Source organism: Zonotrichia leucophrys, unplaced genomic scaffold (assembly GCF_028769735.1).
Source record: "Zonotrichia leucophrys gambelii isolate GWCS_2022_RI unplaced genomic scaffold, RI_Zleu_2.0 Scaffold_47_404062, whole genome shotgun sequence".
Classification (NCBI taxonomy): Eukaryota; Metazoa; Chordata; class Aves; order Passeriformes; family Passerellidae; genus Zonotrichia; species Zonotrichia leucophrys.
The window spans coordinates 66,279-138,367 of record NW_026992252.1 but is presented as its reverse complement, the minus strand read 5'-3'; the positions used below and the strand labels follow the sequence as shown (position 1 = coordinate 138,367).

Genomic DNA, 72,089 nt, shown 5'->3' with positions numbered 1-72,089 from the left:
AGAATCAAGCTTTTGAACTTTTTGGGGGAAAAGGGATTGAAAGTTTCAAAGTCGAAATTGCAATTTACAGAGCCCGAGGTCAGGTACTTGGGACATTGATTAACCAAGGGCAAAAAGAAACTGGACCCAGAGAGGGTGGCAGGGATTATTGCCTTACCACCCCCGCAGACAAAAAGGAAGGTCAGGCAGCTTTTGGGGTTGTTGGGATATTGCTGGCAGTGAATTGAAGGGTACAGCGAAAAGGTGAAGTTTCTATATGAGAAATTCACCACAGACTGGATCAAGTGGACAAAGACAGACAAGGAAGAATTTAGGGGAGTCAAGGAGGCACTCACAGCAGCACCAGTGCTGAGTCTCCCTGATGTGAAAAAACCCTTTCAGTTGTTTGTGGATGTGAGCAGTAACACGGCACACGGGGTGTTGACGCAGGACTGGGCGGGGGTCAGGAAACCTGTGGGTTACATATCCCAGCTTTTGGACCTGGTAAGCAGGGGCTGGCCCACCTGCTTGCAGGCGATTTTAGCCATGGCATTGCTGGTGGAGGAAGCCAAGAATGTAACCTTCAGCACACCTCTGGTAGTATTCGCACCGCACAACATGTGGGGCGTACTACAGCAGAAAGCGGACAAATGGCTTACTGATGCAAGGTTGTTAAAGTATGAAGCCATTTTGATTCACTCGCAGGACTTGGAACTGAGAACAACGACCTCGCAGAACCCTGCGCAGTTCCTGTTTGGGGAAGCTTCATTCAGAGGAATTGATTCACGATTGCGTGGAGGTGGTTGAATTGCAAACCAAAATCAGGGAGGATTTAGAGGAGGAGGAACTGGACGAGGGAGAAAAGTGGTTTGTGGATGGATCGAGCAGAGTAGTCGAGGGAAAAAGGAAATCAGGATACACAGTCGTGGATGGGAGAACAGGAAAGGTGATTGAAGCGAGTCCCCTGAGCACGACTTGGTGGGCACAAGCATGCAAACTCTACACAGTTTTGAGGGCATTGAAGGGGCTGAAAGGGAAAAAAGGAACGATTTTTACAGATTCTAGGTATGCCTTTGGGGGGGTTCACATTTTTGGGAAAATTTGGGAGGAAAGAGGACTAATCAACGTGAGGGGAAAAGGACTGATGCATGGAGAATTAATCCGGCAAATCTTAGAAGCTCTAAGGGGGCCGGAGGAAATTGCAGTGGACCATGTGAAAGGACACCAGGCAGGAATTCAGTTCCGGACCAGGGGGAACAACTTGGCATACCAGGAGGCCAAAACCGTGGCGTTGATGACAGTGAGTACCCCAGAGATCGAAGGGGCTGAGGTCCCTGACGATCCTCCTCAACCCTCCCAAAAGGAGATCCAATGTTATGAGAAGATCGGGGGAAAATTGAAAGAAGATAAGTGGAGATTACCTGATGGGAGAGAATTAGTTTCCAGAGGTTTTACCAGAAGGATTTTGCGGAAATTGCACCAGCGAACACATTGGGGGGCACAAGCCCTGGCAGAACAATTTTTGAAATTTTTCGGGTGCAAGGGAATTTACGAATTGGTCAAACGAGGTACAAGGGTGCCTGATTTGTCAGAAAGTTAACAAATCAAGAGAAAAACAGGCTGCCCTGGGGAGTTGCCCCATTGCGTACCAACCATTTGAAAGAATTCAAGTTGTATTCACAGAGTTGCCAAAAGTGGGGAGGTTCAAATTTGTGCTTGTAATTGTGGACAAATTGACTCATTGGGTGGCAGGCCTTTCCCAGCTCACGGGCAACGGCTCAGACAGTGACCAGAAAATTACTGGAAGAAATTGTATCCCGTTATGGGGTAGTGAATTGCATTGATTCAGATCAAGGGACTCATTTCACATCGAAGGTTATTAAGCAGATGGCTGATGCACTAGGCATCCGATGGGAATACCACACTCCGTGGCTGTGGGAACTCAGTACATCACTCCTGATGTCCAGAGTTGCCGAGGTAACCCTTGGGGGGGGCCCAGAAATCCTGGAATGTTGCCAGAAGTGCTTGGTGGTTCGATTTTGACCCTGCACGGGATGTGCCACCTATATGAGGACGAGAGGATCACTTGGGGATAAGTGGTGAAGGAATTGATTATTTACAGGGTGAAAACACAGGTTTTGGGATTTTGGTACAGGGGGGTTCTTAGGAGGCAAGATGGAGGAATTAGGGCGTGCCCTGTCCTTCTCCTCTTCTTCTTGTCATCCATCTTTGATGGTGATGCTGGCACTTTGGGATTGGTTCACACTAAATCTGCACTTGTCAATAAAAGTAAAAGGTATTGGAAGGTAAAGGTAAATATCTTATACGTAGTTTTTAGTATAAAAATAGACGACCGCCCAGAGGGAGGTCAGTGTGCCCATGGCTGTCTTGCTGGGCAGACCTCTGTCAGGCTGGCAGACAACTTTGTAGATAAGAATTAATAAACAATATTGAAGACCAAAAAATCTGAAGAGTGCTTTCATCCTTTGGAGCGCGGGCTGCCTCAAGACCATCCTAAGCCTAACCAGGCAGAGACAACAGGCCAAGAACGGAGACGTGGCATCCCCAGAGTTCAGGACAAGGGGAAAGAATGAATCAGACTTTGAAGGTGCAGTTATCTAAATTAATTTTAGAAACGCAGATGTCCTGGTTGAAATGCCTGCTTTTGTCACTGCTTAATATCCGAATCATCCCTCATTCAGAGACGGGGCTCTCACCGTTTGAAATGTTATATGGGATGCCATATAGACATGGAATGCCGGTGGGACATCCCAGGTTTGAAGATGGTCAGATTCAACCCTATCTGGTTGCAATCAACAAGAATTTGCAGGAACTCAGAAAACATGGGATAGTGGCCCAGAGTGCTCCTCTGGGATTCGCTATTCACAAAATCCAACTGGGTGATAGAGTGCATGTGAAAGTGTGGAAGGAGGTACCCCTCTCTCCTCACTGGGAAGGTCCCTTTCTTGTGCTCCTGACAACAGACACGGCCATTCGGACAGCGGAGAAAGGCTGGACACACGCGTCTAGGGTGAAGAAAGTCGAACAGCAGGAGAAAGTGCCCGAGTGGAGGGTCACTTCTTCCCCAGGCAACTTGAAGCTCAGACTCCAACGTCCTTGTAAATGACCGATGGCGAGTGGATAAGTTGTATACTGTCAGATTGTGTATGCTATTCGTTTGTACATTTTAAGTGTGAATATTGTCGAGGGGGTTTTGCTATTCACTGTAGAAGGGGACAGAGGCCAAAGGGGCTGTGTACTCAGTGTTTGGAGGAAGAGCTTGAGCTGACTGACCGTATCCTAACCTTAGCCACCAATTTGGGAATCGTTGAATTGGACTCACAGGAGTGGTTTCACATTTTTCAAAACGGGGTGAGTGGGAAGCTTAGATCACAATCAGAAATTTTTGATGTGGAGTGCCAGAAATCCATCAGAGTACCGTGCAGTTCCGATGCCATCAGGGTTTCGTGGTGGGGCGCTTTTACAAGGCGGTATGCAGCTAGGTCAGAGAACATGTTCCCTGAAGAATACTCCTGCTGCTGCGAAGATGGTCTTCCTCGCCTCTGGTGGCACCCCAGGGGGCAGAGGCAAAGGCAGAGGAGTACACCTGGTGGGAATCCTGATTGGCCTGAACCTAGCCATGTGCGGGACACAGAGTCTGCACACTGAGGTCCCGAGGAAAGGCGGAAGCGAGAGATCCACAGATGAATGTGGAAATTGCACTCAGGTGGTCCCAGTTGTAGGGGATGGGAGACCCTCAGCATACCAAGCCCCAGAAGAATGTATCAGGGAACCTGGCCGGTACTGTTGGAAGAATGGCACAAGGGTGAAATTGTGTGAATTGGAAACAGATTTGGTGCATCAATCCTGAGGCAGGGCTAAGGAACGGGCAGTCAGATGAGCACAAACATCAAATGAGATAACGAAGTGTGGAAACAATGTCAATCCCCATTTGTAACTGATGCAACTGAACCATGTGGGGTTGGGGGAAAGACAGAATCAATCTTTGTCATGTATCACCAGGTGATTCCATTGTGCTACGACAATGCGAGGCTGGGGATATGCATGATGAATGGGAAAATGCATTGGATGGCGAGAAATGCTAAATTTGACAGCAAATTTACTTTAAACAAAGACCCACTCATATTGGACTTGGCACAGGCAAATAACAACAGAGTGTGGCTGCAATATGATCGGGTTGTCTGTTTCACTAGAAATAAAAATGATGAGGATCCTGAGGGGAGAATGAGAGAGATAACTCAGGAACTGAGGCAAAGGGAGTCAGAACTGAGGAAGAAAAGAGCTGAACAGGAAAGATTGAAAACACTGGGAGAACAATATGAAATGCTGGAAAAACAATATGCTGGTGGGGAACTACCTTCCCCAGACAGAAACCTGTTCATTGACTTGATGCAAGAGATTGCAACTGAATTAGGATTGTCAAATTGTTGGATTTGTGGGGGGCTGAAGTCTGCAGAAAAATGGCCTTCTAAAGGGAAAGGTTTGGCTCCAGAACAGCTTTTTAAATGGGACAATCTGAGGGTCTCAAAATTGGCACAGAGACCTGAGGGGTGGATTTTGGACCAGAGGGTGATTGGAACTATCTATCAGTTGAGAAGGAAGGGAGTACACTGAGATGGTGGGATATACTCCTTCCTTGTGTATCTACCCTGATGGTGAACTCAGACACAAAAAGTAAGGTCTGGCAGCCAGAACCTCCTTCGGGGTACTGGAGCCGGAGGAAAGAAACAAATTGTGAATGGAACAAAAGAATGGGACTGTTTTGGGTCAAAAATCCAGGACCCAACCCTTTCCAATCCTTGGAGGGCATGAGGGAATACTGGGGAGACCCAAGGAAAATAAATATCAAATGGAAAGCCCCAGATGGAATTTATTTGATCTGTGGAAAGAAGGCATACAGTGAGTTACCCCCAAGGTGGAAGGGATCATGCACCTTAGGCATGATCTGGCCAGTGTTCTTCACTCTCCCGTGAACAAAAAGTAACCTGTTAGGGGCTCCATTATACAAGACCCTGAGAAGGGAGAGAAGAAGCTTGAAAAAGATAATGCCAGTGATAAGTGGTAAACAAACCTGGGGGGAGGAAGAGTGGCCAGCGGCAAGAATAATTGATTATTATGGACCGGCCACGTGGGCCCAGGATGGAAGCTACGGGTATAGGACTCTGATTTATCTACTGAACAGACTGATTCGGCTGCAGGCAGTAGTGGAAATTGTATCGAATCACACCTCCGAGGCCCTGGATTTACTTAGCCAGCAGCACACCCAGGTACGGGCATTTGTGTACCAAAATCGAATAGCTTTAGACTATTTGCTGGCTGAAGAAGGGGGAGTGTGTGGAAAGTTCAATGAATCAGAATGCTGTATTGAGACTGATGATTATGGGGAAACCATAAGAGGTTTGGCGGCCGAGATCAAAAACGTGGCCCATGTCCCTGTTCAAAAATGGAACTCAATTTTACAATCCTCATGGTGGGACAAATCGTTTGATGGGGCCTGGTGGAACAAAGTGATGTTTTTAGTGCTCTGTTCAGTAGCTGGAATCCTATTCCTGCCTTGTGTAATTCTGTGTGTTATTAGACTGATCCACTCCGTGGTCCAGGGAATGCACATAATTCCCATGGATCCGGAGGGAGCTTCTGGAGGCAACACATCTAAAATCATGAGATTGGGAGAAAGGAAGTATGCCAGCAACGCTGCCGAAGTATTGGCAAAGTTCAAGAAACAAGCAAAAGCGAATGTGAATAATATGGGATATCAGGGTGTTCCACAAAGGGAGTACCGAATAGTGTAAAGTGGTACTCTGTTTGTGGAAGACCCTTAATGGTGGCGGGTAGAAGTAGAAAATGAAAAATTTAGCAATTTGAGAGCATGAATTAAATTGGTGATATAAATGGGGAGGGATTGTAGTATATGGTAGAGATAATTCATGCTATTAATGTATAAAATATTGTAAGATCCAAACTATGTCTTTTGACCATCCTGGCTGGGAGCAGTGTCTTATTCATATACATCTGGTTCCTGGACTTCGTTGAGATAACATCAGGTTCTTTAACGTAAGAATAGACGTTTCCAGGTCAATAATCGCTGGTTTCCCTGGATTGCCGGGACCACTCAAGAGTGATTATCGCCTCCGATTACATCTACCAAGATAATCCACTGCGCCACCCTGATACATGTGAATGCTGACTTCCCGAAGTCGACTGATAACATCGAGACACCTGGACTGAGCCTTTGTCCACCTCTGCACATGTAAAGCAACGGCAATGCATGTGAAGAGACACAAAGAACATTCGGTCATCTCTGCCTCGGGCAGAATAAACTGTATAAGAACTCCCTGCGCAAAGCAGCATTTGTGAACCGAGGGGGAGACTGACATTTTGGAGGTCAGATCCAGGTTCACCCAGCGCCGAACCCGGGCTCGACGCTGACTCTTTGGCTGTGGTGGTTTGTGATGAACGAAATTCGGTCTTGCAGACAAATTAATAAATCTTTGCTAAATTTTCTTATAAGTTTGGCTCTTGATTTGATCATTTATAACAGTAACCCAATCATCTCATTATCTATCTATAGCAATCAGACTCTCAGAAGTAATTTGGCCAACTTATGAATTAGACAACAATGAGATGTGGCCTGATTTTGGCAGTTTAGATAAGGAATTAATATCAAATTTGATGTCTCACATATGCCAAGACCAGTATTTCAGAGAATTGAGAGTATGCTAGGCTTTTTATGCTTTTATCACGTAAGGAAAAACTGCTAGGACCTAAGAAAGAACATCATGTGATGCTTTTAAGACAGAAGGGGGAAAAGGATGAAAAGAAAGAGCTCGGTCTCAGCCCACTGTGTGGGGGGGTGTGGGGAGGAGGTGGAACCAGATTTGGTGGCTCCTGCTCCGAGGGCGGGGACGCCTGCGGTTCCAGCCCCACCCCCGCCGCCACCGCCGTCAGAGGCAGCCGGGGGCAAGAGTGCGGCTTTAGCGATACCCCCGCCGATAAAAGAGGAGGGGGAATGAAAGAGGGATTTTTATGGGCCACTGCCCCCCTCTCGGGAGACGGCGGTGCTAGCGAAAGCGGATCCACCGGCTTCGCTCTGGCTGCCTCTTCCCTCTTCCCCTCCTTCCCCACGCCTCCGCGGTGCCTCTCGGGTTGCGAGGGAGGCGGAAGGGCAACTCCTGCTCCCAGAAATGGCGCCGCCGGAAGCTGACGTGTGTGCGTTCTTCTGGCCGTTCTACCCTTTTCCCCCTCCCCCCTCTCCGCCGATTCTTCCCGAGTCGGGAGGAGCTAGGCAGGGGAGGACAGCCATCCTATGCAGCCAACGGCACTGCCTCTAGAGGTGAAGCTGGAGAGCAGAGCTTCCGATCGAGAGGGCGGAGAGGGGACCTACCACCAAGGGGACGACATCTCTGCCACTCTCAGAGGTAACAATGTGTGCTCGAGTTTCTATGACAACACCGTTCGCTTGGGAACAGGCTCAGGAGATGACGTCTCACCTGGCCGAGCCAGACCAGCTGAGGCTGACTGGTTTTCATGGCGTAGCAGGTCCTGTCCAGCGGAAACGGACAGTAGTATTAATTCAGGTAGCTCCTCTGGAGAGGAGGATGGGGGAACAGCTGTTTTGATCAGACGGACAAGGAGAAGAATAGCACGAAGGGCCATAAGAGAGCAAAGCCCTATAGCCAGTCGTACCACATCTTAAAGTGAAGAACCAGTTTTACAAGCCCCTTTGAGACAGGCAGTCGGTAACCAGGAGCCTATATATATAAAAGTCCCATACTATCTTGCAGAGTTGATCAGTGGAAGACCCCTGTTGAAAAATATAAAGAAAATCCAGATAGAGTAGCCAATTTGGTTGCAAGGGCTATTAAGACACAGAACCCTGACTGAAGTGATTTGAAATCTATGATGGACACATTCCTTGATCAAACTGAGAGATGGTTAATAAAGCTATTATAGCTTCTGTAGAGGCACAAATAGTAGGTTGATCTGGATAATTATTTTAAAGGGCTAAGATTTTAGCTGAAGGATAGAACCAATTCATATTGAAGTTAGATACACCAATGATAGGTTAATGATTATTAGTTGCTTAAGCTAAAGCTAATTGTTATGTTAGGAGCTCATTTATACAAGGAAGTGGAGCAAGTGAACCATTATAGGAAGATGTTGCAGTGTGTTGCAATTTCCTGTTTTAAACTTCCCAGCCCCTTCCCAGGTGTGGCAATACCTCTCTCCCTTCCCCCTCGCCCCCTTGCTGAGTGAGTTCTGTCAATCAGGCTTAACATTCCAGCAAGGTATCTTGTGGTTGGTCAAGTTCAAAGGATGCAATTCAGGTCTGGGGGTCATTGGCCTGTCTAGGTGTCCCTTGTCCCCTGAGACCCTCTTCCTCCCACCTGATTGGTGCTCACCTGTCCCTTCCCCTCCCCCTGTCCCTGAGCTTAAAAAGTCACTCAGGCCATGTGCTTGCTATTCTGTTGGAGCTGTTATCTAAGATTCAGACCTCTGTGACCATGGAATAAACTCTGGATATTAACCCTCTGGCAGAATCCGTCTCCTTTCTCTTCACCTCGCCTAAGGACCTTCACCAGAGGTAAAAACTGAGCCTTCTACAAGCCTGGGCTTGGATTCTAGTGCCTAGCTGCGATTCCCAGCCGGCCAGAGGTGTCTCTGTGTAAAATACCACAGCAGTTACTTCCGGCCAAGAAGCTAAGGCTCAGAACAGCCCAGGCACGTTCCACCTGGAAATATTGGGATCTTATTCCAATAGGAAGATACTGAAACCAGCAGAACAATGCCCAGCACCTGGACTCTGTGTCAATCCATCATGAAGCAGGGGGCCTTGGATCGTGCCAGAGGGTCACAGAGACCTGATGAAGACATTCCTGACTTCATCCCTGTGACCACTGACCCAATTTGAGACCACTGACCCAATTCAAGAGAAGAATTGCGGGTGCATGAAAGACTAATAATCTCATTTTAATACAAAGCAAGGATAGGAGGTGCTGGGGTTGTGCATATTTATTATTTTGGGAAATAAATAGAAAGCCAAAATCCTTGGGCAGTGCAGTCACGCATTTCGGGAACATTCACACCCCCTCCCCCTGTGCCGCCCGCCGGTGTAATAAACATATGTGGCGGTTTCAGCTTGAAATCGGGTGGAAACACTAATTCACTAATTTTGTGTAGTGGTTTTGGTTTGCCAAATTAAGATTTCTCCAATTCTGAAATTTTCTCGGCCAACGCACCAAAGAATATGGCGGGTTCAGTGCTGGCTAATCACCAATATACTCACTTCTTGCTGTGAGATAGGGTTAGGAGAAAGGCAAAGGAGGCTCAAAACTTCAAAAGGGTATAAAGAAGATTTTATTGAAAGTAACTAGAAGGAAAAAAAATAGTAAGAATCAAAACAAAATCTCCAGAACACTTCTCTTCCCCCACAACCTTTTCTTTCCCACTGACAATGTAAAGAAACTACAGCCAAGATTTCCAGTCAGTTTACCACTTCTAAAATAGCCTTTCTTCAGTTCACTGTGGGAGAGAAGTCCCTCTTTTTAAGGTTATGGAGACTTATTCACAAGAGGAAAAAACAGTTTTCTTGTGGCTCTCAATTTCATCATGAATAGCAGCTGCCCGGAGAACTCTGCCATTGTGAAATTTTTTCTATTACCACAAGCCTTCCCACAGTTTGTCGATGGGCCATGTCGACTTATGGAGTATTGTTTTAAAGATGAGCTGTTCAAAGTCAGAAGTCCTCATTATCTATTTCTAAAATTATCTTCATCTCTGGGAACAGAAATCTTCTTCTTCTTCTCCTAGAAGCACAGGACTACTCTTGTCACTGTTTCTGTTCAAACTTCTCATGGGTTCACAGCTATTTCAACATCTGCTTATCTTAGCATGGAGGCTTTTGCTTGATATTAATTTGAACACTTTCATCTCCCCATAGTTTCATGCATTATAAAGAAAAAGAGTCCTTTCTCCATAGCTTACAAGAAGATTTCAGTTCTAAAACAAGGTATCTCCTCCTCCCTCCCATCTGGGACTTAACTTCTTCTTCATTGACCTTAATGTCTGTCCTAAGGTGATGTTATGATGCTTGTATCCCCATTCGTGTGTTCTGTTTATGCTGGATATTATGTTCTGTGCCTTCAAGACTGGCTCTGAAGAGTGAAAGTTTTGTTTTGGTTTCTTATCAGCCTGCTCCTCCATGGCTGGCGGGACACAGATGGGGCAGTACATAGTGCTGCTTTTGCTTGTTTTTGCTTTTGCTTTTCGCTTTTGCTCTTGCTCCTGCTTTGATTCTGCTTGCTCTTGCTTCTGCTCATTAGCTAGTTTAGTTAAACAGTCCAAATTTCTTCCTGGACTGTTTCTCATTTCCTTTTTTGGACCTACTCGAACCTGCTCCGAACTGGGACCTGGGACTGCACCTTGTGGCCTGCAGCAGCTGCCCCAGCACCGGAGGGACTGATAACAGAGCGACCACCCCCAAGAGAGACTTTCTGAATTTGTCATCTTTTTCAGAGTGGTGAAAGAGTGATGTCATCCGGTATTGTTCATTTTGTGTGCTGGGGGATGCTGTGCCTGTTAAATAAACAGGTTCTTTCCACTTCTCTCTGAGGAATTCTTCCCGAACTGGTTGGGGGGAGGGGCCATGTGGGTTTGCTTTCTGGAGGGGCCCCCTTTGAAGATTCTCTCCCACATTTGCCCTAAACCAGGACAATGTCTTTATGCTGTTCTTTTACATGCTTGCATCCTCGAGAGAGGATTGAAGCACTGAAAGAGTTAACATCATGTATGTGAAAAACGCCAATCACTTGTTTTTAAAATTTTTAAAAGTTTAATAGTAATAAAATGGTTATAAGCATAGTCATACAATTGGAGTAATAATAATTTGGACAATTTGAATTAGGACAATAGCAGACAACAAATACAAAGAGTTACTGATGTCTGGGTACCTTTTTCTGGGCAGCACGAGCCCAAAAAAGGACTCCCATTAACAAAGGATTAACCCTTAAAAGCAATAGCCTGTTGCATATTCATACACTTCATACATGATGCATAAATTCCATTCAAATAGAGGATTCTGTCTGGTCATTGTCAACTTCTTCCTCCGAATCCTAACAGCGCCTTTGAGGCGGGAAGAAGTTTGTTTCTTCTGATAAGAAGGCAATAAATTCTTTTACTCTGAAAGACTTTGGTGTCCTGTGGCTGCTATCTTGCTGCAAGTCCTTTCTTTAAAAAAAGTATCTCACATAGCATAGTTTCTATTTTAACAATTTTTATAACCTAAAACTATATTTAACACAGTGCTTAAGAAAATTAATTCAGCATTGCTTTCTAACACAACACCTATAATATTGATTTTAATATTTGCAAAAAGCCAATCATAAAATACATGCATTTATCACAATGTATAAGCTCTTCAACTGACCCCGGTCGAGCTGAGCTGAGTGCTCTAGATGTCAGCAAGGAGAGGCAACTGGGAGGCTGAGATCTGAGATCTAATCAGCCAGGCCAGAACTCAGCAGCAGCACAGCAGCACGCCAGGATTGGAGGGGGGGAGGGAGGGTGGCCTCCTTCCCCCTGCCTGATGGTTGCGGGCAACTTTCGCGAGAGTGAAATCTTGGCACCGACCCGGGGCACAGTCGGTGCGGCTGGGCCCCGGGCTGAAGAGTTGTAGACAGCAGCTAGATGTTAGCAAGGTCACCTCTATCCGGCCTGCAGTACCCCCTCTCCCTGCCCGGTGGGCCCGGCCTGGCCCAGCCCAGGACGGACCCCGCCCAGAGGTGTTACTTCCTTCCTGACCAGAAAAGAAAGAAAAAGTTCCCGGGGTTTTTCGTCTTTAACACGTGTGTTTCACAGTGGCATGTTCAGCTTTTCAGTAGTTCCACAAACTGTCAGGTACACAAAAAGCTTTGCATCACTTCCCTGAATTTCCTCCCATTCCAAACTAAGACAACATAACACTTTCTAACTTTGACTAGTTAGAGAGTCTTTGAACGTGATTTTCGGTTTTAACAATTCAGATCTATTCAGGGCACAGTTAGGAAGGTTTTCCTATTGGATGATTCAGGGTGAGATGCTAATGTGCCGGAACAGATAGTAAGGCTAAAACAATACCAGAATTTCATGGTGTATGGGTTAAGACATGGTGTCCCTAAAGCTCTAAATTGGTCAAAACTTTACAAAATAAAGCAAAATCAAGATGGATCTGCCACTGATTTTTTAAATAGGCTGAGAGAAGCTACAATCAAATATACAAACCTAGATCCTGATTCAACTGAAGGGAAATCTCATCTAACCCTCCTGTTCGCAGGTCAAGTTATGAATGATATAAGAAGAAAGCTGCAAAAATTAGACAGGGTTCAGGACATGAGTTGATTATTATAGGTAGCCTGGAGGGTGTATCGGGACTGAGACCCAATTGACAAAGCTAGTCGCCAACCTAGTAAAAAGGTTATTCAGGAGAAGTCACCCAAGAGAACTTCTTCCCTTCTGGACAAAGATCAGAGTGCCTTTAGCAAGAAAAAGGGACATTAGACAAATGACTGGCCGATGTTGAAGAAATCCCCAGTCCCCCAACTCACTGTGGGACAGGACTCAGAGTGATGGCGACCAAAGGTCTTTCCCCCAGCAGAGCCTTTGGTTATAGCTAAGCTGGGGAAAGACGACACTGAATTTTGAAAGGTACTGAAGCAGTGTATTTTGTGTTAAATACTTTAGAGAAGAAACTGAGTCAAGATACTGTACATGTTAGGGTGACAGGGGTGGGTGAAACACGGCCTTTCTTCCAACCTTTAAAATTCAAACTGGGGAAGCACTGGGTAACTCATCAATTCCTTTATATGCCTAACTCCCCTAAGCCATTGTGGGGGAAGGATTTACTGGAGAAACTTAATTAAATTTAAAAAGGGAAAGGGTGTATGAGTTATAATTCCTGAATCTAAATTTGTCAAAGTTGCTGCACTTTTTATACAGGAAAAATGTGGTGAAACCCCCATTTTAAAATTCAGAAAATGCTGTCAACCCAATAGTGTGGGCCAGTGATGTTTCAGGAAGATCCAAACAAGCAAAACCAGTGAGTATTGCACTCAAACCAGGAGTCACACTGGTAAGGCAAAAGCAATACTCTTTGAAATTAAAAAGCCATAGGAGATTGGCATCTATAATAGAAAAATTCCCCCAACATGGGTTATTAGTGCAGTGTAAGTCTAGGTGTAAGACATACATCGTTTAAGACAGCTGATGGTAAGAGTTATTGATTAGTGCAAGATTTAAGAGTAATTAACAAAATTACAGAGGACATACACCCAGTTGTAGCAAACCCCTACAGCCTTTTGATCACACTGACAGATGAATTAGGGTGGTTTACTGTCACAGACTTGAATGATGCCTTTTTCTGCATTCCTGTGCATAAAAACAGCCAAGAGCTCTTTGCTTTTGAAGGGAAAATCCCAAAACAGGGAGGAAAAGTCAGCTTGCTTGGACAGTCCTACCGCAGGGTTTCAATAATAGCCCAGCAATATTTGGAAACCAGCTAGCAAAGGAATTGAAAGACTGGAGGAGACAAGAGCCATGAGGGGTTATTCTTGAACATGTTGATGACATCTTGATTGCAGCTAAAACACGAGATGACTGCATCCAACGTACTGTAAATTTGTTAAACTTTTTGGCACTTAGTGGGTACAGAGTTTCCAAAGACAAGGCACAGATTGCCAAGGAAGCAGTAGTTTATTTGGGGCTTGAGATCTTCCCTGGACACTGACAGTTCAGCAAAGAATGGAAAGAAGCCATCTGTTGACACCCAGAGCCCCACACCATAAGAGAGATGCAAGCTTTCCTGGGAATGGTAGGTTGGTGTCATTTATGGTACTACACTTGTATATGTATACAATGATTACCAAGAAAATTAAAAATTCTTATTAGAAATATTATAACAACAGGGTATAATATTAAATTCAAAGTGTCCATGGTAGTTGGGAACAATCCAAATGAATCATCCTTTCATGATGTTACCAGCTTGCGTAGACCAGGATTTTTCCCTTTCCTTTAGTCTTAAAACTGTAGAAATGATGTGATGTAAATCAGGATCCAGGAAAAAGGGTGTATGGAGCCTGTTTTTCAGTTGCAGTGATTGGAAGAGTTCAGCAGATTGGTCAGCAACTTCCTTCACTTTCAATCATGCTTCTTAATATAATTCTTTAGTTAAGTTCAGTATTAACAAATATAGGAATTTTACTACACAATAACAATAGTCTGGTTGCCTCAGGGAGAATCAAAGGTAAAATGAAATCAAATTGTTCCTACCTACTCAGCATATTACTCCAGTCAGGGTCCTACGTTTGGACCAAATACCTTCCCAATTTTATCAAATCTTTCATTGGTTTCCAAACCCAAAGGTTCTTTCTTTCTCTCTTTCTTCAGTTCTTTCTCCCTTTCTCCAGGAGCCATCAGAAGTTTAGCATTCCTTGTTTTGTACAATCATGCTTCATACATTGTTTCCCATTACTACATGCACTTCCTTCAATTATAGTAATTTTATACCTTGCTCTGAAGAGGTATGCAAATCTGATTCCACAATTATATGAAATGTTGTGCGAGCTTCCAAGCTGAATTTAGGGAAGAATCTTCTCTGCCCACTGTGGCAACCACAGAAAAACCCCACAAACATTCCAAAGCAATGCTTGCAGAAAATTCATAAATATACTGCAAAACTAAAACATATACAAATATTCATCAAAATAATTGAAAACTTCTCTTATTCAGATTATCTAGTACTCTAATAATGCTGATCAAGATTCCTAACACTATGTGAAAAGATTTAAGTTAGAGTAACCATCCATCCTTTTGAGACCTTTTCAGAAAAAATGTTTCTTGTCAGATCTACGCATCTTGTTCCATCCTATTTTGCAGATTTGGAATAGAATCCACACACAAAGCATTAATGTCAGAACTATTATCATTACGTCAATCAGTTTTCTTACAATCACATTTAAATTTGGAATCCATGATGTTATCCAACCAAATATATCTTCCCCTAGATTTTTTCTATTTTGTGAAAGATTCCAGTGTTCATTCTAATTTCTTTCAAATCTGTCTGTATTCTCAGTCTGATCTATGTATACACAGCAGCTAGTGTTGATAACTGCGCACAACCCACCTTTGGAAGCCAAAAGCAAATCCAAAGACATTCGGTTTTGCTTGACTACCTTTGAGAGGCTGGTAACTTCTTGTTGCATTGATTGCATTGTTTGTCTGATTTTCTATTTGTTTGAATACTCCAGATATATTCACTATCGCCTTTTCTAATTCAGGCACTCCTAACCATGGTAGGAACCCTCTCACAAATCTGTGGAATCCAGAGGATCTCTCAACCAAGGGATTCAAATTTTGCTTTTATCTTGTTATAAAAGATCATAAGTGTCCTCTGGGGAGTTCTGATTTATCAGTTATATCTATCTCTGAGACTACATTTCCAATGGTGCATATTACTTGCCATTTAGGGGGTAGAGCTTTTCTAGTTTGATTTCTACAAAGCCAGTAGTATCCCATATTGTCTGGAACAGGCCATCAATAAATATTTTAAATGCCTATTCCTGTTACATCCAAATATAAATGACACTTGGGATAATCTCCTACCATTATTCCTTGGTTACACTCTGGTAATTACATGTTTTGGTGTAAAGTCATCCCTGGTCCCTTTAGGCATCTGTGAACACAGGAGGTTTCAACAGCTACTATATCTATTATCAGGATTTGTTGGTCTATGGAGGTTTGGACTGCCTTCCCTTCCAAAAAGAGCATCATTCCAGTGGGAGGAATACCGTTGGAAAATATGTTTGCTGTTGGAATTCCCATCATCTGAACACTTTCATCTGAATGAGTAGGAAACTGAGAACAAATCCAACAGTTACTGCAGTTTGTTATAAAAGTCTCACAGCTTGCATCAGCTTTAGGTGTGAATTTCTCTTCCAAGGGTCAGATAGTATTTGTTCTATGTGTGTTATATGAGAGCGGCCCTTAAGAAAAATGACATTGCTCTCCTATCTTTTATAATCATTAGTTGCAAGGGTTTTTTGGATGGCTGACAAATCCGGGTGAGAACAGCCATGCTACAGTATTGAAAATATTGGCCGGTAAACATAAAAAGGTAAACTATACAATGACTGTATTTTTAGAGTTTCTGATTTTCTTGCAGCTTAAGCTACAGCAGATTTATTAGTTACTGTGCTGTCCAGTATGGTTCCTCTGTGTCTGGAACTGGCTTTATTCGCTTATAGGAGGTTTTTAGGAGTCTCTGCCCATAGTTCCCACAGCCATGTAGGCAATCAAAAGTCCTTTCCACTGCTGCTTGAACATCTCCTTGTCTCATATCTGGATATACACTGTTTCACTGTTTTCTTTCTGGTGAAGATATACTTGAACATCCAAGGTTATTAAATAAGCTAAAAAAAACAACTTATACAATGATAAGAGTAGTTCAGAATGTGGGAAATATCCATCGGGAACTGATACTCTGTTGATGGCCATTAGAGTCAGTAGCCACCCAGGCTAATGGTCCTCAAGTGTTTGTTAGTCGTAGGTACAATCCCAATTTGGGGTAATTTGACAATGACTGGTTGGCATGAGCTTTGACCCATCTTATCTGGATTTGTCAGGATTGAGCCTGTAACAACAGCCATTTCCAATGTTCTTTCTGCCAAACCTCTTTCCCTTCATTGCCAATTTACACTTCCACTGACACAATCATTGTGTGGCACCAGCCCAGACTGCATAAAAATCAACATACACCATCCTTGCTTTCTCCTTTACTGCCAGCAACACAGCTTTTAACGGTCCCACCTGCGCACTTCCTATTCCTTCTTCTACTAGTTCCACTCCTGTTTCAGCATTAAGAGCAACTGCCCTGTGCTTCCATTTACCATCAGTGGGTTTGGATGAGGCATCAGTGAATCAGACATCTTCAACTACAGAGTCTGAGGTAAATGCAGAGGTATCCAGTATAGGACTAGGTTTATTTGGCTGCTCTAAAGCTACCCTCTCTTTTCTATGCCAAACTGCCATCCATTTGTTTGCAGTTGCCTGCAGTGTAGCAGTGAGGTTTGCAATATTTGCGACAGCCGCAGTGAAATGTCCCATGTAAGCATTAAGCCTTTGATAATCAATTGTTAAACATCAGCTCCTGTCTGTTTTTTTGTTTTTCACTAGCCAAGCAGATTTTAGAACTGTAAGCAGAATGCATCTAAAATACAGTGCCTTTTGTTTCTAAATTTTTAATTACATCAAAACAGATTTTAGCAGTGTAACAGATAATACTTTTTCATAAAAGCCAGTTAAACAATTTCAATTTTTAAAACTTAGGTTTAGTTTTTCAGCTTCCCTAGGAGTAATTAAAGAGGTTTCAATGAACTTCAAAGATTGTCTTTCTGCTCCTACAGCCAGATAAACAGAGGGGCTATTCTTATCAGAAAACCATTATGCAGGAATGCACCAGCTGGGCCCCAAAGTTCAACCAGCACTTAAGGTTTGTTTTCTTTTTCCTGCTGTGTTGCAAAGTGTGAGAAATGACTGCTCACTTTAAAATTTTAAAGGTTTATTAAACCTTAACAAATACAACAAAGGACTGAATAAGGAAAAAGGACAGCATACTGTCTGTGACCAACTGCCACAAGCTCATCTACAAAATGGCTGCTCCGCCTTTTATACACCTGGAGGGTTGCATTAGGCAACCCTGGCTCTTCCCAAAGTCTGTCAGTCAACTCTTCTTTGCCGTCCATTGGTGGAGACTACTTTCTTGCAACTTGATTGGAGGTCAGGTGTTGTTATGCCGCACAACCCTAGCAACAAGCTTTCCCCATTCTCAACTGCCCCATGCAAGGGGCACATGTACACGCCTTTCTTCTACATGCCTCAGACAACCCAGGCTGTCCGGTGGCAACAATACAGAGGGGAGGAAGGGGACTATGGGGAGAACAGAGGACATCTAAACAACAAACTACAATAACAGAACCATACATTAATAAAACTTCTTTTAACTTACACACAATATTCATTCCCTAATTGCGAGAGCCAATCATCATATTACCTATCTATAACACAAAGGAATTGGAAGCAGGTTTTTTTCTCTCTTGTTGTGGTGTGTTGCAATATCCTGTTTTACCTTCTCCCTTCCCCCTCGCCCCTCGCTGAGTGTGCCCTGTCAATCAGGCTAACATACCAGCAAGGCGTCGTGTGATAGGTGTCCCTAGTACCTTGAGACCCTGCCCCTTCACCTGGTTGGTGACTCACCTGTCCCCTCCCCTTCCCCTGTCCTGAGCTTAAAATGTGAATCAGACCATGCGGCTTCATTCTGTTACCAGCAGTGGCCCAGTGCAGACGTATCTGTACTCATGGAATAAACATCTGGCTACCTTCTAGCAGAATCCGCTCCCTTCTTTTCTTCACCATCGCCAGAAGCTCTCTCCTGAGGAGAACGGAGTCCTGTCTTGTGCCCCGCTGCACTTTGCCGCCAGCCAAGGTACCTCTGGGGTTAAACACCACAGTGCTGCCTCTGGCCAAGCAGCGAAGGTCAGAACTGGCCTAGGCACCATCTAACTGGTTATATTGGGATACATATTCCAATATATTGGCGTCCCTGTGGGTGGCTCGACTCTGCAGCCCGAAAAAGGACTCGCAATTCCTCAGAGAAGCTTCTGCCAGCCGTGCATCCAGCTGAAAGGAGCCTGGCTTCAAGACTCCCAGCTAGAGACTTTGGGAATATTCCCAGAAAAAGTTTCGTGGACTGTTCGGTGCCTTCTGGAAAGCCCAGCTTCATTGTGGTGAGCAGATTTTCCAGAGGGAGAAAAGGGCAGCCTCTCTTGCACCCAGAGAGAGGTCCTTTTCCGGTGGAGACCTGCCTGCCTGTACCCAGCCTACAGCTTCCATTTCACGTGAGTATCTCTGCTTTCGGTAGAGCAGAAGCTCAAAAACAGACTCTGCCGCGAGTTCTGTTCCTTTTTTGCCTTTGCATTTTGGCTGCGCAGCCCCACAGACGAGAATTCATAGCGTTCTAGTTTAGCTTTCCTGCTGCGTGTTTCACTGTTTTTTAGAATTCGCGCCGGAGCGGGATCGCTCTCTGCCCTTCCCCCCCCCGGCTCAGCAGCGTGTCCAGACACGTGTTAGGAGATTTTCTTTCTCTTTCTCTTTGCGGAGGAGGGGGGGGGCTCTCTTTCCACGTGGCCGGGGGACCTGCGGGGGTCGGGCGTGCTCTGCACACGCGGCGGCGGGGGGGGGGCGGCCCGGTTTCGGCTGCCACGTGGAGTGGCTGCTCCCTCTGCTCCGCGGGGGTGTTGCATTCCACCGCGGGGGAGGCTTTGTTTCTGCCTCTGTTCAGCAGAGCGTGCCCTGCCGCTGCTGCCCGGGAATTTTAAAGGCAGTATATACAGCTGCATTGTGAAGCTTTTGTCTGCTCGTTATCGCTTTCTATCTGTGGTTTTTTTTAGAAATTGGTAGCTGATTTTAGCTTTGTTTTTGGTCAGGCGGGATTAAGTACTCTGCTTTTTTACATCTATCATGGGTTCCAAACTTAGCATTGTACAAAGGGGAGTGTATTATCATATTGTTAGCATTTTAATCAAGAGTAATGTGAAATTCTCTAAAGGAAAATTGAAACAGTTTATAAGATGGCTTTTTCTGCAGTTCCCAAACATTTCCCTGAAGAAATCCACAATATTCAATTCTGGGATAAAGTTGGGAATGAATTGATAACCTTAGGACAATCTGGCAAATCATCCTCAGCTAAATTTGTGTTCTGGAGTTTACAAATTCGAACAGCATTGCTCAAACAAAAGGAAATGGAGAAAAAGCCAAATGTAAAGCCATGTGCCTCTGCTCTCCCTGTTCCTCCCTCTCCCTCTAAAACCCCTAAACCTCTTTCCCCAAAAAAATCCCAAGCACGTGTTAGCTTTTCGGAGAGCAGTGATGTCCAAAATGGCCCCCAGTCCCTAGGGGGTGCACAAGATGGTGGGTGCCACGTGGCATCTTCCCAAACCTGGTCTTCTTCTTCCCAAAATCCTCTTAAGCATCCCAAAATTCCTGCCCCATCCCCCTCTCCTCCTGTTCCTAGTGACACCTTCCCCCCTCCCCCCGCCTTTCCTGCAGTACCCTCAGCTCCGCCCCTCTACTCCTGCCAGGGGGCAGCTGCTGACGTGATGTCACCAGGTGACCCCGCCCCTTGTTCCCACGGTATCCCCGCCCCTTGCCGGCTCCCTTTCCCCGCCCCCTCCCCGGGTTCCCACGGTGGGGACACACCCACTGCCTGTCCCCAAACCTGTAGCTGTGATCCCAATGCTTCTGATTCAAGGGATACAGAGCAGGGGACAGCAGACCCAATGCATGGTGCCATGTTGTCACTGGCCCCTGTTACGTTTCAGCCTGCAGCTCAAGCTGGAGCAGCCCCAGCTGCTAATTGGAGTTCTTTTGGACGACAATTGATTAAAGAGATCTGTAAATCTCATAAAGAATATGGTCAACACAGTCCATATTTCCGTGGCCTTTTAAATTCTGAATTAAGTAGGACTATTGTGGTTCCACATGATTTAAAACAATTGTTTTCATGTCTCATGACATCCACGGAATTCAAATTATGGGAATCAGCATTGAAACAACTGCTAAAAGATGCTCTCCCAAGCTTACAGGCTGATCCAAACACAGCAAAAGACAACAATGGTAACCTTATTACTATTGACCACCTCTGTGGTGAGGGTCAATGGTCTTCTCCCTCAGTCCAAGCTGCTGCAATTCCTGCAGAAACACTTGAGAAAGTAAAGGAAGCAGCTGAAAAGGCATTCTTTTCCCTCCAACCTGAGGGGCCTTTTGAGCCCTATAGTAAAATCAAACAACTACCATCAGAACCTTTTGTGAAATTTGTAGAAAGGCTAACTAGAGCCATTGAAATACAAGTTAAAAAGGAAAATGCAAGGGAAGCAATTTTAGAAGAAATAGCATTTACAAATGCAAATGAACAGTGTCGAGCGGCAATCCTGAGCCTTCCTATGGAACCTCCCCCTACACTAAAAGATATGCTTCTAGTCTGTAACAGGAAAGTGCCTCTGATGAGTGTTGCTGAAGACACCAGACCAAGGCTGCTACCAAGACCACCTCAGCGTGTTGCTGTTGCCAGCCCTGCACCTTCTCTTTCAGCACAGCAGCACCCTGGGCAGCAGCGGAGACCGGCAATGGTTGAGCCCACTAAACCATGCCTGCTTTGTAATAAGCTGGGGCACTGGAGTAACCAGTGCCCCCTGAAAAGGGAATTTGATGAATTTAAAAATAGCAGGGGAGGAGAACTGCAAGCCCTCCCTGGGGGTCAACAACAAAAAAACGAAGAATAAAGCGCCAGCCTGCCAGGCGTGCAGACATAAAAGGAGCAGGCCAAGAGAATAAGGGTAGCAAAATAAATCAAGCGCACGATAATATTAACATTTGTGTAAGTGAAGCAGGTGCTTCAAAGACTAAGTCCGCTAGTCCACTGTTAAATGTGAAACAAAATAACCTTTGTTATGATTTAAGTGATTCTGTATTAACCGCATCTTCTGTCAATGAGCCTTACAGGTTGCAGCTGACAGAGTCACTCCACCTGAAGGACACTGACTGGCATATTGTCTCTGTAAATCCTGAACAGAAAGGTACTTGGAACCAAATTCGTTGTAAGTACATCATCACTGGGGACAAAAACACACCACAAGAGATCGAAATTGCTCCGGGAATAACAACATCAGATCCCAAGCAATTTGTTCTCAGCCTGCACTGTTTCCACCCACCCCTGTTTCTTCCCAAGGGACAAATTGTTGCTCAAGCTATCCCTGTGCCATCTTTACCTGAAAATGTCGATAAACAAGGGCCCACAGTCGCCCGGGTCCAAGTTATTGGGACAGATAAACCCAAATTGTGGTGCAATGTCAGTGGGGGTGGGGAGTCTAAACGCATTGAAATGCTTGTAGACACAGGTGCAGACTGCACCGTGATTCCAGTACAAGACTGGCCAGCACACTGGCCTTTACAAAATGTTGCTGGTCACCTTCGAGGTGTAGGAGGTCTGCAATTGGCAAGGCAATCCAAAAGCATTATTCAATTCGAGGGTCCAAACGGACAATTGGCAAATATCCGTCCATTTGTGTTAGATTATTCAGAACCTTTGTTAGGGAGAGATTTAATGGCCCAGTGGGGTGTCACAATTAATATTCCAGACTCTCCACAGCATTTTTGTGCAGCAGTCATTAAACAACAGCGCCCCACCCAAAAACTGAAGTGGAAAACAGACGAACCAGTTGATGTGAAACAGTGGCCACTCAGTAAACAAAAAATAAAGGTGCTTGAGGAACTAGTACAAGAGCAACTAAGAAAGGGCCACATTGTAGAGACCATGTCCCCATGGAACTCTCCAGTGTTTGTCATCCAAAAAGCTGACAAAAAGAGGTGGCGACTTCTCTGTGACCTCCGACAAATTAATAATGTAATTGAAGATATGGGTTCTCCTCAACCTGGTATGCCATCCCCAACAATGCTTCCTCAAGATTGGAAATTAGCTGTTATTGATATTAAAGATTGTTTTTTTCAAATCCCATTGCACCCTGACGATGCACCGCGTTTGGCATTCTCAGTCCCTTCTATCAATTCAGAAGCTCCTATGAAAAGGTACCATTGGACTGTTCTTCCTCAGGGCCTGAAAGTATCTCCAGCTATCTGCCAGTGGTATGTCTCTTCCCTGCTTTCCCCAGTGCGTGCAGCCGCAGAGAAGGCCATCATCTACCATTATATGGATGATATCCTTGTGTGTGCCCCCAATGATGATTTACTAACACATGCGCTTGACCTAACGATCGATGCATTGATTGTTGCAGGGTTCGAGCTCCAGGAACAGAAAATTCAAAAGATGCCACCTTGGAAGTATTTGGGCTTAGAAATTGGAAATAGGACCATTGTTCCTCAAAAACTAGAAATCAATCCAAGGATCAAGACCCTTGCGGATGTCCACAAGTTGTGTGGGTCTTTGAATTGGGTAAGACCATGGCTTGGTCTGACTAATGAAGACCTTGCCCCTCTTTTCAATTTACTGAAAGGGGGAGAGGACCCAGGGCTCCTAGGTCTATTACCCCAGAGGCACGGAAAGCTCTAGAAAAGGTTCAGATTGCAATGTCCACAAGACAGGCCCACCGATGCCGGCCTGATCTGCCATTCAAATTTATCATCCTAGGTAAGTTGCCACACCTCCATGGAATTATTTTCCAGTGGGAGGAAAAACAAACACCTAAGGCAAAGGACACACCAAAAAAGGACCGGGACCAGAGGGACTCTCTCTTGATCATAGAATGGGTTTTCCTCAGTCACAAAAGGTCCAAGAGGCTGACAAAGCCTCAGGAGCTGATAGCAGAACTGATCCGGAAAGCAAGGACCCGGATCAGGGAGTTAGCAGGATGTGATTTTAAGTGCATTCACATTCCAGTTGAGTTAAAATCAGGTCAAAATACTATGAAAATACTGGAACAATTGTTTCAAGAAAATGAAGTGTTGCAGTTTGCTCTGGATTCCTACTCAGGACAATTTTCAGTAGCACGGCCCGCTTGCAAATTGTTTGAACAAGATGTTCAATTTACTTTAAAATTAAGAACTGCTCTAAGTAGGAGACCTTTAAAAAGGGCTCTAACTGTCTTTACAGATGCGTCCGGGAGGTCACACAAGTCTGTTATGACTTGGAAAGATCCTCAAACCCAGCAGTGGGAGACGGACATTGCTGAGGTGGAAGGTTCACCTCAAGTTGCTGAATTGGCTGCAGTTGTTAGGGCTTTTGAAAGGTTCTCAGAACCATTTAATCTGATTACAGACTCTGCATACGTGGCAGGAGTAGTATCCAGAGCAGATCAAGCAATACTGCAAGATGTATCTAACATTGCACTTTTTGAATTGCTCTCAAAACTGGTAAAGTTAGTCACTCACCGAGAGCAACCCTTTTATGTGATGCATGTCAGGTCACACACTGACTTGCCAGGGTTTATCGCTGAAGGCAACAGAAGGGCAGATGCTCTTGCTGCACCTGCAGTGATGGCCACTCTCCCAAATGTTTTTGAACAGGCAAAAATCAGCCACCAGCTTTTCCACCAAAATGCACCTGGCCTGGTTCGCCAGTTTAACATCGCTCGAGAACAGGCCAAAGCGATTGTGGCCACGTGCCCAAATTGCCAACAACATGCACTCCCTACAGTGAGTACGGGAGCAAACCCAAGGGGACTGAACAGTTGTGAACTGTGGCAAACAGATGTAACACACATACAGGCTTTTGGACGGCAGAAATATGTTCATGTTAGTGTAGATACCTTTTCTGGAGCGGTCTATGCTTCTGCCCACACAGGAGAGTCATCTATTGATGCTATTAAGCACCTCTTACAGGCTTTTTCTTTCATGGGCATCCCCAAGGAGCTGAAAACTGATAATGGGCCCGCTTATAAGTCCAAGGAATTCGGGAGCTTCCTGCAGCAATGGGGAGTAGAGCACAAAACTGGCATCCCCTACTCCCCTACAAGTCAAGCCATTGTAGAAAGAACTCACCGTGATATTAAAAGGGTCCTGGACCAGCAACAACAGGTTCTGAAGGTAGAACCTCCCCACATCCGGTTATCCAGGGCACTATTCACAATAAATTTTCTGAATTGTTCTTTTGACAGCCTGAACCCTCCCATCCTACGCCACTTTAGGGGGAACAGTCACAGGTTGATGAAAGAAAAACCTCCAGTTTTAGTAAAGGACCCTGAGACTTGGAAAATGGTGGGACCTTACAAATTGGTTACTTGGGGACGTGGATACGCCTGTGTGTCCACCCCCTCTGGTTTAAGGTGGGTTCCTTCCAAATGGGTAAAGCCCTATGTTCCCAAAGTCTCAGAGAAATCTGCAGAAGCACCCCAGGTTGCTCACGCTGCCTGGAGAAGAAAACGCCGCGCACGTTCTCTAGAAGAAATTCCATTTAAGCCTCCTATCTGGAATAGTTTGTAATATATGTTTGTCTCAAGTTTTTGTACCAGTTTAGATCCCACTGTTCGTGTGTAGCCTCGAGACGTCATGAGACCGAGCCTGCTTCTCGTCCTACTCGTGATCATCCCACCTGCAATCTCCTACATAGTACCGCAGCCCAAACCACGTATGGACTACCTTGACAAAGGCTCTCAGACATCAACAGAGAAACTGACAACGAGCTGAATGGACTTTTCAATGGCTGGGGACTCTCGGCTGGTTGGGATCTATTCTGAAAACTGTAATTTTAGTGCTATTTATTTTAGTTGTAGTTATTGTAGTTTTTAGCATTGTTTTTGGAGTAATCAGACGCATGGTTCTCAAGTTAATCTCAAACTCATCTCCCCCTCCTGAAGTCTACCATTTAGAAGCCCTCAGTGCTCCAGTGGATGACCTGGAAGCCTCAGTAGAATCATTTTGCACCATAAACACAGCCCTCTTCTTTTTAAACAAAACTAGGGGGAGATGTTGTGGTGTGTTGCAATATCCTGTTTTACCTTCTCCCTTCCCCCTCGCCCCTCGCTGAGTGTGCCCTGTCAATCAGGCTAACATACCAGCAAGGCGTCGTGTGATAGGTGTCCCTAGTACCTTGAGACCCTGCCCCTTCACCTGGTTGGTGACTCACCTGTCCCCTCCCCTTCCCCTGTCCTGAGCTTAAAATGTGAATCAGACCATGCGGCTTCATTCTGTTACCAGCAGTGGCCCAGTGCAGACGTATCTGTACTCATGGAATAAACATCTGGCTACCTTCTAGCAGAATCCGCTCCCTTCTTTTCTTCACCATCGCCAGAAGCTCTCCCCTGAGGAGAACGGAGTCCTGTCTTGTGCCCCGCTGCACTTTGCCGCCAGCCAAGGTACCTCTGGGGTTAAACACCACAGTGCTGCCTCTGGCCAAGCAGCGAAGGTCAGAACTGGCCTAGGCACCATCTAACTGGTTATATTGGGATACATATTCCAATACTCTCTGTAGAAGGTTTGAGCTTAAATCTGCCACTTCCCGCCCCCCCCCCCCCCCCTTTGCTTGCAAGACATTTCTCTGTATTCCCAAAGCCAAGGCAGTTCTCCATAGTCCATTTATCTTGGGTGGATTATGTTTAACAGCTCTCACCCATTTGTGGAGGGACGTTTTGTTTTTTGGGTGGGGATTGTGGGGTGTTTTAGTTGTTTTGGTTTTTTTTGTTTTTTGGGTTTTTTTTTTAAGGCAGTTTCTACATTTCAACATTTGGGCTTCTTTCATGAAATTTCCAGCCCATTTCCGTTCTCATTTTAGAAAACAACATTATTTCAAGGTTCCGTTATGTAGCCATTTTTCTCCAGAATCTAGTTTATATTATGGCCACTATTTATGAAAATACTTCATCAAATTCTCCCTGGTAGCTGTTCCCCCAGGGGGCTCACCTTTTTTTTCCCCCAGTGTCTCAAAATACAACCAAGTGGGGACTTCTTAGAATGTCCCCTTTAGATTGTCCTCTGACCATCGCTCTGACAGGGGACCACCCCCAAAATGTTACAATACAATACAAAACAATTACACAAATACAAAACAATTATCAATCAATAATAACAAAATCAAATACCAAATTCTGGACTACCAAATAATCCACCCACAGCACTGGAAAATCTGCACATCTTATGTGGGCAGGGTTCCTAGAAAGAATGCCTTATTAACAGGTGGGATCTTACCTGTGTCCCAGGCTGGACTGGGGATCTGTGGTCTCCTTCAGCAAAGTCCCAGTGCTGGCATGAAGATCCAGAGATCCCGGGATCCAGGGGAAATCAGTCAGATTGTCCCATCTGGGGTGCCAGTTCTGATACCGAAATCGGCCAGATAGAAACTAACACAGTTTTGAGTATTAGAAAGCAGGCATTCTTTATTACAGCATCCTGGACATGAGGAATTTTTCCTTTAATCTCGTGTAACCCGAGACAGACAAGTAAGGCTCTTTATTATACATGTTGTTTACATATTCTTCAGGCATCCACACTTGCTTGATATATATTCATTGTCCTGTTTTGCATATTCCAATCCTTATCAAAAGTCCTTATTTGGTTCTTGGGAGTCTCTTTTGGGGTCTCTGGTGGTCTGTTCCCCAAATTGTGGTGTCTTCTGGTTGACCTCTGGTTTTGAACATGCACAGTTTGTTTCTAGCAATTAGCAAGGTTGCTTTTATCTTATCTATGCCTCCAGAACTCAGTTTGCATTTCTCAGGACTTTCCAAGGCTGTTTTGTCATAGGATGTAGTAATGCATAATTTCTCTTATCAACTGGCTTCCCTTGATCAACTAGGTGGATAACCTTGTCATAACCATTTATCACTTTAGAGTTAAGGACCAAATAACTAAAATCCAAAGTGTTCTGCACCTATATTCATATTATTTTTGCCAAGGGATATGTACCACACTGTTTGCACTAAAATTTAAAGATCCATTTATCAGGCTTTTCAGTACCCACTCTTACTTACCAGCCTTCCCCCTCTTTGAAACTTCAATGAGCCTCAATGGAATTAATGCTCCTGAATTATTATGAATAAAGCTTAGTTTTGAATACAGGCTCCTATCCCACCTGTCAGCAATTTACACATGATACAGTTAATGATTTTATAGAACAATGAGAGATTTCTTGTTCCATACATTCTTCCTCAGATATATTGAGTTAAAATAAACAAGCCTTTGTGCAGATTAAAAAAGCAAATGAATGCAAGAGGGACCATCAGAATGACTAAGTACTAGTATCAGTATGGTTATCCTTCCTAAAATACTCTCACCCTGACAATATCACAAATCTGGATACATTCTCTCCAAATATCCAGTTCCAAGGTGCATTCACAAAACAAGCAAACAAAAAACCCATCCCCAAACTGAACAAGCTTTTTATTATGCAGTTGAGTTGATTTGACTTTAATACAAAAAGGTAGAAAAAATATAACTTTGATGATTTAAAACAGCTCCACAATTAAAAAAAATAAAATTCATCCTAGCACATGAAAGCCCAGAACATGCCCTTGCTCCCTTAGCAGAAGCATATATAGTGGCAGTCATAATTATTATGTATTAAACACCAGCAAAGATAGCTTCTTTCAAGTCAACATGTGCTGTGTGCTCTGTACTTTTCTTTTTCCTTGTGAAAGGTATGTATGGCATATATGACATTCATATTTGGATACAGACTCTGACAGCTCTGCCTAGGCCTTCTGGTGAAGATTTTAACAAAACAATGCAGTCAGTACACTGGCTGTATTAGAACAGATCCACCAGAAATAACTTCTGTAGCCAAAAGGAGAAAAAAACAACCCAAAACCCACAACAGAACAGAAACTTTTCAAGTTCACTACTAATATTTCCTTCATTCCCTTTTAAGCACAATGTTGTTTGCTGACATCTTTATCTGGTCATCAAGTAGTTACCTGTATTCCAGCTGTTCATGCTTTTCTGACCTCAACAAGTAATCTTAAAGAAGTCAGTATGTGAAAATAAGAAATAAGGAGGTTAGAATGGTTTAAGAAAAAAAAATCTATAGTATTAGTTTTGTATCCCAACCGCCACAGGGCCACTTTTAAGTTACAGCAATAACTAAAACCAATGAACTACCACAAAAAGTATTTTCTTCTGTACATGATTTTTTATTATTTACATAATACAGCAGAGCATAGATGCTGGATAGAGTCATCATGTGCAATACCTAAGTATGAACTATTTGTACATGCTTGCATATCTGATAACTATATTGAAAGAAAAAATTTAAAGCAAAAGCTTGATTTTTTAATAGTGATTAAAAAAACTAAGATTGAACACTGCAATAAAAATCATAAGTAGCATCTTGTGTACATATACATGAAGAGGCATTACAACACTAGTCTACACTATACTTGATTATATAAAAAACCACCACACGTTTCATACATCACAAAGCCTCCTTCCATTATAACACAGAAATTATTTTACCAGACAAGCATCAGTGAACTATACTGTCCTTTCTAGTTATTATACAAAGCTGTAGATAATGGAGCCCATGCAATACACCCAAGAACACTGCAGTCCTACACCCAAATACAATTAAAAATGATAAAGCAGCCTTCCAAGAGTGGTTCCAGCTCCCACTTAAGTCTACAGGAGTCATGTTGAGTTTGATTCCCATACACAACAATTGTTACATTTAAAACCTTTTTTTTTTTTTAACTTTAAAAGCTCCTAACAATCGTTTGAACCCAGAATGTGCTGAATTTAAGAAGAACATGAATAATAAACTGTTCAAATACTTCTGCAACTTACACAGGTGCATGTGTCACTTGATAGAGTTGCTGTGGTATGTCTAAAAATACCACCCATAGTTTTTGTTTTCTAAGTCAATCTTAGCACAATATTGTGCTACTCATCATTATTAGCTATGCAAGGAAAAGCAGACAACTGTTGCAGAAAAGTTCTTAAGTTTCTAACAGGATATTTCCTTTGGGAAATTATTATAATTTTCATTATTCTAAAGTTATCTGTTCTAAAATAATTTTCTTCTCATACATATCTGATTTTTTCCCACTTTTCTCATTGCAATTGCTAAATTACTTTTTATTAAATATGGCCCCAACACTCATCTTACTGGATGGTAGAGCCCTCTACATGTCTTATATTCTGCTGGAATACAATGGAGCATGGAAACGAAAAATAAAATAACATTTCAAATGGATAGAAGTAGACCATCAGCCTTTCTGACATATCCTTCTCTCAAACAGGCACAGTCTTTGGCTAGTCATAAACACCTTAAACATCTCAAAAGGCAGATCTGTGGCAAACATTAGGTAAACATATATTTAGCACATGTGAACTAGAGCCTGTCTTCTGTGCATGTGTATTCCTGCGCAGGTTCTAGCCATCCAATCATATTCTGAGGAGAGCATATACATTTCAAGGACTGTATCTATCCAATTCAGCCTGCAACAAACACCCAAACATTGTGAAAAAACATTAAGACAGACAAGGTTAAAATTAAAACTTTGGAGAACAAAGGAAAATGGCCATGCATATGCTCTTTAATGCTTTCATAGGACATATTAAAATAAAACAAAAGTCAGTCTTTTCACAAATAGACTAGCTTATATTCTCTGGATTTTTTCAGCCACCACAACTGGATTCTCTTTCCTGATTTTTGCTGCAGCTTCTGCTTTGTAATCATATGGACAGTTATGCTTGTCAGAATAACGGTGAAGTCCACAAAATAAATTTCCACATCGGCAATCAAACCCTGTATAAAGAAAATGAAAAACAACATCACTAGGAAGCTTCAGACTTAAGAAAGCTATAAATTAAGGGTTTACCCAGTTCAAAGGGGCTATGTACATCTTCTGTATCAAACAGATTAAGTGAAATGAATATTTTCAAATATCAACTCTATTAAGGGATCTAACATTATGGATTTTGTGACAGCAAGCAAAAATTTAATGCCTACAGATTTCAACAAATTTAATCAATGGCCTGGATTGAAAGATAATGTGTGTATTCTATTTGCCATCTGTCAGAGGTAGGGCAGTTATCTTCTGTAATTGGGCAGTTTTCTTTATCTCTTCCACAAACCAATCCTCCCTCCAGGAAATATCTTCTGTTAATATGCCATTGAGTGTCACTGCAGGACTGATAAAATTACATCATCCCATTGTGAGATGCTCACCCAGGGGGAGGAGCCAAGCATTCCTTCCTGGATATAATCAGAGATTTTGGGATACCAGAGTAGCCTTTTCCCACTGCATTCCCAGAGGAGCAGCTTTCTTCTCCACTGGATTCCCAGAGGAAGACCAGGCCCATCTACACCACTACCACACCTTCAGAGGAAAACTACACCCTTCTACAGGATCACTGCTTCAACAGAACCACATCTGTCACTCCAGGAGGACTGCAGCCACCATTTAATTAGACTGCTACCAACACCCTGACCCACATGGTGTCAGGTTGTATTCTGACTCTGTCAGTAGTTTGGGGTTTTTTTTTGTTTGTATTATTACATTTGTATTTTTAGTTTTCCTAGTAAAGAACTGTTATTCCTATTCCCATATCTTTCCCTGAAAGCCTTTTAATTTCAAAATTATAATAATTCGGAGGGAGGGGTTTACATTTTCCATTTCAGGGGAGGCTTCTGCCTTCCTTAGCCGACACCTGTCTTTTCAAACCAAGACAATCTAGTAAGAGGCAACTAATAATATAAATCTATTCAATATTAACAAAGTACTATCATACCCGTAAGGCCAACCTTCTTTCTGCATGTGAAACATCTGTTCTTCTTTGGTTTAGGCAGTTCAAAAGCTTTCTCTTCACTCTGTGAAGTACTAGGTTGAGAAACTGATGGGCTTGGTTGAGTAACAACTGTTAAAGCAAGCAAAAGAATTAAAGGTTATTTTTTTCCTTTTCTTGACTTCACTAGCATGTTTGTATTTATTAACAGTAAAATCCCCTCTACTAAGACCCTGAAGCTTATTGTCTGAAGTGGTAAGTAGAATAGGTATTCTATTAACTTCCCTTTTATCTCTACAGAAAATTATCAAGTTTTCCCCACTGTTCCATCATCTAGAAAATACAGCATACCTAGTGTTATCACCTGTATACACCCATGTAGGTCCTGTACACACAATATTAAAAGTAATATGATCCAGTTTAAATGAATCTAAAACAATAACAACACTGTCTAAGTTGTTGAACAGAGGGGATACTTGTGGAAAATAGTCAATAGGACCATATTTTAGAAATGAAGGACATTTACAGTAATGCTTTTTTGTCATAGTACCAAGTTACTCTGCCATAATACTTGAAAAGTCAGATGATCTAAAACCTCAAACAGTACACCCCCTAACATTCTTGAGCTTCAAACCACTGATTTTGTGATACACCAAGTATACTACAACAAGCCACACAGCTCAAAAAAGCCCTTATTTCAGACACTTTTCTTCAGTAATTTAAAGAAAAAAACTATATATTTACATTGGATATCAGTATCCTTGTACTATATTCAACCATAATGATCAAGCAGTTTGAGTCAAAATGGTTTATTTTTCAATTGCCTTTGCCATGAACACTTTTGGTTACATTTCTCACTTTTTATCCAAGTTCTATGCAGAATAAAAATGGGTCCTTCTGTAGATCTGTTAGTTTTCTTTGAAAAATTAAATTTTTTATCAGTTGTTTTAAAAATTCTTTAAATACCAAAATTAGTGCAGAAGAAACACAAGGGAGATGTGTTTGTATACAAACTTTAATGCATACAACCCAGAGAGTCTGTCCCTGTTCAGTATTCCTGGACACTCAATTGTATGATTACATCTAATGCTTTAAAAATAATGAGCAAACTATAAAATATACTCCATAATTAATGATTGAGACTATAGGTTTAAAGGACTCTCTTGTAACCAACTTTATGCTCACAAATATGATTTCTTAGTTGAGATCCTTTTAGATGAGTAAGCATGGCATTCTGAAAGTCGATTTTTATCAACATCATGAACCCCTTATAGTTAACATTTTATTATCCTTACTATTAATACTTGCTCTTATAAGATTTTATTTGTATTATGTTCATATGCCTATCACTACTAACACAAAGCCTCACAGATCCAAGCCCCATTTCACAATTCACTGTAGAAGTGAACAAATAGAGCCTCCAGTCAGTTCATATTTCAGATTGTAAACAAGATTCAGTAGTGACAAACTTTTAGAGGCAACAAGGAACTTTCAGTGCTTATACCCAAAAAGTCTTATGCAGGGAATCAGTATTTTCTTATACAATATTATAGCTGTAAGTCCTAGGGTGTGGGAACTCAGCACATCATTCCTGATGTGCAGAGTCACCGAGACAACCCTTGGGGGGCTCGGAAGTCCTGGAACGTTGCCAGAAGTGTTTGGTGGCTAGACTTTGACCCTGCACAGGACGCAACACCTGTATGAGGATGGGAGGATCACACGGGGATAAGTGGTGAAGGGATAGATTAATTATAGTGTGAAAACACAGGTTTTGGAATCTCGGTACAGGGGGGTTCTAGGAGACAAGATGGAGGAATTAGGGCGTGTCCTGTCCTCCTTCTTCTTGTCATCCATCTTCGATGGTGATGGTGGCACTTTGAGATTGAATCTTACTGAATGTGCACTTGTCAATAAGGGTGAAAGGTATTGGGGAGAAAAGGTAAATATCTTACACGTAGTTTTCAGTATAAAAATAAGCGACCGCCCCAAGGGCAGTCAGTGTGCTCATGGCTGGCTTGCTGTGCGGACCTCTGTCGGGCCGGGAGAAAATATTGTAGATAAGAATTAATAAACAACTCTGAAGAACTGAAAAACCTGAAGACTCCTTTCATCCTTTGGAGCGCGGGCTGCCTCAAGGCCATCCAGAGCCTTACCAGGCCATTAGAACAGCCGAGATGGGACACTAGGGAACAACTCAAGCTCTTTACTGACTTTATTTTTGAATACTCTATAGATTCTTCTAGAAAGTGTGAAGAGTTCAGCATTAACACTATTTTGCTAATTCTGAGGACAACAATACTATCCAGTCTTGGATATATAATGTTTTTTCCATACTTAAGCATGCTATTAATAAAAAGCAAAGGTATGGCACTACAATCATAACTGCTATTAATACTTTTCAGAGTAATTTCAACAGCTGTTTTTTTTTTTAAGTTAAGCAATTCCTTTGCCTTGACAATTAATATTTTCAAAATTAACAGATATAACCTTTTGAACTCGTCTTTAAACCCCAAGGAAAGTAGTGTTCAGTATTAGATATTCTAGTTGAAAGCCTATGACCAAAAAAAATCAGGTTAAAAACACTGACACCTCAACGTAAACCTGTTGGATACCACACACCTTAGCTGACAGGAATTAACAAATTGATTAAACATCTCCCAAATCAAGCAGCATGATCAAGCTCCTTTTTGATTTTTTGTATTACCAGTCTGTTTAAAATGAAATGCTAGTTATAAGCTATGGCAGATGGAAAAAGGGAACTTTCCAATTCTCTGGTGGAGTGAGCAAGTGAGCAGCTGTGTGTGCTTAGCTGCCTACCAGGGTTAAACCACAACAGACCATTTTGGCACCCAACAAAGGGCTTGAAGAGTTTGAGATAACAACAGACTTGACTGGAATGTGCTAGGTCAAATTTATAGCTGTTAGTGCTGTTTAACTAGTAATCAGCAGGCTCCTGGGCTTGCCATGGGCTTGCTTGCCTGACTGCAAAATAAACTCTAGTGCTCATTAGTGGCTGCTTTTTGCTTTCACTGCTTATTTTCTTATTCTGCTGTGCCTGGGAACATTCTGATAACAGCAATGACCATGCATGCACATGGGCTGGCAAATGGCCAGTGCATTGCTGCTGTGCTGGACAGGCTGGAACTCTGTGTGAACTCAAGTCAAAGGGACTGTGACCTGTGGATGAGTCCCCATGGAAACAGGACACCCTGAAGCATCTGTGGCCATGGTTACATCTGTGCCAGAGCAGGTACACCTCTAAAGGGATTGTGGCTCAAGAAGTCCACACTGGAGGAGGTAATACCTTGAAGCATCTGTGGCTGTGGATAAGTCTGTAACATAGCAGGTACACTCCTAAAGGGACTGTTGCTGTGGGTAAAGCCACACTGGAGCAGGTACATCTCTGAAAGAATTGTGGCCCATGAAAAAGGCCATGCTGGAACAGGTGCACCTCAAAGCAACTGTGGCTATGGATAAGTCTGTGCAGCAGAAGGTATACCCTAAAGAGACTGTGGCTTGTAGATAAAGCTCCACTTGGAGCAGGCACACTCCTAAGGGACTGCAGTCCGTGAATAAATCCAAGTCAGACCAGGGGCAAGGGGAGGAGTTCATTGCAATGTTAAACCCTATGGCCTGGTACAAAGGGATCAAGGGTAGAGATTGTAATGGATATGCCTTTAAACTGTTGTAATCTGGGTTTGGAGTTACATGGTATAGGATGTACTTATAGTAGGAACCACCTGAACCAATGGAGAACAAACCTCACAAGAAGCAGTGTAAGTGCAGCAGTGACCAGATTTGAGCTCACTGATCCATCAAGACAAAGAAATAGTGTATTAGATAATTTTGTGTCACAATACAAAGATTAAAAACAAATCCATCTAAGTCAAAATGTTATCAACTACTACAAATAAACTTACTTCCTCCTCTACATAAATATACTGACCCTGAGACTAGCTGAGTTGGTAAGAGCATGGTGCTAGTAACACCAAGGTAACAGGTTTGCTTCCTCTGTGGGCCATTCACTTAAGATCTGGACTTGAAATCCTTGTGGGTCCCTTCCAACTCATAATATTCTGTGAACTCTGTGAAACTGACAGGTGTTCACCGCCACAACCAGCAACCTGGGAACTAGGAAGCAATGATAATAATCCAAAGTGCAAAGGCCCATTTCCGAAAAGAGGTGCCAAACAGGATCCTTCCTCCACAACTAAAAACATATTCCAAAAACAAAAAGCAGGTAACATGCAGAAATGGGCAACTAAAAGGTCCCAATACAAGGAGATTTCACAGGTTCCCCTAAATCAGAATTGTTCAATTTATTACTTGACACAGATAACACCTGCAAAAAGTAGGCATCCACCCACTTTTATGCCAGCAGAGTTAGATCTAATAATGGGTTTCAATAATGAAGTCCTCCAAGTAGCTTTGCATAACAGCTAGAACAGGGACAACACCCTTTAACTAAAGCTCACACATAAAAGCAACCCCCCATTTTTTCATCAAACTATCTCAAATGAAATATAAGTTTTAGTTCTTCTGACATGACATTAATAGCCACATTCATCAGATACTATCCCAACAACTGCTTCTCACAAAAAGCTCCCTTTACTACACATTAAACAAATTTTATGCCAGAAATCATACTGTGTTAATCATCAGGCAAAGTACTCAAAGTGCCATGGAATAAATCACTAGACAAAAGCTGAAACGATGGTAGGAAAATGGTTGTTACTGTCACCTGCAGACCTGCCTCCTCAGTACCAATAATCCTATTCATACGGAGCAAAGCCTTTTATCACCAGAACATGATTTATTGCCTTAACAGAAGTCCTGTTGGCATGTAGCTCTCTTCACCACCAAGGTTATTTCTCTTGCCAACTACCAGCTCAGATTACCAGATGAGGTTTGTTTCACTTCAATTTTAGGAGACCAGATCTCCTGCTACAAGGTTGAAGAACTTGGGAGCAAAAAGAAGTTTCCAGAAATGGACATGATTTTTTAATTTTATTAAGTAATACAACAATAAGTCAATCACAGGCAGTGTAAAATGCAGTGTCATCAGGAACAACAAAACAGGCACAGGGGATGCCATTCAGAGGGACCAGGACAAGCTCAAGAAGTAGGTCCATGTGAATCTCCTGAGGTTTGACAAGGCAAAGTGCAAAGTCCTGCATTTGGGTCAGGAGAACCCCCAGTATCAATACAGGCTGGGGAATGCAGGGGTTGAGATCATCCCTGTATAAGAGGACTTAGGGGTAGTGGTGGATGAAGACCTGGATGGCAAAGGCATGGACTGGGAGAACAAATAAGCACCCACTGTAGGAGATCAGGTTTGAAAGCATCTAAGGAACATGCAGGTGCACCAGTCCATGGAACCTGATGAAATATCTGCAAGTCCTGAGAGAACTAGTGGATGAAGTGGCTAAGTCACTATCCATCATATTGAGAAGCCATGGCAGTCTCCAGCGAAGTTCCCATTGACTGGAAAAGGGGAAACATAACCCCCATTTTTATAAACAGAAATAAGGAAGACCCAGGAAACTACAGGCCAGTCCATCTCACCTCAGTGCTTGGCAAAATTATGGAGCAGGTCTTCCTGGAGACTATGCTAAGGTACATAGGAAATAAGGAGGGGATTGGTGACAACCAACATGGCTTCACTAAGGGCAAATCATGGAGATCTTTATGAAAGGGTTACAGGATTGGCAAATATGGGAAGAGTGACAAAAAAAAATCTACCTGGGCTCATGCAAAGCATTTGGTATTGCCCCACACAACATACTTGTCCCTAAAGTGGAGAGATGCAGTGTTGACAGATGGACCACTTGGTAGATAGGAAATTGGCTGGATGGTTGCACTCAAAGAGTTGTGGTCAACAACTCAATGTCCAAGCAAAGACCAGTGCACACTGGCATGGACCTGTTCATACAAGTCCAGAGAAGGGCCACTGAAAGGCTTCAGGAAGGAGAGCTGGGGCACTTCTCCCATTAAGACAGGCTGAAAGAGTTGGGGCTGTTTAGCTTGGAAAAGAGAAGTTTCAGGGAAGACCTTAGAGCAGCTTTCCAGTACCTAGAGGGCCTACAGGTAGGCTGGAGCAAGACTTTTTACAATGGCATGTAGTCATAAAACAAGGGGGAATGGCTTTAAATTGAAAGACGGTAGGTTCAGATTAGATATTAAAAAGAAATTCTTTACTGTGAGGCTGGGGAGGTCGTGGCACAGGGTGGCAGAGAAGCTGTGGCTGCCCCATCCCTGGAAGTATCCAAGGCAAGGTTGAATGGGGCTTTGAACAACCTGGGATAGTGGAAGGTTCCCTGCCCATGGCAAGAGGGTTGGAACTATACGATCTTCAAGGTCCCTTTCAACTCAAACAATTCTACAATTCTATTATCATAAATCTGCTAGGATAAGGAACCAATCTAATCCTAGTACAAAAAGTGCCTGAAAAATAAAAAGACAAACAAAACCTCCACAAATACAACTGTTGCACTGTATATTTGGGAACATTTACGTCATTCAGTCAGAAAGTAAGATGCATCTTCAAAGCAGACAGAGGGAGAACAGCAAGATTACTTATGATTAGAAGTAAACCACAAGCCACAGCATGACAACTGTTCAACTGACACAAAGAAAGGTCCTGCAAATAGGAAGACTAATGCTACTCTGACCCCAAAGTATTAAACCCACAGTGACTCTGAGACTTCTGAAAAAGCAATAATCACTGTACTAATAGGCTCAAGAACAATGCATCCCAATGAGCAAGGAATCAGGTAAAGGGGACAAGAAACCTGCATGGATGAATAAAAAACTCCTGTAATTACTCAAACATAAACAGGAAACACACAGGAGGTGGAAGCAGGATCAGGCCACTTGGAATGAATATAAAGAGGTTGTCAGAGTAAGTAGAAATGAGATGAAGAAGACCAAGGCCCATCAAGAATTAAATCTGGCCAAGGATGTCAAGGACAACAAGGACTTCTTCAAATACATCAGTGATAAAAGGAAAACTAAGGATAATGGGGGACCATTTCTAAATGGAGGGGGGACCCCAGTGATAGAGGACTCAGAGAAGGCAGAGTTACTGAATGCCTTCTTTGCATCAGTCTGCACTGACAAGATCAGCGCTCAGGGATCTTTGACCCAGGAGACCAAGGTAAAGCTATGTTAGAAGGAAGACTCCCTTAGTCGAGGAGGACTGGGTCCATGAGCCTGCAGTGCCCTTGTGGCCAAGAAGGCCAACAGAATCCTGGGATGCATTAGGAAGAGCATTGCCAGCAGGTTGAGGGAGGTGATCCTGCTCTTTTACTCAGCCCTGATGAGGCCACATCTGGAGTAGTGTCTAATTCTGGGCTCCTCAGTACAAGAGAGACATGGAGCTCCTCTCTTATGAGGATAGACTGTGGCAGCTGGGCCTGTTCAACCTCATGAAGGAATGACTGAGAGGGGACCTCATCAATGTCTATAAGTATCTGAAGGGAGGGTGTCAAGAGGATGGAGTCAGGCTCTTCTCGGTGGTGACAATCAATAGGACAAGAGGCATTGGGCAGAAACTGGAACACAGGAAGATACACCTGAACATGAGGAAGAACTTCTTTACTGTGCAGGTGACTGAGCACAGGGACAGTTTGCCCAGAGAGGTTGTAGAGTCTCCCTCACTGGAAATATTCAGGAAGTGCCTGGACACAATCCTGTGCCATGTGCTCCAGGATGACCCTGCTTGAAGAGAGAGGTCAGATCAGATGGCCCACTAGGCCCTTCCAACCTGCCCCATTCTGTGGTTCTGTAACTAGACTGTCAGAACTGACAGTGGTTTTCCTTACACAAACCAATACAGCTGGAGCAGTTCATAAAGGACTGCATCCTGTGCGAGGGACGCATGCTAGAGCAGGTAAAATGTGCAAGAAGGAAAGAACAGCAGAGAACAATTATGAACTGACTGCAACCATTTCCTCCTGCAGTACTCATAATATAGGGAGAGGAGGTAGAAGAATCTGGAAGTAAAGATGAGTCTAGGATGAAAGGGGTGAAGGGAAGGCATTTTTAGTTTTCTTTGTTTCTTACTATCATGCTCTATTTTTTTAAATTGGCAATAAATTAAATTAATCCAGAAAGGACTACTAAAGTAAAAGCAAGGTTTTAAAAGCTTCCTGTATACTCAAACAAATTAGCCAAAATAGTACCTTACCAGTTAAAAAAAATGCATTAACTTCCACAGTAATAGGAAGCAGTAAGCATGCCAGTGAAGAGTGAAATGTCTGAAAGTATTAAAAAAAAAAAAGCTTTAAGCATTCTAACTACTTTTACATTAAGGTAAACCCCAACTCCTACCACAGAAAGGCTGGGAAAAATAAAACAGAAGAAGGGATAAAGGTAATAGACAAAGAGCACCCAAAAGTCATCAGAAAAACATACAGCATTTCCACAGCACCAGAACTGAAGACTATACTACAAATTACATAATTCTTGTGCTGCACATTAACACAAGTGACTTGTATATAAAGTTTGAGTCAATAAGATGGTCAGTATTTATTATGCTTTATCAAACTTGAGAATATTTTATTATTTAGAAACTGTAACTGCTATGCTGATCTACCTGTCCATGATAAAATGCTAAAGAATAAACTGTATATTCAATTTGATGCCAAAGAACTGGGATAAAATTATTCTGCAGCATGAAACTAATCTCTCACATGCTCAACAGGCACACTGAATATTTTTACTCTTACATCAATATAACAGATCCCCCTGTTAAATATCACACTAAAATATGGTTTAGATTGGCTGCCATCAAGACTTGATGCCTTTTGCACATCTCTCAAAAAGATATGATAGCACGTTATTTGCAACAAGCACAGGACAAGCAGTTTCATCTCCAGATGTATTCTTCAAGATAGACGGCTTCAAGACTTCAAGATTATTAGCTCCATTTCAGAATTGTTTCAATTGAGGGCATCTACTTGAGCTACAGCAGACATGGGAAATGGGAAGGTAATTTTGAACACAATAAAAGTTGATATATCTGATGATTTTATTGACAGCCACAAAGGAGCTGTCTACAGATAGCATCCACGTTTAAATACTATAGCCATGTTTGAAAACAAATCAGAATCAGATATTAAAACAAGAAGCAAGCAATATAATCTATCATCTTGAATATTCAATAGCTCATAAGATATTCAGCATATTACTCAGAATATTATCTGTAACGCACTGTAAATTTCAAAGCTACTGGTTTTATCTGTAACATAAGTGAGGGCATCCCTTAACAGCATGTAAGATAGCTGTGGTGTTGAACATTAAAATAACACATCATATTGGCTTGGTATGGAGCCAAAAGAAAAATGAGCTCACCATCATCTCAATAATTTCATTATATGACAACATGCAGGAATGGGAAGAGCAACCTACAACATGGATGGAATAAGACTCTAAGTTAGCAGTGTTTGTGGAAGAATTTTAACACTTATTTTACAGAAGACCATATACATTTCAAGTTCCAGTTCACCTTCTTCATAGGCAGCACTACTGCACAGCTGTGGCTTCAGTGATAACTCACCACATTGCTCTGTAAAACAAAGCTATTACTGGGTTCAGAAAAATAAGGTTTTTGATATGCACAGTACACTAATTAAGTCTGGAAACACTAACAGCCCTGAGAGATTTATTCAGAAAGGTAGTGACCCACAAAAATGCGAGAAATATGCTATGACTTGATACAATATGATTATTTAAACATATTTGTTTTCACAACAGTTGAGTTTTAGTGCTCAATATGCAAGTCAGCTCTCTTGTATGAATCTTTTATTGCCATTTAAAAATATGCTTAAACAAAACAGGTTTCTTCGAGGCCTCTACTATGTCTCACTGTTGGAGAGTTTTTGTGCAGACGTGGCTTGAGGAAAAAGGCCATGATCATATACAGCTGCTTAAGCAGTAAAAAGCAGCTGTAAGCAGTAAGTTCTCAGCCTTTTTCCTTATGAGAAAAACAACAACACTGCGTCCTTGAGCAAATAACAAGAAAAACATTGTGAAAAACATGGTGCCCTTGAATGTAGTCAACAGCAGGATGTAAAAACAAGTATTAGCCTCAACAAGAAAACCACAAGTATTTTGAGAATGTAGCCACAAAGGAGGGGTTGACATGTAATCTGTAACCAATGATGAGCTTAGCTTTTGCAATGTGTATGAGCTTAATTAACACTACTATAAAAGTATGTAAGTTGGATCAATAAATTTGAGACCAATGATCATCAATAGGATGTGCTCGTCTCCCTTCACTTCCGTCATCTCACCAACTTAGTAATAGTATTGCTCTGATGCAATAATCAACACAAGGAAAGTAAATTAGTTATATAAGGGGGTTTTGACATTTAATTCCTGTAAGTTAACATGGGGAAAAAACCCACAAATATGAACAATATCTCTAGAATATTTTGGGTATATTCTGACTATGGTCAAAACTGAACAAAAATTAAATCCTTAGTTAAGAAGTGCAGAAGCAGATCAAAAGCCTATAAAATGCATTATATAATTAATGTCCAATTATGGAATTTTGATAGAAAGGTATTTATATTTCACTGACTTCTACACAGTTCATCAGATAAGCAACTGAACACATGCCACAATTCAATTACAAAACTACAACAAGCAACAAAGTTGAACTAAGAAACTAGAAGTTAAAATATAGTATGTTAGACATTTAAATTATAACCAACTAGGCCAGTTATATCTGTTATGCCTTTCTTCCTTCAAATGCTAAGATATGATTCATTGCCTTCAGACCTGATTTGTTCTAAATGAGAATCCAGATTACAACCTCAACCTGAGAAAAACAAAAGAAAATACAAGCCTGTTAGGATTAATTTTATTCAACTTCAGAACCCGCTGGAATCAGATGCTTAAAATCCAAACAGCATGATAGTATTCTTTTAGCCCACAGACTTAATGACAATTGTGCAGACCTAACTATTTAGAACTTTGAATTGGAGAATAAGTCTTCATAATGCTTAAGAAAAGAAAAAGCCAAACCTACTTTGCTTGAAGGCTACATTGTTTGTTCCAGATCTATCATCTAATAGACAGTTATAAAATTCAATTGCCAAGGTGAGACCACAGATAAAACTAAAGTATTTTCATTACCAACATCATGACAGGCATTAGCTTAGAGAATTACATCTCATAGAAAGTATTAGCTTTGTTTTACAAGGTGACATTAATTATCTACTATTGTTTCAGCTCCTCCTCAAGAGAGACCAACACACATATTTGATGCTGCAGAAAAAGAGAAAGGAAAAATAAGAAACTAACCCAAACACAATAGGGATTTATAAAAAGGTGAGGCCAGCTTTTTTTGACTGCAAGACACAGGATCAATATACTAGTAAATACAGCAAACACTTGCTGTATCTTAAATGTCTGATAAACGCTTAGTAATCTAAAAACAGCAAAGGCACTATTCTGTGCTGTCTAAAATCTGCTTCCAAGTTAACTTTTAGATCAGCTGAAGACTGTTTCAAGAATTTAATGATATGTACTAAGGAAGAAAATTTTGTTATAGAAGTTTGGAAAGCAAACTTTTAAATTCCATAGTCATTTTCCCTATTATCTCTACACAAGCTTTAACAGAGCTTTGACTGGTTTCAACTCAGAGTTTCAAGCTGCAAGATTATTATCTTGAGTTTCTTTTAGGGATTTTTTTCTTCCTCCTATTCTAATCAATAGAATGTTGTGTGTGACACTACCATTTAGTTGTCCTGTTATAAAAAAATGAATATTGAGTCAACATAAATAGAAGACTGGCCTTCATAGTTAGCAAAATGACAAATCCCTATTGGCAGTTTTAATAAGAAAATTCAGATATTACTTGACCACTGCTACCAATTTATGTTTTCCTTTCCTGCCTATCACTTTTTCAGGTACCAATACATAATAAGACAATATGGGTTTATAAATAGTGTAACAAAGTATAAATTTCTAAGTTACATACAATAACTTCAGATAACACAAGTTACAGGAAGCTGAAATATTGGGATATGCAACACACTGCAACACTGAAATGTGCAAAAATCTCCTCAGTCTGTACATAACCAAAAAAGAATATAGTAAAAGCAACTGTAATTTATTTCATGTCACAATTCTAACTTAACATGACAACTAAAATTGTAAAAACCTGTGAACAAAACCCAAGCAATTAACTAGTAGCTGTAATTAATAGCAGTCCTAAACAAAGATGCATGTATACAGTGCTGAGTGGTACATTCTGGAATTTTCAACACAAAAAAAGTAGAAGTAATTTTATCTTCAGTTGTAGCAAACACATTTTCCTGTTAAAAATCAGCTTTCAATGTTTTAAGACTTTCAGAACTATTAAAATTAACAAGTATCAATATCTATAGATATCAAACAGGTACATTAAGATATCCATCTGAATAAACTGCCATATAAGAAGCATGAATTTGCTCGCTTTTTAAAATTGAACATTCTTACTAAGCAATTAATGCTGTAAGTACTCCATATTCACACAACAGCATTTCAGTTATATCTACTGATTACTCACTTAGTCCAAGACCCTTTAGCAGTCTTTGTTAGTATTTTAAATCAAGTATTCCCTTCTGCCCTATTCTCATCCTTCTGTAAAATAGAATTAAGAACCCTGTTCTTCAAATGCAACAAACCATTTTAATAGCCACAAGTCAGCAGAAATTGTACTGCTAGGCTTTATAAAGAAATCAACACTGACTTCAAAATTGAACATCTTGCACCCATATACAACTTCAGTGTCTTACTTTTAAAAATGAAGGTTTGATAGCCAAAATGCTCCTCAAATGTCAAAAGTTATGTACTAAAATTGAACACGTCTGAAAACTATGTTCTGGCACTAGTAAGTCTTCTTGATTCTGAGAGTATTAATACTCAAGAAGTATTAATAATTAACATTTCCTCAAGACAATCACCACAAAGATGCCTACTTAAGAGAAAGTAAATAAATTGTCAGCTTCTGTTAAGCCAGTTGTATCCAGTGTTACTCTGCAAACATACCTGGCTCGATGTCTGTTTTTGGTGATACTTTCTCCTCTCTTGAAATGCTCATTTCTGTCATTTGCTGCATTACAGGCAAAGCAGCAACAGGCACATTTCTGTTTACATACAGTGAAATGGGTGATTACATTAGTTTAGAGTACATAAGAGCTTAAACTGTCAAAATCCATCAGACTACCCAATCTGTTATTATTGATACACATTCTTGACCTGTACTTCTATGTCTCTTCCCAAGAAGAAACTAGGCAAACTGTAGCAAATATTTCCCCAGATAAACCAGAAATGTCCTTATAAATGTAGTAGTCCAATACCAAACACTAATTAGTCCTAATTTATAAAGATTCATAAAGCACTGTAAAGTGCACTGTCACTTTTTCCTCTGCAGAAACTCTCTGTAACAAGGCAACGTCACTTTAACTTGCTATATACTCACAGTTCATTGAAACCTCAAAATAATACCTTCATCTGGTAAAGGGTCTAGAAAGCAAGTCTTATGAGGAGCGGCTGAGGGGGCTGGGGGTGTTTGGCCTGGAGAAAAGGAGGCTATGGGGAGACCTTATTGCTCTCTGCAACTACCTGAAAGGAGGCTGGAGCAAGGTGGGAGTTGATCTCTTCTCTCAAGTAACAAGGGAAAGGACAAGAGGAAATGGCCTCAAGTTGTGCCAGGAGAGGTTTAGATTGGATATTAGAAAAAATTTCTTCACTGAAAGGGTGGTCAAGCATTGGAAGAGGCTGCCCAGGGAAGTGGTTGAGTCCCCATCCCTGGAGGTATTTAAAAGCCGTGTGGATGTGGCACTTAAGGACATGGTTTAGTGGTGGACTGGGCAGTGTCAGGTTAATGGTTGGACTTGATTATCTTAAGGGTCTTTTCCAACCTAAATGATTCTATAATCTTACCTTGATTTTCCAGATGTGCTACTAGCAGTACCTTCACAGTTGCTTAAGCTAGCATCGACTCTCTGTACAGATGGAGAGTCTGAGGTAGGACTGTTTGAACCACTAGCTGTCCCTATATAACAGAAATTTGAGAAGTTAATTATAAGCAAAGCATAGAATACAAGTTAGTCAAGCAGATTTTAATACAGTTATGAACCATTTCAAATCCTTCCTCATTCTACTGCATCTTCTTAATATAGGCTATATTGTTAATGACCAAAACACAAGGATTGTATAAAAACACAACTGTAGCAGAGAGTAAGTAAAAATTCAACTTAAGGTTCAACACCAAGTGGGCCAGAATATATTACATAAAAAGGCATTTTTATTGTGATTTAAAGTATTATCTCCTTTGATATTCATAGTTTTAATATGCAGCTATCAGAAGATCCCCTGAATACATCTCATCACCTACACATTATGTTTTCAAGTCACACACAAAAAAAACCACGTCTCAAACCTTTACCCATTGGGCTGATTCTGCCACTATTCTGCTGTCGCTGAAGATGTTCTTTGTAGCAAACAGAACACATGCCATTTGTTCTAGGATTTCCATAAAATCCACATCCTGTACTACACAGCATAGGCCCTGGGGTCTGGTTTGTCTCCTGAGCCATTTCAATTCTGTAAATAAAACCAAGAACTGCATTAAGAACTGTCATTTCACCAAAATCGATTACAGGGTTATAGAATTAAAGTAGATCTGCTTACCTTGCCCACAAAAAGTGATATCAGCATTTTTAAAGATGGCTATATGGATGTTAATATATAATTCAATACTTCAATTGTATTGATAAGTAACATTGTCAGGAACATCTAAGAGAGGTAAAAAACATTATCATAGTTTAGTGGGTTGACCTTGGCTGGATGCCAAGTGTGCACCAAGCTGCCCTATCACTCCCCCTCCTTAACTGGACAAGTGAAGAAAAAGACAATGAAAGGCTCATGAGTTGATATAAGGAGAGGGGAGATCATTCACCAATCACCATCACAAACAAAACAGATTCAACTTGGGAAAAATTAATTTATTATCAATTAAACCTGAGTGGGATAATGAGAAAACAAAATCAAATGTTAAAACGCCTTCCCTACACACTTCCCTTCTTCCTGGGCTAAACTTTACTCACAATTTTTCTATTCCCCCACCCCTCCATCCCCCAGCATCACAAGGAATGGGGGTAGCAGTCAGTTCATTACATGTCTTTCCTGTTCCTTCCTCCTCACATTCTTCCCCTGCTCCAATGTGGGGGCCCTCCCACAGGGAACAGTCTTCCATGAATGTCTGATGTGGGTCCTTCCCACATGCTGCAGTTCTTCACAAACTGCTTCAGTGTGGGTCCCTTCCACTTTTTCTTTCCATGAGGTGCAGTCCTTCAGGAACAGACTGCTCCAGTGTGGGTCCTTCACGGGGTCACAAGTCCTACCAGCAAACCTGCTCCATCATGGGCTTCCCTCAGGGTCATAGCCCCCTCTCCATCACCTGGAGCACCTCCTCCACTGATCTTGGAGCCTGCAGTGTTGTTTCTCTCACACATTCTCACTCCTCTCTTCCAGCTGCTGTTGTGCAGCAGTTTTCCCCTTCTTCTTAAATATGTTATCACAGAGGTGCTATCACCATTGCTGATTGGCCAGCAGCAGATCCATCTTAAAGCCAGCTGGCATTGATTCTGACATAGCAGAAGCTTCTGGCAGCTTCTCACAGAAGCCACTCCATGGCCCCTGCTACCAAAACCCTGCCACACAAACCTAATACACACAGTAAAACTGATAAGCAATATACTTATCAGAAACCAAACTATGTGTGCAGATTACGACCAAATTTAACTGGCCAACAAAAAAAATATTAACCTCTGAGCACTTACAGGGTAGAAAAAAACCCAAACAAACCACAGCTAGATGGGTAAAACAAGCAAGACCAAGTTTGGGTCTACTAAATAGTTTTGGTAATTAGCACAGTTTATCTTTGCAGACTCCAGAAGAACTGCTCCACTTTTTCAGTAATGGTGATCTTGTATCATTCTGATGCTAATAACATTGTTAGCAGTTTGTACTTTCAAAATACATTTGTTAAACAAAACAAAAATCACTGAAGGATGGGCAACAGTAATTTTAAAATTGGATTTTATATCTTTAGGAGATGTTTCTATAACAAGACGTTTACCTTTGCTTAAGTTCCATACAAAGCCCAACACTGAATATTAACTAGCAAGAACATACATACAGTAAGCCCGCAAAACAGATGATCCAAAAGCATTACTGAAATATGCTTAAACCAAATTTTGTTCTTCCAAGAAAAAGAAAACTATTTTAGACTGTTGCATACATTCATTTGCACACTATATGCATTTCCAAAGAGCCAGTTAAATCTTTTGTCATTAAAATATAGGCAGACTTCTGCATCTTTCAAAGATAGATAATTCTAACCCTCATCTCTGCCATCAACTGCAAAAGTTAGGAATAAAAATACTTCACCTTCGCTGGCAGTTGACCTCTGCAAAACAAGGCTAGTAGAAAAACTGATATAGCAATCAAATCCTAGTTTTATTGCCACTGGGAACTACGACTATAATAATCAAGCAATCTACTACAAATTGAGGACACACTTGTCCTCCAAAAATTTAAATTTAGTGCCTATAGCACTTAGACATTTTAGTGAAAACTCCAGATTACAGCCTTCCTCTTAAAGGGCAGCCACAAAACAAGATATTTGTCTGCTGATGCTTATGAAAACTCAAGCATACCAAACATTAATTAACTCTAGTGTATAAAGAAATACTTTTCATAACTTAAAGAAGCCATACTACAAGCTATAACCATATATCTCAACAGTATGACAACTGTAATTGACAGCAGTATTTGTCTAGTTAATCTAAACTTCTGGGATCAAAGTAATTCAACGGGAGAAAATAGTAAAATCAATCTGCTTGCCTGCTGGCGGTCACAGAATTTCAACAATTTATAACTTTGTTTCAGTACTACAAAGCAAATTTGCACTTATTCTGATATACCACTTAAGAGTTTGCAGTTTTACAGCCATACACCAAACCAGTGGACACAACAGAAAATCTAAGACGTTAAAAAATATTTGCATCTTTATTGTAGCTCTATGTTATTATAACACAAGTAAAGACTGTACTTCTGGCCTTATTACATGCAGGTACACTCAAAGCACTATCAAAAGTGCTACCACACACTATCAGCATCAATCTCATTTTACTTGGTCCACTCTCAAATTAGAATCTTTCAGCACTTAGTAATTTTAGGTATTAATGATGATATGAGCATATTACAAATGAGTCTTTATAGCTCTTTTTCAGCACAGTCCTTCACTACCTGAAATACATGCTGCTTATTAAAAAAAATTATTGTCATTAAATGCTTAAGAAATTTTGGTTTTTTTCACTTTTTAAGGTCTAGATATCACCTGTCTAGGTTATAATACACTTTCCAGAGTTTAATCTAATAATCAGAACACTAAAATATGCCATTTAATATTTTGAACCAACAGCAAAAGTAAAGTTTTCTGAAAAGACAGATTACAGACTTCTGCAATTCTTCCTTACTAACTTTTATAAGATCAGTAAGTACCTAAGGCCTTGCAAATGCAGTTCTGTTACCCTGAAAAACAAGTGAATACCATTATGTATCTGCTTTCCTGAACTTTTCTCAGAAACTTGGTGCGAGAGACTGAAATATTATGGTTAATAGCTTAAACATTGTTATGAAAAACTTATTGCTTATTATGGCAAAACTGTATAAAGAAGCTGTGACCACCAAAGCCCACCCCTCCCTGAATATGCTTCCTGACTGGAACCTTGGACTATGAGTTAAGCTGCCTAATGGAACCTGAGATAAGATAAAGGTGACACTACTGTCCAATTATCTCAGGTCTAGGGAGAAGTAAAGAAGGCTGAGGGAGAAGAATGTATCCACAAGAAAGCCAAACCTAACAGCTGTCCTGAAAATCAGCTCTGGCTGGGTTTGGGGGGGAAGAAGGCCATAGCCCACGGGCTCATCTGCTGAGGCCAGGTTTGCACACACTCTCCCCAACCAAGGGGGAAGGAGGAGAGTTTTTGGGTGTGTGGTATAACCTCTGGTCAGAGGGAGTGAATATCCACCCTCTTTTACACTGTCTCAGTTGTAAATGCCTCCCACCCTGGGCAGGCCAAATACACACAGAACATTCATATGAGAAGCAGCTGAGAAGGTGTCATAAGCCATCAAAGACCCCCGAAGTGTCCCCCAGACTGGTTCCTGAGGCCTTGCAACAGACAACTGCACATGATGCAAAGCGATGCAACAGATCCAGAGTCTGTTGCAAGAGGCAGTGTCAAACTTGCCCTCCCCAGGGGAGGCACCTAGGCATTCTCACCTGGCCCAAACGTATATTAATTCATTGAACTCTGTTTTGCTGGACCCTCACCACTGAGAAGAGAAGAAGAGGATCAACAGGACACCGTCAGGATCCAGAGTGAAGTTTTCTACTTAATCTGTCACTCTCTCTCCCCCCACACCTTTTTATATTTCTGTCTAGCTCTCTCTCTCACATTTACTATTCAATAAAATCCATACTATTGACTTCAACCTATGCTCTCATTTGCACCTTAATTTGGGCAGAGGCACCTCTCTAAATTAATAATTGGATCATAACACTTGGATCACATGGTTGAGCACATTAGCTTCTGCCTGTCACAAGGCTGCAGTGTGACAGACTAATCTAAAGGCTCAGACACAAAACCTTGTCAACAGGGGCCTCTGAAATCAGCTTCTATTTATATCTCTGAAAGCTGCCAACTCCTACAGCCCCACAGAACGGAAGCAGCCAAGCATATATCCACTATAAGAGGAAAACATGAAATTCAATTTACACAACTACAGCTTCTTTTCTAGAGGAAAAGGGAGTGCAGATACTTCAATCAAGAAAATGCAGCATCATGAGGCAGTTACCTCAGACATTTTCATCTCTATTTCACAGCAAGAACAAAAAACTGGCTATGATCAGACCTAACATATTACGCTCTCACAACCTTACATTCCCCAATCTTTTGGTTGACTGGTTGCAACCAAACCTTTACAAAAAATATCATGATCTCTCTTACCTCCAAAAAGAGTCTTAACACTTAAAAGATGTCCCTGTTTAACCCTGACCTCCCAATAAAAAGAAGCTTTTTAATTCAGTGTGTTAACTCAAACAGTAATTTACACCACTGACATTCACAGTTACTGGCAAATTTACCCAGACAAACTAAAAGGTGAACATAAATACTTTGTTACTATTAAAGTTAACAGAGTCTCATAACTAAGACATCTTTTAATTTCAAATTACAACTAAACTGAGGCAAAAGTCAATTCTATCTGCGTCTAATAACAGCAGATATTTAGATTGAGTGGCAAATATAATTAAGCTTTTGTGCACACCAAGTGCACTTCCAAGAAACTACAACTTATGAACTACGTGAAATACATAATAAAAGCATTTTAGGTTACCCTACTACTTCACAGACTCCTGGAATGGTTTGGGTTGGAAAGCACCTTAAAAATCATCTAGTTGCAACCCTCTGTCACAGGCAGGGAATCTTTCATTAGATCAGGTTGCTCAGGGCCCCATCCAGCCTGGACCTGAACACTTCCAGGGATTGGGAATCCACAACTTCTCTGGGCAACCTGTTCCAGTGTCACACCACCCTTATAGAAAAGAATTTCTTCCTAATATCTAATCCTACCCTCTTTTAGTTAAAAGCCATTCCCCCTTTTCTTATCACTACACACCCTTGTAAAAAATCCTTCTCCTACTTTATTGTAGGCCCCCTTTAGGTATTAGATTAATTAAATTACTTAATATAATAAAGGGAATACAAATACTAATGTTAAATCAATAATAAAACCTAAACGAGCTGGTTAAATAAATATTTATTTACCTGAACATCCTCATCTAGAAAATGGACCATAAAAAAACCAAACTCAAAACAAAAAACCCCAGCAAGGATATTTCAGGCATACACCTCTCTAACAGTAATCTAGGTGAAGCAAAAAGACGAAGTATATGCGAAGAACGCGAATCAAACCCAGGCATTTCCCAATGACAATTAAATGCAGCTCGATAATCCAGACAAAAAGGGCGGCACCGCCAAGTGCTCAAAGCGTAGTATGTTTTAGTCGCCATCGCCTCCACACACCCGACTCGCCCCAGCCCCTCCCGACACCAAAACACAAAAGACGTGGAGGCTACCGGTCTAAGGAGAAAAAAACCAAACAAATAAACCCAGCTCCTCTCCCAGCGAGGACTGAGGAAGCCTCATTGTCTCGCTCCCTGTCTGCCCCAACTAAGGAGGGAGTAGTAGTGTGTGTGCCATCATAGCCCCCGGCCTCCCGCCGCATCAGAGTGAAAGAGTCCGCCGGGGAAAACGACAGACGCCCTGCCAGCCCTCGCCTCGCGGAAGGCAGCAAAAGCGCCCCGGGGAGGCCCAAGCACCCCCCGCGGCGCTCCTCTGCGCACAACGCCACCGCGCTTATAGCTCTCAAAAATCAAATCCGCATTCTCCCGCAGCCACCCTTCAGCGCCCGCGTACCTGCTCCTGGAAGGGGGCGGAGCAGAAACCCTACTGCCGATGCCGGAGGCGCTGCAGATGGCTTCAGACTGTTTCTGGGAGAGCGAAGGGCAAGAAGCTGGCGGTGCCACCACCACTTTCCTTCTGCGGCAGCAGCACGGAATGAGACACGCAGCGCACAGGAGAAAGACGAAAAGAAGACGCAAAAAAGAGAAAGAATTGAGGAAGAAGGGTGGATGAAGGAGGGATCTGAACCAGCTGGTCCGCTCGCGTCAGCTCCGCCTCCTCCTGGCTGTTGCTGAGGCCTACGCGCCAGCGCGGTCCTACACAAGGGGAAAGGGAGCACGAAACACACGTGAAGCGGCTCACAGTACCGTCGCCTTTGCCTGCGGAGTCACCAACCTCTCCCTCCCTGAGACTAGGGACTATACAGGCAGTGCCACGTGTGACAAAAAAAACACAAGATGTCTCAACTGTGTTTCCAAAAAAAGCCTATAGTACAAGAAAAACTCTCCTTGATAAACTGAGAATTAATTATCTAAAAGGTAGTAATAGACTAAGAGTTAGTGATCTGAAAGGTAGATGTATTAGAAATTTAGTAGAGAAGGAATGTTTTTTAAAAAGTTTTCATTCTGAGTTCTGTGTGTGTTTCTTTTTATATATAGTTGTAAGTTAATAAAATTTTTCTTTTTTATTCCTAAGTTAGAGCCTACTTTGCTCTATTCTTAGTCACATCTCACAGCAGACACCAGAGAACATATATTTTCATAGAAGCACTAACATTGCCCCAACGTCAAACCATGACACTGTGCCTGCTCTCTGTGGCCAGAGAGCTGCTGCCACGGGTTTGTCTGTACTCAAGGTAGAATTTATTTAAATTGTTTTTTCTAATAAACCTTTGATATGTACTACTGGGATTTTGTTTTTGTTTACTGTATGCAGGGGTTCAGATTGGATAGGGTTCACTTGGTTGGTAGAGCTTTGGGTGTTAATTAACTAGGTGGTTTTTGTTAGATGCTGCTCTTAATTTTTGAAAGATCTCTCACTCAATGTTTTAAGGTGGTTTTTAATAGTCTATTGGGTTTTTTTACTTTGTTTGTAGCTGGTGTATGGTAGGGGATATGGTACACCCGCTCAATGCCATGTTCTTTAGCCTAAGTGTCAATAAGGTGGTTTTTGAAATTAGTTCCGTTGCTCGATTCAATTTTTAAGGGGTACCACACCTCCAAAGAATTTGTTTTTAAGGCCTAGGATGGTGTTATGGGTTGTAGTCTGAGGTATAGGGTAGGTCTCTATCTAGTGGTCTTTATTATTCTGAGTACATAGTGTTTACTTTGGTGTATTTGGGGTAGTGTGATGTAATTAATCTGTCAGGTTTTTCTATGCTTATATTTGGACTATTGCCTACCATATCCGAGGGGTTTTAGCCACTTGTTTTGTTTGATCATAGTACGTTTCACAGTCATGAATAACTTGACAAATACAGTTCATGGTTAGATCTACTCCTCAGTTTTGTGTCTATTATAGGTGGTATTTTTGTTCTGATGACTTGAGACATCATGAATCTATGTAGTTAGGAACAACTTGTTTTTGTGTTGTTAATCTATTTTTGATACTTTTATTTTTGTAGCTTGATCTACTTGCTGATTGTTTTGGTGTTTCTTATTGGTTCTATTCTTGGGGATTTGGGTATTTATATGGTGAATTTTCACAGACAGTTTCTGTATCCTGGTAGTGATGTTTTTTCACTCATCAGCAGCTTTAATTGGTTTTCTTTTATGCTGTTAATTAGTCTTTTTTTGGTTTTTTAGTTAACAGAGTATTGGTTATTATCTATGAATCAGTGTAGAGGTAGAGTTTTGGCCACTTCTCTCTCTCAGTAATGTTTAGAGTTAGTTGAATGGTTTTGAGTTTAGTAAGTTGAGTTGATCTACCTTCTCCTTTGGTAGTTTGTGTAACTTGTGTGGGGTTTCATATGGTTGTTTTCTACTTCTGGTTTATCTTTACAATGTGGTAAGAATTATTAGGAAAAAGAGTGTAGTGTGTTTCTTCTGCTGGTAGTTGGTTATATAGTGGAGTTTTTTCAGTACGTGTTACTTGTTTTTGTTCTTCTTTGTTAGTGAAACTAAAATTTTTCTTTTCTGGTCAGTTTGTAATTATTTTTAAAATTTTAGAGTGATTCAGTTTTCTAATACAGGCGTGCTGTGTGATGAGGGTAATCTATTTGTTCTCTGTGGTACTGGTGGTATGGTGGATAGAGGGAATCTTTGTTTTGAACATCTACCCCAGCACTGGTAGTCGGGGTGCCAGGAGGAGTTGTGTTTCAGTGCTGATTATCTCTGAGGTAGCTTGGACTCCTTTATAAGCTGCTAATTTTTTTTTTTTAATTTTTTTTTTTTTTTGGAGTGTAGTTGGTTTTAGACCTTCTATAGTTTTGACTTCAAAATCCTAGTGGTCAGTCTTGAGTTTTATTAGGCACCTTCTGCCAAAGGTTCTAGGACAGACCACAGCTCACGGCTATAGAGTATATTCTTCACATCTGGTCCTGTCCTGACTGGGTCAAGGGTTACTGCATGAGTGATTTCCTGTTTAATCTGGGTAAAGGTTTGTTGTTGTTTAGGGCCCCAATGGAAAGTGGTTTTTTTGTGGGTGATCAGGTAAAAGGGTTCACAATCTGGTTGTACTTGGGAATGTGTATTCTTTAAAAGCCTATGGTGCCTAGGGAAGCTTGTGGGGGTTTTTTGTTGGTTGGTAGAGATATTGTTGTGATCTTGTTGATGACATTGGTCGGAATCTGATGCTGTTTATTTTGCTACTTCACTTTCAGGAACTGGATGTTTTGAGTAAGTCTTAACTTTGTTTTTCTTGATGGTGAAACTGGTTTTCAGGAGAATCTGGATGATTTTCTTTCCTTTCTCAAATATTTCTGCTGGTTTTTTTCCCCCACACAATGATGTTATCAATGTACTGTAGATGTTCTGGAGCCTCACCCTTTTCTAGTGTAGCCTGGATTAGTTCATGGTAGATGGTAGGGTTGTGTTTTTACCCCTGGGGTAGTTGGCTCTAGGTGTACTGCACGCCCCTCTAGGTGAAGGTAAACTGAGGCTTGTATTCTGTTGTTAGAGGAATGGAGAAAAACACGTTAGTAATGTTAATAGTGGTATACCACTTTGCTGTTTTGGACTCCAGCTTGTACTGGAGCTCTAACATATTTGGTATAGTAGTGTTTAATGGTGGAGTTACTTCATTTAAGGCACGATAGTCTATAGTCGATTTCTATTCTCCTTCAGATTTGTGCAAAGGCTAAATGGGGCTGTTAAAGAGTGAGTGACTTTTGTTGACTACCCTTTGGTTTTTTAGTTCACAGATTATTTTGTGGATGGGGATTACAGTATCTCAAGTTGTTTTGTACTGTTGAGGTGCTAATTGGTACTTGTTGTTCTTCTACCCTCAGGAGTCTTACTGTAGATGGGTTTTTTGATAGTCTAGGTAAGGTGTTTAATTGTTTGGTGTTTGAATCTTGTTGTCTTCCAATTCAAGTACCTGTTGTGCCAGAGTAGCAGTAGATTTTCCATCTTATTTCTTTATTTTTTTTTTCTACAATCACGCAGGAAGAACTACAGCTTAGATTGTGGGGTGTCTTTTCTCTCTGTCTGGGGAACGTTTACATTTGGTACCAGAACTTCTGATCTGTATTGCTGAGATTTGGAGAAAGTCGTCTTTAATCTCCTCCTTGAGTTTCTTGTGATTCTCTTTTATTTTATCTTCTAATTTCTGTAGACATGTGTGACGGTGTTCACAGGGGTCCGAGGATGAGGGAAGAGACGAGGATCTGATTCCATGTTTCAGAAGGCTTGATTTATTATTTTATGATACATATTATATTAAAACTATACTATAAGAATAGAAGAAAGGATTTCATCAGAAGGCTAGCTAAGAATAGAAAAAGAATGGAATGATAACAAAAGCTTGTGTCTCGGACAGCGAGTCTGAGCCAGCTGACTATGATTGGCCATTAATTAGAAACAACCACATGAGACCAATCACAGATGCACCTGTTGCATTCCACAGCAGCAGATAATCATTGTTTACATTTTGTTCCTGAGGCCTCCAGCTTCTCAGGAGAAAAAATCCTAAGGAAAGGATTTTTCAGAAAATATCATGGCTACAGACATGTTTTTATAGTTGTAATTTTTGTATGTGTTGGGCCATGCACAGCATCTGTATATGCTCGGAGCTTCTTTGTTATACTGTGATCTCCTCACTGTTATCTCGCTTCATTATTGCTAAAGAAGAAGCATATTCTTGTGGCTCAAATCGTACAAGTTTTTGTTACATCATGGGTGTACATGGTACTAAGTCTGGATTTACAGTGTTTAGGTTATCTGAGATGACAATTTCTGCTACTTTTATTTCTCTTAAACATTGATTCCCTTGTTCTATGGTCTTCCATTGGGTTTGCTGTATATAGAGATCATCTGCACACAGATATTTTTGTGATACACTTCCCAGGACCTGTGCCCAGAGATTATGAGGGTTAGCCCCTCTCATCATTCCTTGGTTGATAACTGGATCATGTGACAGAGATCCCAATTCCTCACTTCAGTATTGTCCAGAATTGTAGTCTCTCCTGTAGTATTCTAAAGACAGACTAACCAACTAACTATAGATTTATCAGGTCGTCAAATGTAATCTTTTCTTACACCACAAAGGTCCTTCAGGGAAAAGGACTCAAGAGTGATCTCTGATTTTGTTCTTGGTTTTGAGGGTCCTTTCCCCAGATCATCATCATCCACTGGTTGATCAGTTTTAAATGTGTGTTTTCTGCCTGCCGTGGTAGGAGCAACAGCTATTGTTTGAGGTTCACTGTCTGGTTTAGTTGCTGGTTTAGGTTCACTGTTTGGTTTAGTTGCAGCCTGTGTGACTGGGGTAGCTGTTGATTTACTTTTCTGCTCTCCTGCCTGTATCTGTTGTCCTACAGTATCTAGTAGCATGCAATAAGCATAGGCCAAGCCCCACTTATTGTAATGATCCTTTTTTCCTTAGAGTCATCATGGTACTTCACTTTCAGGTATTTCCCAACCTCAGTTGGGTTCTGAATTTGTTCACGTGGAATATTCTAGGTTACAGGGTTAGAAAATTCCTTCAGGGTTTGGTCTATATTCTCCTATTCTCCACACCACTCAGGATTTTCCACGCCTGGGTCTACCTCTGGGTCAGGGGTCTCATCAACTCCTCTGGACATCTCAGCCCTAATTCTAGACAAACTGCAGACCATATAAAGGAAATTTACTGAATTAAATACTAGGATAGTGGTATCTTTAATATTCAGGGGAAACTGAATATTCTTAAAAATTATGTAACAAATTCAAAGGAGAAGAAGGAAAGGAAAGGTTGAAAAGCCTTATCTCCTGCTCCTCTTCTAACAAACTGGGTGCAATTACTAATAAACTCCTAAAACATGTTACTGGAACTAGGACACAGGGTAGGATGAAGAAACTTGTCATGGTTTGAGCCTGGCACAGAGCCAGTGCCCCCATGAAAATGCCCTCACCCTGGTGTCTGCTGTGAGATGTGACCAGGAATAAGCAAAACAGGCTCCAGCTTAAACATAAAGAACACTTTATTACCTAAACTACAGGAAAATAGGAAAAAAACTATAAGGAAAAGAGAAAAAAAAAATTGAAAACCTTACAAAAAACACTTTCCTCCTCCCCACCACCAGAATTTCCCAATCCGATACATTCTCCCAAATCGCCAACTGCCCAGCCTGGCACCACCCTTTAGTATACTCAAACTTCAGTCCATGAAGAGGAGAGGAGTCCTTCTTGCACCATAGGCTTCCCCTGGAAACACGCTGAAACCTCGTGTGCTTCCAGTGTCACTCGGCACCGCCCGGAAAAGTCCTTTTGCCGCTTGTGACATCTTCCTTCTATGCCCAGTGCTCTCACCATCGTGCATGGACCAGAGCTGCTTTTAGGGTTGTCTTTTAAGGATGCCTTGTCTCACTCCAAAAAGGCACAGTCTCTGCTTTGGGACATCTGTCCCCCCCATATTTTTCCAACCCCCTGGGGCCGAGGGGTCCCCACGATGAACCCTCCTGGTTCTGAGGCACTGCTTCCCCCCAAGTGCAGTCTCTGTGTCACAGGAACAAACTGAGTCCATGGCCACAAGAAAAGTCCAGCCAAAAGGCCACTCCAATCATCTCTCTCTCCACTCAGCCATCTCCACATTCTTCGGGCCAGGTCTGAGACAGAGTAGGGATCCATCCTGAATTAGGTGAAGTGTCTAACAACGGTGAAAAGTCAAACGGCCAAAGCTGAAGGAAAAACTCGCATGCCGAGACAGCAAGGAGACAGAGAAAGAAAAACAGAAAAGACCACGAGGTCAATGTGCCCCAACCTAGAAATTCCTTTGATAAAGAAGAACTGGTGCTAAGTGTCATGCAGGATGAATATGTATGAACCTATTGTGAAACTGTATGCATATGCATTTGGAAGGGGGATAAAAGGAGGTCTGAAATCTTCAGGGGTACGCATGCCTTTTGAGGAGAATTTTCTCCGTGTGCGTCCGGCGTCGTAAATAAACATACGGAGCTTTACAACTTTTATAAAGTTGTGAGGTTTCTTCTTTTCTCTGCAAAACAGGTCCTTGTCTCATCTCATCTCCTATCTCCCTTCTTATTCAGCTCCGAGGAGGATCAGCATTTTTGCAAGCCCCCAATCATGTAAGAAAGGGGTTAAAACTTCCAGTCTCTGTCTGTCCCAGGACGCCGATACTCCCACACGCGCTGCTGCTGCGGCCGGGGCTGCACCATTCTCCCCCCTTTCTCCTCCTTGGCCGGCTGTTATCACATTCAGACGCCGACTCTCTCTCTCTCTCCCTCCTGGGGGGGGGGGAAAGACTGCCCGATGTCTCTTGGGGCTGCTCCTCCACCCTTCCATCCTCGAAGGCCTTCTCACCCCCATCTCTGTCCAGGCCCCGGCCTACCGAATGGCTGCCCCTCCCCCCCCAGCAGCAGCGGCTGGACAGGTGAGTGAGATCTGACCTCTTCGCCTCGACGTCCCAAGAGGCCTCTCAGGGCCGAAGCTCTGCTTTTTAACCCCTGTGTATTCTCGGAGGTGTGTCCAAACCGCACTGGTCACACCAGGTGCCAATATCAAACTCCGAGCATCCATTGGTTTGACCACAGCCTCCCAGAATTCCCACTTCTTCCTGGTCAAACCACCACAAAACTATAAAGCATATTTATCTTGAATAAATTCTAGTACCTTTGTAAGCTCCCTATAAATTATTATCACTGAGCCCAGCACAATAGTTCTTCTAATCCGTGCCCCTCTACTGTAAAAACTACGTGTTAGGGGCAATACTGGAGCTATTTCTGGATAAGAAAATAATCTTAGGGACCAGAAAGGTATTAAAACCTTAAAAAAGTCAAGAGACCAGAACTACATGAAGGCCTCCACTCCAAGAGACATTATGAATTCAAGTAACACGGTTACTGACTGCTTTATCCCAATAGAGAGTAAGTACAAATAAAATGTAACCAGCACAGGTTTTTCCCACTTTCTTGAGCCTCACATTGGGCGCCAAAAATTGTATTTGTCCTGGTTTAGGGTAATTTTGGGAGAAAAACCTCTAAAGGGGTTTCCTCTAGAAAAATAAATTCAGGTGTCTTCTTCCCTAACTGGTTCGGGAAAAAGATTTCCTTCGAGAAAAGTGGAAAAAATTGTTTATTTAACAGGCAAAGCAATCACCAGCACAAAAAAAAAGAATAATATTAAACAATAAAACCTCTTTCCACTACAAAGGAGATTATAAACTCAGAAAAGTTCCCTTCATGGGCTGTAGCTCGGCTCACCCAGTCTCTTATCAGTCCCTCTAGTGCTGGAAATGCTGCGGCCTGGGCCCAGCCCGATGGGCTACAGGTGTGAGCTGCTGGTGCTTTTCTGGGTGTTCAGTCTAGAGCAGGTTTAAACAGGTCCAAAGAAAAAGAAAAACCAGAGTACAGGGAACTTGTCTGCTTCAGCTAGCTAAAAACTAACTAAAAGCAAAGGAGAGCTCTGTCCGGCCATATGTCTGTCCGCAGACAACACAGTCCAGGAGCAGGATGCAGGGGAGCCAGTGCAGTTTCTGATAACAAACGCCGCGCTTCTTCTCTCCCCTCTTTGCTCTCAGAACAAGTCTTAAAGGGGCAAAACTTATTATTCAGCATAAACAGAACAGATGGTTGGGGATACAAGCATCATATAGCCAACCCAGGACACATGTATCTTAGAAGATCTGTAACATTCAAAGCTGTTTTAGACAAATGGTCTAGATAATTCAACTTTGCCTAAATGCAGTTTCTACCATATTCTACTGATTTTCTTAGGATACAATATATTTGGGCATATATTTCTGGGCCTCTTTAAACCATTTAATCTGAAAAAAAATCCAGCTAGAATTAGAAGGTGAGGTTTTACAGGAAGCATGCCACTGAAATTATTAGAAAAAAAAACATTTTTGTCTGACATGTCTTCTAAAGCTGATCTCTTTCCTTGTTTGTCAGAGGGATGGCTCGTGAGACCCAAAAACTTCTATCAGAGATAGATGAAACTTTCAGGTAAATGTTATTAAACTGTGCTGAAGGACAGCTAGCTCTGCAAAAGTACAGGGCACTAATCCGGCCGCCTGCTGGATGCAGATTTGCCCCCAAGCAGGCTGCACGGGCCGGATAGCTCAGTCCTTTAGGGGGACTGACTGCCCGAGAACCCAAGCTCTTAGCCGCTGGCAACCTTAGCAAGCTTAAGGGATATCAGCTCTTTTAGCGATTATCAGCTCTTTCTGATTCCAGCTCTTAGCTTGCAAGGTGCCTAGGCAGGCCAGCAGACACAAGGCGAGAGAGAAGAAGGCCGTTCTGAGGTTCCACAGTGATGTCTTCATTGGGTGGTCTACAAAGGGTTCCAGCAACAGCTCTTCTACAGAACCGGGCTAAAACAGCCCATTATATAGGGTATAGAGGGATCAGAAATTGTCCAATAGCAGGGGTTAAGGAGAAGTGACATATGGGCTTACAGAGAGATAAGCAGGGGTCTGAAAGGTGGAAGACAGGGGCTTCTAGCTATTCACCATGACTTGGCATTTCCTATCTTTAGGCCTCTGCTCTCCACAGGGCCTTTGCAGTCCCTGTGCCTGCTACAGGGCAATAATAATGAACCTCCAACACATAAAAACAGCATGCAGAAGATGAAAGCAGAGACAGGCTACAAAGGAGGAACTAAGAAACACTGCCCAGACATATAAGGATGCCTAGATCAAGAAATCAGCAGATGAATGGTGATGACATAAAATACTTTTGTGTCTGTGTGTGTTAAGTAATGATTGGCCAAATCATGTTATATCTGGATGTTTGAAAGGTATAAGAATTGTGTAAAACCACATTCGGGGTGCCCAGATTTGAATAGGACACCTCATACACATGAATAAAGAATTTACTCTTACAATTCTATACTTTGTGTCCTAGCCTCTCTTCTCAGTTTACATGGGACAGTTATGAAATTTTTGTGACTGTGTGGGAACCCAGAACATCCCTCTGGCTGTCCGGGAGCCCTGCCAGGGGACTCAAAAGCCCTGGCACAAAACCCAAAACACCTGTGGGTTTGATTATGACCTGTGGAGCAAATTACCAACCTTATATGAAGATCAGCAAGCCACAGCAGTTTAAGTAGAATATTAGTGAAGTTATCACGGGGTGGAAAAGTAGATTTCAGGTTTTTTGGTATGGGGGTTCAGGAGGCAAGATGGAGGGAACTGGGTGTGTCCAGCCTTTCTCCTTCTTCTTCTTGGCCTCCATCTTCTGCTGTGGTGTTGGCACTTAGAGATTGGTTTAGAGTAGAAGCTCACTATCTAACATAGGTGATAGGTATTGGAAAGTAATTGTAAACATTGTATACGTAGTTTTTAGTATAAAGACATAACACTGCCCCAGGGGCAGGCAGTGTGCCTGGAACTGTCCTGCTGGACGGACCTCGGCAGGGCAGGAGAAAATTTTTTTCTAGATAAGACACAATAAAGAACCTTGAGACTGAGAACTGAAGATCTCCAACTCATTCTTCAAGTGCTTGGGCTGGGAAAAGAGACTTTTAAAAATCTCGGGGTCGCAGCGACCCAGAAAACCCCCGAGATTTTGGCATCCCTAGGTGGGCTCGTGGGCCTGATAACAAGGCACTCAGGTGGACTTCTGGCAAGCAGCCACGCCACTGGCCATCAGACATTGAAACTCAGCCCGAGAGAGAACAGGCACACTCAAGGAAGAATTCAGAGAGAACATCTCAACCTCTGCCAAGAAGATTCGTCTCAAGCCCGACCCGGAAAGGAGGGGGACCAAGGCGCCTGGAAACCCTCACCTGTGAGCTGCTGGGCGGTGACCAGGGCAACTTCTGGATCGACCTTGCTGGTGACTCAGATTTTGGTAAGAAGGTCAAAATCAAGAACATGGGGAGTACATGCTCCCAGGAACAGCTTAACATTTTGTCAGCCCTACAGGGCCTGGCAGCCACACACCCTATAGAAATTTCGGAAAAAGAGCTAAAAGATCTCTTGTTGTGGGTGCACTGTAATTACCTGCACTCAGAGACACGTCTGTTGTTTGAAATAAGCTTTTGGCAGGAGATCAACAGACACCTTTATCACTTAGCTACAAGACGAGATAAGACAGCTACAAAATTGTTGCCGTCCGAAAGGGTGATGTTGGAGGCAACCACAAAAAAATCCGGGACGGCTGCCAGCCAGCAGCAGGCAGCCGATTCTCCCACAGGGGTCGGGGGGAGGGAGCTGCCCAGCCAGCAGCAGGCTGCACTTGTCCCTACCAGCCCAGGGGAGACAGAAACTGCTCCCACCGAAGGGGAGCAGGAGGAAACATCATCAAGTCCTAGGTCCCAGGGGTCCCCAAAGCGACCAGAAACCCCAGAAAACTCAGAGTCCTCGGATGCAGACTCAGACACACCCCTGCCAGCCCCGGAAAAGCTTAAGCTAGAGATTTTCCCAAGCGAATTGGAAGATTTGGACTTTGTCTTCTTTGAGGCGTGTCCTCCTGATTTGCCAAAGCCAAAACATAGCCACACTGCGGGGACAGCAGCGAAATCGGCGGGGGAGAAAACCGCGCCGGGATCTGAGGGGGAGGGGGAACCGCCCTCTGGCATCGGGCACAGCTGCGTGGCGGCGGCACCAGGCAGCCAGCGGCATTCTGGAACGGCGGCGGGGACGACCGGGGGGGCAATGGAGGCGGTGGGAGGTAAAGGAACTGCGAAGGTTCACGCGTGCGCGGTGCCGACGGCAGCGGCGGTTTCAGGCGAAATGGTGCAAAAAACACGTGCGAAGGGAATAAACCGTGCGACTGTTGTGACAGGCAAGCAGCAGTCACCCGGGGAAAGCTCACGGGTCGCAGCGGCTGCGTCGGGCAGGAGTAAGCCAGCCGGGACGGCTGCAGGGTCCATGGCAGCTAGCGCGTAGAAACGCAGCAGATGCACGATGATGACGCAAAACCCGGAAGTCGGAATGGGGACATTTTCCCGGTGTGCCGGCAAGTCACAGGCACCGTCAGAGCAGGGATAGCGCGCGTCGGTTGTGGGTGCGGACATGGGATCAGAGGAGGAGGAGGATTCCGAAGGGGATCAGGATAGAGAGGAAATATCGGAGTCGGAATGGGACCGGGACAGCGGGGATGTCAGTCTCGGGGAGGAGGCGGGCGTTCCGGAGACCGCGCCTGCGCGGGGCAAGCGCGGTGGGGCCGGCGATGCCCGCACTCCCGTGACGGCACAGGCAGAGATGGGGCGTGGTCAGGGTGCAGAGGTTTCCCAGGGTACTACCCCCTCTCCAGTCCCATGGCAACAGGCACGTAGCAAGCCCCGGCAGTCAGCCCAGGACCAAGCTCAGCAAATCGTGCAGTTTCAGCCTCGATCAAAAAGTCAGATGGGAGAGTTGTCAGAGATACAGCAGATATTGCTTGAGGCAGTCAACGACCCATCAGAAACAGAAGCAAGGGACTTTAGTGAAAATGTACGAGTGTTATAGCCGGTCGCCATGTCAAATCCAACCGGGCATGCGACAGCGCCACCTTGTGGCGGGACCGTCACATTGCAGGAGACGCTGCCAGACCCGCTTGGTCGAGCCACATCGCCACCTAGTGGCGGGACTGAAACATTGCAACATTATTTTCCAGTTTCTTATAAAAAGAAAGCCAGGTCAAAGAAGACAGCTTTGACACAGCGAACAGAGCTTCCATCAGCTCCGGAACGTCATGAGGCTCAGGAAATCTGCTGCACCACAGCAACAGGATGACACAGTATGTAGTACTGCTTCAGAGGGTGTTCCAGCCTGGATGCTTTCAGCAACGGCAACCACTGGCTCATCCCGCCAGGGGCCGACGGTCACAATACTAAAGAATGTTGCCAAAGTTCTTTTGCAGTATTTGGGCACAGCTTTGGGCAAGTCAGCACAGGAATTTCAAATCCCTGTTCCTAATTTAGGTTCAAGGGGCAAGGCTTCAGCCTGGCAGGGGATGCAGATTCCAGTAACATCAGTGAGCTCCCAGATGGGAGAGGCTGCAGCATGGCCGCAACGTTCACAGACAACTTCATTGTACATGCAAGTACCCATGGAAAAACAGGTATCCAAAGCACAGGCAATTCAAGCTGTAGATTGGGCAAATATTAGAAAGTAATTAGAGAAAGAAAAAGACTTATTGCAAGGTTCAGGGGACATCACAATGCCCGTGACTTACGACGCACAGGGCCAGAACCCAAGATGGGAGAGAATAGACCATGAAGTAGTCAAAGATTTAGCCAAGGCCATCAGAGACAATGGACTGGGTTCTCCATATTTTAAACAGCTTCTGAAGGGCACTTTCTACATACAGACCTAACACCTTATGATCTTAGATGCCTTGTGTCAATGATTCTTACAGACACCCAGAATCTCTTTGGGACACGAGATGGAGAAGAGCTCTCGGTGAGCTGAGAGACAGATACCAGGGTGGACCAAACGCGAACCTCACCGTGGCACGGTTGGCAGGTGATCCTCCAGACGACAATCCACTGCAACAAGCAGCGAAGCTTCCATGAGAAGTGCTGAGTGACATCAAGGAAGCAGCACGGAGGGCAATCCTACAAATTGCGCCAACAGGAGTCCAGGACACCATCTACACGGACATCAGGCAAGGTCCCACTGAGCCTTTTTCTTCATTCACAGATCGCCTCACACAAGCAGTGGTGCAACAGGTGACTGATAAGGGAGCAAGACCACACCTCATCAAGAGCCTTGCCTTCGCCAATGCCAACCTGGATTGCAGGCGAGTCATCAGCGCGATGCCCAACACACAACCCTCTTTGGCAGAGATGGTGGAAGTGTGCAGCAAGGTGGGAACACCTCAGCATGTTGCATCCATCGTGAAGCAAGACCTGCAAGGACAACTGGAACAACACCTGGAAGGACGAATGGACGAACGGATGGACAGAATGTTTCAAGCACAAAATGAAAGCATTGGTAAGAAAAACAGTCTCCCTGCAGGACAATGCTACAAATGTGGGGCATTTGGACACTTTAAGAGAAATTGCCCACAAATGCCAAGGACTGAAAAGCCATCGGACCTCTGTCCAAGGTGCAGGAGAGGAAGACACCTCCCAAGTGAATGCCGCTCTCAGACGGATGTGGATTGAAAACCTCTACCGCATCCGGGAAACGCAAAGAAGAGCATACACCATCGTCAGCACGTGTCGACACAAGTGATGGCGATGACACAAGAAAAAACGGGACAGTCATCGAGGAACGTCGAGCAGATCTACTCAGCAAAGCCATCAGCAGAATCCCCAGCGACCCAGAGTTACTCCCACCAGGGGCACAATGCATCCTGGCAGCTTCAAAATTGATGTGCTTCATGGATGAAAGCCACGCAGTGATACCCACAGGTGTCACTGGAATGTCGCCCAAGAGACAAGACTTTTTAATAATTGATAAGGACAGAAGCAGTACCCTTGTACTTGTCATTTACCCTTTGATCGTTTCAGCAAATCAGAATGAAGAGCTGACAGTTCTAGCCAAAGCTCTTTGACCACCACTGACTGTTCCAGAGAACACCCCGGTAGCCAAAGCTATCTCTTTGCCACCACATGCAGCGGAACAGGTCATGCCGGTATTTGATTAGGAGGACTTTCCCTCTGGAGAACATGTGGAAGTACACGCTTCCTGGATAAAACATATAGGTCGGGACTGACCCACTGTCACTTGTCAATTGACTTGTGGCGAAAGGTCGATCACCATCAGAGGGATGCTTGACACGGGGGCCGACGTCACAGTCATATCATATGTCTTTTGGCCCCGAGAATGGAAGTTGGTTGCTCCCTTGGGTTCTCTCACAGGCACAGGGGGGAGTTCCCTATGTCTGCAGAGTGAGAACGCAGTTGTTGTCACAGGACCAGGAGAAAAAACAGCCATCATGCGTCCTTTTGTTGTGCAAAAGCCCATCACTGTATGGGGAAGGGACCTTTTAGCACAATGGGGCATGAAATTAGAAGTGGATTTTTAGTGGGGGTCACTGTGGCACTCACCACTCTGAAGTTTGTTGCAGAATGAGGCCTTTGTCGGGGATGAGCCATTTGTCGGTGAGGGGAGACTCGGGCACTCAATATGAGTCAACAGCAAGTTCCGTTTATTGAAGAGAGCATCAGACACTTATACAGAAAATAATAAGCTTATGAATATTCTGTAAGCCAAGTGATCTATTGGTTAAACTATACCATCAACTATTCCTCATTCCTTTGGGCCTACATTCCCTATTTCCCACGTCTCTCTGTCTACTTGTTATCATACCCAGCTAGGCCCAAGGACACGCTATCTTGCAGGTGCAGGACTTGGAATTAGCCACGGCCTTGTACTTTTCCAGTCTCTAGTCAGCTAAATTCCCAACAGAAGTTAACCTGGAAAACTGATGATCCTGTCTGGGTGGATCAGTGGCCTCTTGAACGAAAGAAATTGAGTGCTCTGAAGAGCCTGGTCCAAGAATGGCTGCAAAAGGGACATATCAAGCCAACAAACAGTCCATGGAATTCTCCAGTGTTTGTCATCCGGAAGAAAACTTCAGGCTCATGGAGACTGCTGCATGACTTCAGGAAGATCAATGATTCCCAGAGATTTGCCACTTGTGATCATTGATCTCAAAGACTGTTTCTTCAGCATTCCACTTCATCCAGATGATACTCCTCGACTTGTTTTCTCCGTCCCAAGCATCAACAGGGAGGAGCCTCTGCAAAGGTACCATTGGGTGGTTCTTCCACAGGGCCTGAAAAACTCGCCAACTATCTGTCAATGGTACGTGGCACGAGCTTTGTTTCCAGCTCGGAAGAAATACCTGAGGGTAAAAATCATTCATTACATGGATGATTTGCTCATTGCAGCACCAACACAACAGGAGCTGCAAGAAGCTCATGATTGTGTGATTGCAGAAGTGCAGAGGGCAGGACTGGAAATCAGTGTTTCCAAGATTCAGGAGATTGCACCATGGAAATACCTCGGGTGGATGATCTCAGAGTGAACAAGAAGACCACAGAAGATGGAAGTCAGCTCCAAATTCAGCAATTTGCATGACTTGCAACAGCTTCTAGGAGAAATCAACTGGATGAGACCAATTTTGGGAATCACAAATGATGATATTCCATCATAGCTTGATTATTTGAGAGGGGACAGTGACATCAGATCTCCCAGAACTCTCACACCTAAAGCGCAAAAGGAACTCGAGAAAGTTACAGAGGTCATTCAACAGAAACAGGCACATTGTTTTGTAGAATCACTGCCCTTCCAATTGGCAGTGCTGGGGGAAAAAGTACAATTACATGGTCTGATTTTCAGGTGGATTTGTCTCAAAGAGACCCTCTCTTAATCATAGAGTGGATTTTTTTGTCTTACGGGTCTCCAAAGACAATTCTCATGGATCTGGAGATGGCAGCACAAATTATCATAAAAGGGAGAACAAGGTTGCTGACAATGTCAGGCAGGGATTTTTCCACAATCTATTTACCACTGAAAAAAGATTATTCTGACTGGACAATGCTAAAATCAAAAGATTTGTTAATTGCGTTGTTAGGCTTTCCAGGTGTTTGCACTGTTCATTTTCCAGGTCACAGATTATTGAAACCAAAAATTTGTTACAGGAAAAACCGAGAGTAAGTGAGGAACCATTGGATGGGATAACAGTATTCACTGATGGTTCAGGAAAAACTCACAAATCAGTAATCACGTGGCAAAATTCAATCACAGGAGAATGGGATTCAGACATAAAAATAGTCCAAGGTTCACCACAAATTGTGGAATTGGCAGCAGTGGTCAGGGTCTTTCAATTGTTCCAGCAACCTCTCAATCAGATCACAGATTCAGCATATGTTGCGAATGTGGTCAAACAATTGGAAGGTTCACTTTTGAAAGAAACAAGCAATGACATCTTATATTCATACTTATCATGTACGAAAACACTGCTGGAAAACAAGGAACATAAATATTTCATCACTCACATTAGAGCACACTCATCCCTCCCAGGATTTTTAGCAGAAGGGAATGCCCAGGCAGACAAGTTAACCATGCCCATTTCACAGACCTTACCAGATATTTTTGAGCAGGCAAGGCTGAATCATGCATTTTTTCATCAAAATGCAGAGGCATTGATGGAATCCTTTTGCATCTCAAAAAGCCAGGTGAGGGAAATCATTAATGCTTGCCCAGGCTGTCAGCTTGTGCAGCCACCTGCATCCACAGGAGCAGTCAGTCAGAGAGGATTGCAAAGCCTCCAGCTGTGGCAAGCTGATGTCACAAAATATCCATCTTTTGGGAAGCTCAAAAATATCCATGTCTCCGTTGACACGTTCTCATGAGCAATTTTTGCATCATTACACACAGGAGAAACTGCACAACATGCCTGTCGACACTTTTTGCAAGCATTTGCGTCATTAGGGGTGCCTCAGGAAATAAAAACAGACAATGGTCCTGTTGCAGTGTGTTGCAATGTCCTGTTTTAAACTTCTGGGTCCCTTCCCAGGTGTGCCTATGCCTCTCTCCCTGCCCCCTCGCCCCCTTTGCTGAGTGAGCCCTGTCAATCAGGTTTAAGATTCCAGCAAGGCGTCGTGTGGTTAGTCAGATTCAAAAGATGCCCCTATGCCCAGAGGTCATTGGCCTAAGTGTCATCCTCCCTTGAGACCCTGCCCCTCTCACCTGGTTGGTAACTCATCTGTCCCCTCCCCTTCCCCTGTCCCCGAGCTTATAAGGTTAATGAGACCATGCGGCCAGTATTCTGTTAGCAGCAGTTGCCCCGGTGCAGACATCTCTGTAACCATGGAATAAACATCTGGCAACCCTCCAGCAGAATCCACTCCTATTTTCTCTTCACCATCGCCAGAAGCTCTCTCTCCTGAGGTAAACGGAGTCCTGACAAGCCTGGACTTGCGCCTGTGCCCCGCTGCACTCTCCAGCAGCCAAGGTATCTCTGGGGTAAAACACCACAGTGCTGCCTTTGGCCCAGCAGCGAGGGTCAGAACTGGCCCAGGCACCATCTAACTGGTTATATTGGGATTCATATTCCAATAGGTCCAATATATACAGGGAAGGTGCTTGACAAATCTCTGAAAAAGTGAGGTGTCAGACATACATTCAGTATTCCTCACACTCCCACAGGTCAAGCAATCATCAAAAGAACACACCACACCCTGAAATCCCTTTTGGATAAACAAAAAAGGGGGGAGCCAGAGGCAATCCCTCACATGAGGTTGAACAAGGCATTGTATGTGTTGAATTTTCTCAACAGCTCCTTTTCAGAACCCAATCCACCAATTCTGAGGCATTTTTTCCAACAGTACCCAGGCAAAACTAAGGAAGAATCCTTTAGTTTTGATCAGAAATCCAGAAACAGGACAGATTGAAGGTCCTTTCAAACTTATCACATGAGGCAAGGGTTTTGCTTGTATTTCCCCAGGGCGAGGACAGAAGTGGGTGTCAGCGAGACATGTGAAGCCCTACCGGACTCGTACGCCGGAAGACACGGATCCTGGAACCCAAAAGGTGAGCACGCAGATAGAGGGAGAAGACAAGACCGTGGACATCTTCTCGAACAGCACATAAAAGATTCAAGGACTTGGGGTTTCTCTCAGGGGCTTGGGTGTCACAGCATGACAAAGCTTCTCACAAGGAGTAATGCCATGAGCTTGAAATTCGATCAGGTACTGCTCATGTGCCTCATTCTTCCATCTATTGCCTTAGGCAATGGAGCAGATTTGCCCATGGTCCAGCCAAAACAAAATGTTTGGGAAGCTTTGGCCAATGCAGCAGGTTTAGACAGCATCTGCTTGACACATTCAAGGCCGGGGAGACCATTCTCAACATGTCTGGTGGGTTTGCCAGTGAATGGATGGCCAATTCCAAAAAATAGTCCTACAAAGATTTCACAGGTAATTTCAAATCCTGTGAATGAGTGGCTTCTTTGGACACAGTTCCTCCCTGTGGCTCCTTTTGAACCTGAGGAACTGGAAATTCTTGGATCAACAAAAATTAATTTTTGTATAAAATTCGAACTTTCGGAGGTGACACAAACAGAAAATAAGACAATCGATGTCACTCCAAATCATCCTTTTTATAGAAATGCATCTGCTTGGTGCAAATACACCAAGATGACAGCCAAAGCATCTCTCCAGGTTCCAGCACAATTACCACAGGGAATCTTTTTCATTTGTGGGGACAGAATTTGTCCTGGTATCCCTGCAAATGTCAAAGGTGGTCCATGCAGCATTGGGAGGATTTCATTGCTAACACCCAATTTGAGAATTTTGAAAGAACAAACACATAAGGAGAAAAGATCAGTGGAACAATACAGTCCAAATTGTGATGATGATGTACACACATGGGACAAGGCTCGGAGAATTGCAATTGCAATTTTCTCTCCACAGGCAGCATCAGGGGTGGCCTTGACTCAATTGGATAGTATGGGTTGCTGGCTGAGCAAGCATGCTGTCATGGTTTGACCTGGAAACAGGATTTCTGGGATGCTGTGTGGATGGGGCCAATGAGTGCTCAGATTTGAATATTGCCATCTGGCCCAACCACTGGGCAATGGGATCCACCTCCGAGAACACAGGGTAAAAGCAGGGCTCTCCCCCTGGCAGTCTCTCTTTGGATTTCCGGCGGTGAAGGAGTTGAGTCTCTTCCCCCGGCCCAGTTGTTGGCTGGGCTGGGGGAGGGGAAAAGCCATGCGGCCCGGCCTGGGAGAGGTAGGCCTGGCCCCCCCCAAGGGTGGAAGGAAGAAGTAAAGAAATGCCGGGAAGCAATGGGCAGCCTGTTCCCCCCCCCCACCTTGGAGACAGACAGAGAGAGTGCAGCCGGTGTTTGTGTGCCGTTACCTTGAAAGCAGTAAACATGTGCTGGCAGCAGGCAGCCTGGCTGAGGAGATGGTGGGGGGGGGTGCAGCCAGGAGTCCAGCCGCTTGGAGGAGTTTTTAACCCTTTTTTGGACAATGAAAACTTCACAGAACATTAACCCTTCCTAGACGAGAGATAAGAGTGGAGGAGGACGAAGGAAATGAGCGAGTGATGAAGGTCTGGACCAGAGAGAGAGAGAGTGAGAGATGTTAGGAAGATGGAGAAGAGGGAGTGGCATTTTATGCTGGACTCTTTTGTGTAGCCATGGACAGAGCTATATTTCCCTGTAATACAGAGACTGAGTCCAGGGGGAGAAATGTCCCAGAGCCAAAGAAGATTCAGTGTGGGTACCCCTCGGCCCCAGGGGGTACATAAAATATGGGGGGGACAGATGGCCCAGAGGTGAGAGACTGAGCTTTTCTGGAACTGGACACAGCCTCCTTAAAAGGACAACCCTGGAAGCAGCCCTGATTCTGGTCCGGTGGTGAGAGCACCGGAACAAGGACGGAAAAGGCCACCACGACACATGGAAGGACTCCCTCTCCTCTTGAGGAACTGAAGTTGAGCATTCTAAAGGGTGGTGCTGGACCCAGAATTGATTTTGGATTGTATTGTATTGGGAATTTGGGGGGGAGGAGGAGGAGGAGGAGAGTGTTTTTGTGAGGTTTCATTTTCCTTGCTTTTTTTTTTTTTTCTTTTTCTTCCTTTTGTGTGTAGTTTAGTAATTGTTTTTGTAGTTTAGTTAATAAACTTTTCTTCTTTTTCAAGTGAGAGCCTGCTTTGTTTATTCCTGGTCAAAATCTCACAGCAGACACCAGAGAAGGTGTATTTTCATGCGGGCATTTGGCCTTGTGCCAATGTCAAACCAGAACACATGCTCAGGCTGTTT

At 43.0% G+C, this 72,089-nt stretch overlaps 1 protein-coding gene across 4 annotated transcripts; it reads right to left on the bottom strand.

Annotated features, from left to right (window-relative positions):
- Positions 1–29,985: 29,985 nt before the first annotated feature.
- On the bottom strand, positions 29,986–51,927 carry LOC135460433 (AN1-type zinc finger protein 5-like). Of its 4 annotated transcripts, none has more exons than XM_064737250.1 (7): positions 51,795–51,926; positions 45,937–46,041; positions 45,686–45,849; positions 45,187–45,298; positions 44,290–44,387; positions 31,255–31,380; positions 29,986–30,268 (listed from the first exon to the last, which is right to left on the bottom strand). In XM_064737250.1, exons 3-7 carry the CDS (start codon positions 45,840–45,842, stop codon positions 30,120–30,122), a joined length of 642 nt encoding a protein of 213 aa, XP_064593320.1. In that variant the 5' UTR covers positions 45,843–45,849; positions 45,937–46,041; positions 51,795–51,926; the 3' UTR covers positions 29,986–30,119. The 4 variants fall into 4 exon arrangements, with proteins under 4 accessions (XP_064593320.1, XP_064593322.1, XP_064593319.1 ...); XM_064737252.1 differs by lacking the exon at positions 51,795–51,926 and adding an exon at positions 46,423–46,489; XM_064737249.1 differs by lacking the exon at positions 45,937–46,041 and having other exon boundaries at positions 51,795–51,927.
- Between the last annotated feature and the right edge of the window lie 20,162 nt (positions 51,928–72,089).

What these genes read in the sequence shown, in the direction of transcription:
- LOC135460433 (XM_064737249.1), bottom strand. Translation starts at nt 45,842, where the DNA reads ATGGCTCAGGAGACAAACCAGACCCCAGGGCCTATGCTGTGTAGTACA. An exon ending in AGCACATCTGGAAAATCAAG is followed by an intron (nt 44,388 to 45,186) that starts GTAAGATTATAG and finishes GTATGTAAACAG; the next exon opens with AAATGTGCCTGTTGCTGCTT. An exon ending in AAAGAAGGTTGGCCTTACGG is followed by an intron (nt 30,269 to 31,254) that starts GTATGATAGTAC and finishes TTCTTTATACAG; the next exon opens with GGTTTGATTGCCGATGTGGA.